A 72089-nucleotide genomic window follows, 5' to 3' on the forward strand; every position below is an offset into this window, starting at 1 on the left:
CCCATCCCCTGATTGCACTACTCGTGTGTGGGTAGATGCTTGTCCTGAGCGTATTGCGGACGCTATTGTTTATGGCTTTGTATTGGCAGTTAAATTAATATGATTATTTCTTCAAAAGTAGTTTTTTTGGTAAAATGAGGGGTGTCGAAGCCGTTTGTCGGGAATTAATAAAACAATCTGTTGTTGCGATAAATTTATGCCTTGTCCATCTTGCACCTTATCCCGATCTCCAATGCGCTGCTTACAACCAGTAGGCAGCCGCAAGGGAATAACTCGCATAGGTCTCCTGCCATTTTCTATTTATGCAATCCATCTTTCTTCAAATCTACACTACATATCTTCCTTCAAAGCTAAGAAGGTGATTTCCTCGCCCATGCTCAAATATTACTTGCCAATTTATCAGTCAAACTTCTGCATAATTTTCCTGTTGTACTTCTAACCCAGCCAAAAATAATTTGAACTCAAAAAATGTGCCAACAAAAGCACATCCGAAATTAACCCGAAACGAAATGTATAACATGCCTAAGATGGACCGATCTAAACCCGACCTAATTGACCAATTTACCTTGCTAGATACACTCTTTTACCTTGTTAAATACACATATTTAACAAACTAGATACACTCTTTTTGCCTTGTTAGATACACTCCTTTGACAAGCTAGATACACTTATTTACCTTGTTAGATACACATCTTTGACAAGCTAGATACATTTTTAACAAGCTAGATACACTTTATTACCTTGCTAGATACACTCATTTGACAAGCCAGATACACTCTTTTACCTTGCTAGATATACAACTCTGCCAAGCTAGATACACTCCTTTACCTTGCTAGATGCACTTCTTTACCTTGTTAGATACGCATCTTAGGCAAGCTAGATACACTCCTTTATCATAATATTTAAAAATATGATTAGGACATAGTAACATAGGAGGAATGAAGAACATAATGAAGGAATGAAGTTAGAAAATAAATGAACTACTCAAACGAAAGCTGGTGATATATTTTTGTAACTTGGTTTTATATCATAATATTTAAAAATCAGATTAGGACATAGTAACATAGGAGGAGTTGTCAACAAGAACAGCAAGATTTAGTCTTCCGTTTATTAATTTTTTGTCGATGACCGATGTAAGTCGTCGTTAACCAGAGTTGAACAAGTATATGCAGTATAATTAGAAATGAATAAAAGTTGAATTAGTATGGAGTATAATTAAAGCCTGAAGTTAATACAAATTGGATGAAATAATTTGGAGCGGACGAATATCTCCCGTCAATTGAGCAGACGCCTGAGGCTAAGCCCCGTGACTGGGGAGCGAATTTCTCCGTACTGACAAGGATGTCTCCCTGCCTATCTCATAAGAGAATGTAAGTGGTAGGCCGTACAATAACTTGATTTCCCTCTGCTTTAAAATTTAAAATCTTTCAGACAGCCACAGACCCATTCACTCTCACTTTAAATCTAACTGAACACCTCGTTCATAAATTAGTTCTGAACTGAATCCAGGCACAGACACAACATCTGCGCCTATTTAACAAGCTTTTGAAGGCCAATACGACAACATATTAGGGTGTGCCAGTATGCCACACATAGTTTGATAAGGACTCGCCAATATCATAAGCATACCATTAAGTTTAGTATGGATAAATGCTGACAGTGACAAATGATTAAGCGAAACTAATCTTCACACCATTGATGTCCGCAGCGGTAGTTCAAACATTTGTAGAATATAGTCATTGGTTCATCAGCTGATCTGGTCTGTATTTGGTGGTATGCTACTTTGCCATGACGAGCTGAAAACAATGACACTGTCATTAGTTTGTGAATTGCCACTAAATTTATGTTCATATACATGTGTTAAAATTGACAATATTCTACAACAAAGTGCGAAAATAACCATTTATCATATACAAGAGAAGAAGAACACACTAAACAAGTCTTTCTAGTGACTATCTTATATGACAACTAAGATCAACATTTTAAAATCTACACACATAATTAGCAGATTGAGGAAAGTTTTTTGTGACAATAACGACTATCAACAAATAAATTAAGAGACTATAAGTAAACAAAGCAATGAAAGCAAGAGAGAAGGCCACCAGACAACCAGTACAATGAAAGTTCAATGAAAGGCTTCACCAAAAGCGCACTTATATAAATTGATCTCTCAAAAAAGGGGTGGGTTGGGATAAGGAGAGAGTGGAGAGAAAGTGGTGCGGTGTTATTAGCATCGTCCCAAAGTTGACTAGACTTGCCAGATTATACGTCGAAGTGATTAGATGTAGTCAAGACTATTTTAATAGTATTGTACTCCGTATTGTTCATATTCTAAATGTTCCCATTTAACTAATAGTCATAATTTTTTAAATCTAGGATATCCGGCCTCCTCCTTTGATCTATTTAAGTTGCTATGTAGTATGTACACTTCTTTAAATTACTAGTTAAATATTTTTAGCTAACTAGATACACTACTTTCAATTACTAGATAAGTTTCTTTAAGTTGATAGATATCTTTAAGTTACTAGATACATACCTTTAGCTAGCTAGATACACTTCTTTAAGTTACTAAATACATTCCTTTAAGTAGCTAGATACACTTCTCCAAATTACTAGATACATTCTTTTAAGTTTCTAGATACACTCCTTTAAATTACTCAATACATACCTTTATCTAGTTAGATACACTCGTTTAAGTTTGTTAGATACACTCCTTTAAGTTACAAGATACATACCTTTAAGTTGCTAGATATACTCTTTTAAATTACTAGATACATACCTTTAGCTTGTTAGATACTCTTCTTTAAATTACTAATTACATACCTTTAACTTGCTAGTTACACATATTTAGCACCTTAGATATAGACCTGTAGCTTGCTAGATACACATGATATTTTAGCAAAAAGCTAATTATCGTTTTTAATTTACATAAATGAAAAGGTTGAGGTATTGCCCTTGCTTGAACCATAAATTTTGACCAACAAGTAAAATGCAAGCAATAAAAATAGATAGCTGCAATTTTGAAGCGCCATAAATCCATGTCAATACACTCTTAAAATCATCCCAAATACACCGAGTTTTCTCACAATTAATCGCACGTTTCCTCATGTCTAATAAACCAAGTTGAATGTACAACATTAATCACATCTCCAAGGGTCCCATTACAAGTAGGCTTCAAAAACCTAAGTAATAAAGTTGAATTCTTTCTTGATAAATTTGCTTTATACAATATACCATAACTTGATATATAGCTTGATTGAATCATTCAAAACAAACAAAGAAAACCCCCAATTCTTATCAATTTAACAAAATAATGCAAGAAATTAAAATTAATCCCAAATTAGAAGACCTTACTTGAAACGGAAATGCAGCAATGTTTTTCGCCAGTTTCCTTTTTGTACCAGTCGATCCAATGGCTAATTTAGAGACGAAAACTGCAATTAATAGAAGTCGGAAAATCCATAACTTGGTTACTTGAAATCGAAGCGACAAAAGAAGAGCAGCGACTTGCTGACTTGGTCTGCGTGGCCGACGAAGGATAACACCGTCTACGGATGTCGACTGGAAGGCTACGACGGGCGGTGGTGGTGGATGGGGGAGATGAAAAGTTAGAGGGAGAGGAAAAGTTAGCTTTTGGTATGAATAAAACATAAAGAATAAGGGAGAGGGAATATGCGAGGAGTTTGGTTTTGGCTTTTTTAAATTAGTTTGTACGGTTCGCACCGTACTTTAGTTCGCACCTGACCCCGACCCTATATATATATATACATCTCACGTTTTACCAAAAAAAAAAATGGGTCATTTTGAATTTAGATAATATAATCTACAACATTTTGTAATTATAACTAACTAACAATTCTTATCTCAAATGTTTCATAAACATTAATCAATTTTAGTAATATAACATTTTAATTGCTAAATTGAATCTTATTTAATTATATTAAAATAAGATATAATATTCTCTCTTATATGTCAATCTGTTCAATTTAAGGATTTAATCAATCTGTATCGTCATACAATCGATTAACTTTACAATTGAGGGAATCGTCCTTTAGGTGTGACCTTAAGGGATCAACTAATCACCACCGTCAAACGACAGTAATGTCAAACTCTAGTTAGCCAATCATTACCGATTAATGTTGATCATTCACTATATATATATATATATATATATATATATATATATATATATATATATATATATATATATATATATATATATATATATATATATATATATATATATATATATATATATATATATATATATATATATATATATATATATATATATATTAATCATCCCTTACGTATTCTTATATGAGATTTATTGATGTGATCGAACTATTGTTGAGGGCACATACTCCAATAGAACGTTTCTTTATTAGACCCTGATATGCCTCACCTAAAATTTAAAATAGTATTAGAAAAAATAAAATTGTCACGTAAATTAATTATAACTAAATACAAGTAATCAAAATAATAAAATAATACACACCTTTCATATGTTCAGGCTCCTTTTTCCTCCTCACAGTCTTATAGATGTTGTCCATATATCTTTTAGTACAAATAACATTGTACCGGATAACGTGTTTAAGTTGGTTAAGTACACATCTTTAACACGTCTTCCTTTAAGAATAATTTCATGTGTTGTGGCATCAATTATTCGACACAAGTTAGTACTAATTCCACAATATTACCTTTATCACATAGTTGAGAAATGCTAAGGAGATTATGTTTCAAACCTTTGACAAGCCTCACATTGTCGACACAAAGTAACGATGACTTACCAACCTCCCCCATGCCTATTATTTCACCTTTCTTGTTGTCGCCAAACGTTACCTTGCCACCATCATAAGCTTCTAGTGAGAGAAATTGGCTTCTATCTCCCGTCATGTGACGATAACATCCACTATCCAAGTACCAATTGCGGCCGCCTCTCACCAAGCCCTACACAAAATTAGACTTCGAGTTTAGGAACCCAAATAAATTTGGGTCCCTTCTTATCTTTCACATTTCTCAACATATCTTTTCTAATCCATATTTGTTTTACAACTTTAATGTTCTTGTTAATGTCATTATGTCTCTTCTTTCAAGCATTGAAGACATGACCGATTTTACCACAATAGTTGCAAATGATGTACTCGGGAAGACCAACATATTTCCTTCTTTGAAAGTCGGTTTGAGTTGGATCCGGTTTTTGAAAACAACAGTCTGACTGACTGTTCCATTTGAAACCGAGACCGGCAACTTTATCACATCTCTTGGATTGATTGGTAAGAAAATTTAAGACATTTTAACTTCCTTTCCAATTCTTTGAAACAATCTTAGCCTCAACAAGTTCCTTATTTAGTTCCTCGACTTTAAAGGTGAAATAATTGTTTCTTTCTTTAGAGTTTTCCAACTCCTTCTTCATTATGACATACTCAGATTTTAACTCCATGAAAGTTTCAGATTTTTTTTGAACATTAAGCTTAAGATTCGAGATGCATCTATCTAGGTGAACAATCTTGGATCTAGAAGAACTACATTCGGGAGATTTATTTTGAAGTTTGACAAACTTTTCGTGAAGCATTCTAATCTACCTTTTGTAGGCATCTATGTTGAACTTAAGACAATCATTCGCCTTTGATAGGTTGGTGACTAGTTCATTTGAAGCTTCTTTGGTACTGTTAAAAGCAACATTCTGAGACACTGTTGTTTTAAGTTCTTCTACCTCATCAACTAAGTCATCAATAACACCTTTGGACATGGATTATTCTTTTAAAAGCTCATCACGTTCTTTGGTTATCATGGACATTTGCATAATTAAAGTAGTGTTGACATTCTCAAGATCAGAAACATCATTGGGGTACGATTTAAGAAACTCAAGTTCCTTGGACAATTCTTTGTTTAACTTGTATACTCGTTTTACCTCATTGTATGCCTCAGAAGTAACAGTGACACTGTCTGTTGCTTTCAGTTCATTTTTAAGGTTAAAAGTTTTCTTGAGCAATTTCTTCAATTTCATCTTGCATGACATCTAACTTCTCATTTTGTGGACATTTGTCAAAGAGTTTGTCAAAAAGCTTACATACTTTTTCTTTAGAGTAACACCTAACCTTGTCTTTTAGATGTTTTACCTCATTGTCGGAATCTGAGTCGGAATCATCGGGATGAGCCATAAGACATCTAAGATGCTCCGATTTAGAGGGTTTGGAAACTTTTTCCTTGAGATGATTTGTAACACACATTTTAGCCTCTATTTCCTCCTCGATGATTTCATTGTCATCGGAGTCGGACATTCCCCAAATGGCGGACATGACCTTGTTCGTGTATTCCTTTTTAGCCTTATCTTGCTTATCCTTAGACTTAATCTCATCCCACTTAGGATATTCTTTAATTTTATGTGATTTGTCACCACACTTAAAGCATCCAATGGTGGTAGTAGGTCTTTTCTTTGGAAAGCGCTTTTTCGCGTAATTGTTGTTGAACCTTTTATGTCCATGGCCGTTCACCATTCCTACTAAGTTCCTAGAGAACAAAGCAAACTCATCTTCCTCTTCATCTTCATCATAAATTGAAGAGGATGTTAGAGCAAGACTCTTTCCTCTTGAACATTCACTAGAATGCCTGTCGAGATTAAACTCGTGAGCCATTAGTGATCCCATTAGTTCATGAAGAGATAGAATGGATAAATCTTTGGCCTTCTCTGGCGGTTACCTTAGGTTGCCATTTAGTGGTAAGTCTACGAATAATTTTTCGAATGATGTTCTCAGACTCGAAATTTCTCCCTAGACTTTTTAGTTCGTTGATAATACACGAAAAATGAGATGAAAAGCTATTTATTGACTCATCCTTTGACATGTGAAACATCTCATATTTTTTCATGAGAAGGTCAATACGGTATTTTCTAACTTGAGACGTCCCTTCATAGGCAAGAACAAGGGAGTCCCAAATTAGTTTGGTCGTAGGACATCCGGAAATCCGACTTACTTCGGCGTCACCTACACACCGTTGAAGAATCGACATTGCTTTCGAGTTTTTTTCGGCCAATTTGAAATAATTTTCATTGTAATTTTTCTCGGCCTTGACTTTAGTAAAACCCATAAGAATGTCGGTTTCCTCAATAACAAGAGGTCCGTCCTCAATGATTTTCCAACATTGATAATCGATACTTTTGATATAGTACTCCATTTTGAGCTTCCACCATCCAAAATTCTCACCGATAAAGACTGGGATCTTGGAGTGTTTTGAGGAATCCATATCCCAAGTATCAAACTCTAAGGTGATTAGCCTCGATCAAGAGCACGAGGCTCTAATACCAATTGAAGAGTTTAGGATTCCAAGTATCTAAGAGGGGGAGGGGGTGAATTAGGTACTATTTTAAAAAATTTCAACTTGATCTTTATTTAATTAAAGCAAGTTGATTAATGATACGAGGAACAAGTGGATACATCAAATAAATCGAGTAATTAGAAGTGTATCCCCTTTGTTGAAGAAGATTGCTGAAATGAAAAACAATGGTTGTTCTGACTGTTGCTTGTTTGTCTTAGCAAATAAGATTGAGGCTACAGACCAAAGCAACTGTATTCAGGACCGTTGCTAAAGAAAATGAAGTACGAGTAAAATAAATGCAGCGAAATAGAAAGTAACGAGCGATCAACACAATGTTTTTGAATTGGTTCGGCCAACACTCTAAAGGCCTACGTCCAATCTTCTTTTTATTGATTATTTAAGTGATCTACTCCGACTAATTAAAACCCTTACAATAAAAAAAAGGACCAACAACCTACTCTGGTTGCGACAAGAGTTCAAAGACTACTCCGTCTAAGAACTCGACACTCTACCTTAGAATGTTTACACGGTCAAGTTTCCTCAAACTGATTCAAGAAGAATAGATAAGGCCAACTTATTGATCAAACAATTCTAGGTGATAGAATATGATACTTAAAACAACGGTGTAAACATTCAAGGATGTAAACTTCTCAAATAAAAGAGAACACTTTGAAAGTAAGAGTATTTTGAAATCAAAGACTTCTTATTTCGTCAAGTGAGAAGGACTTTGAGCAAAAGTCTTGTTTACTGTTGTATGATAAGTAGAACGGTCTTGCTCACTCTTGCATCAATAAACAGACCGTTACTTATGACTGTTGCTTAGTACCATACTTTTTCACTCTTACATTAATGATTCTATTACAACACAAGTCTTGGGTAGACTTCATCAACACTTTGCCTTCAACATTGATTAATTCTTGATTAGGGAGATGGACTTAATCCGGAAATAGAACACTTGAAACATAATTAAAATGGGCATGTCATCATCAACAAATAGGTTCTAACACCACTAATTTAGTGGGAGACATAATAGAGAAATAGGAAATTCAGTGGGTCCCTCACCTCATCATGTGAGAGGTCTCTCAATAACGTTATTGGGAGACCGTCTCTCCGGAGTTTTTGTGCTAACGGAAATGCTTAAGATATTTTCTAAAGTAAGAAGTTTAAAGTGGATAGAGAAAATATTAATTTTGCAATAAATTTATAAGTCAACTTTTACAATTTTTTATATATGCCTGTTTTAGTCAAAAACTGTCAAAACACGATATTCTATCTCGTTAGGGGTTAAAGTGACCTACTCTTTTTAGCCTCGTATCGGGGATTAAATTATATGTGACTTATGACAAAATAATGATGTAAATAAAGTAAAGGACAAAATAAAGAGATAATGACACAAGAGAATTTGGTGTCGCGGAAAACCCGATGTGGGAAACAACCGCGGGAGGAGTCGTTATCCCACCAATAACTCACTCTATGATAATTCGGGTACAATATACAATAAACCCAGATCTGATGACAAGTAGGTAATCCCACGTATGAGCATAACGGACTGTTGATGCTCAAATTAGATGCTACTGGGTATTTGTTGGTTTGTACACATGTTTGTAGTTGGAGTATTTGGTAAGTAATGGTGGTGCAATGATTGGTTAATGATGATGAGATCATCATTGTGGGATCATGGTAATGGTTAGGTAATGATTGGATTATGATGGGGATCATGGGTGATGGGCATAACTCCTATATTTCGTAGATAAGTTTGGCTATGCGTCGTCTGATGAATATTTGTTTGTTGGCGGGGTTGTGTTTTCTTGTGTGGATGAATCATGGATCCCTTCTCTTTCTTGCTTCCTTGTATTTATAGTGAATAAACCCTAGTGGGTTTATTAGGGTTTCCCACTTAATTGCCTTGTTCCTCAAGATAGGATATAGTCTTCACGGGTCGTGCCCGTCTTCGGTCTTCTATCCGTATTTCTCTCCTTTCGGTCCAAGGGCCCGACTCCCCCAGGTATAACATGAGTCCATTTTCTTAATTAATTACCCACTCGTCTCGTACCACGTAGCTTAGGCCAAATAGTGAATTTTTGCCCAAACAGTTTGCCCCTAATTTCGCTTCTCAACTTCGTTGAGGAGGGAAATTGACTCTTCAAATTCTGCCTGCTATTGTCATTCCGCTACTGGAGCAAATAGCTGCTAGTAATGTTGTCAGGATCGGGATTCTACTTTGAATCGATGAGGAGGATAGGATCGAATCGTTAGAATCGGGTCGTAGAATCGTAAGATTCTACAAACTCACTAAATATAGTTTTTTATTTGTTAAAAACATATAATTGAAGATCAAAATGCTTATTTATTAATATTTATCCGTAAAATATTGATAATTAATTATTTTAATATCATTTTATGAACATGTTTCTACAAATTACACGAAATTTGAGTTTTACAATGTCATTATATAAAAATATATATTAGTTTTTTTTACTATGAAATCGGATAGTAGGATCGTAAGATCGTAGGATCGTATTATGATCCTATCTCTAGAAATTTTCAAAAGAATAGGATCGTAAGATTCTACGACCATGATAGGATCGTAGGATCTAGGATCGGTTAAGCATTTTTAGATCGTAAAATCGTAGAATCGTAGGATCGAATCGGGATTCTGACAACAGTGGCTGCTACCCTCTTAGATTCAGCCGCTGAGGCTTGGTTGGAACAAGATGATGCCATCCTACTGGAAGATGGCACTAGAACTCTGCTAGAGAAGGATGCTAGAACTCTGCTGGAACTCTGGTAAGATACACTGCAGAACTTCTGCTAGAGCAGAGTGCTGAAACTCTGCTAGGATATACTGCGAAACTTCTGCTGGAGCAGACTGTTGAAACTGCGATGGGGCAAGGTGCTGTCAGCCTGCTAGGTATGACTCCTGGTAGATACAAATGAGATAATTCTGCATCCCTGTTCGGTACCCATAATTCTGGTGCCCTGATCTACTCGTTTCTACTGAATCACACTCCGTTGTTCTGGCATACTGATTTCTATTGTTTGGGCCAAAAATCACATAATAGGGAAAGGTCCACTTAATAAATAAATGGATCAAACAAGAAGAAGCGGGACCCGTGGTTGGAGTGACCACGAAGAAGGGGAATGGGCCAGCATACTCGCAGGAAAAGACCGAAGCCCATTGAAGGAAGCATCTGGAATTAGGAAAGGGGAGTTAGGGAGAAGTCAGGGAGATCAGGGAGAATTAAAGGAGACGACCAAACATGGAAAGAGTTATTATGGAAGTTATATTCCCTTTCCATAATCAAGGTAGGACATGCCTAGGGTTCTTACCCTATAAATAGCCGAGGAAGCAATCAAAGAAGGACATTCTCATCAAGATATCAACTCATTCACATACACCTGCATACATTCACCCATGATCTTACGAGCACGATACCTCGTGCTAGCAAGAGTAGCATTACGTTTCAATTGTAATCGTCCTCCCATTCAAGTATAGTACAATATTTGGCAGGGTACCGTCCCTCCCGCGGTTGTTCCCACATTGGGTTTTCCGCGACACCAAATCTTACGTGTTAATTTAAATTTCGTACTTTATTTCCTTATTTAACCATCATCACACAAACAATCATTCAATTAACCACATTGACCCGAATCAATCTATTCGGTAAAAAATACCTAAATAGTTTGGCGCCCACCGTGGGGCATTGTGGTCGTCAATCGTTGATACTCTAAATACACGATGGGTAAGCAAGCATCGGACGCCGTGTCAGGGAGAAGACAACCTTCGCCACCACACACCTCTACACAAAATCCAGTATCAACAGTGGCAACACAGACTCCCGGACATACCTCGAGAACAACACGAACAGCCAAAACCTCCCTACCTCCTAAGACTCCTGCTGCCACAACTCAAGCCAGATCAGATAAGGGAATAGCAAGCTCAGACCTCACCCCGCCACCTAGTCCCACACAAATCTTGCTCACTGGCGTAGAGAATCTTCAGAAAGCCATGGAAAACATGAGAGAGGACCAAAAGAAAGCAGAAGCTGATGCAAGAAGGGATCTTGCTCACTGGCGTACCACCCCCTGGACGTAGCTCGCACTAATCGCAATTAATCAGGGCCCCAGCATGCATGCACATACATGGAATGTAGGGATCTCTGCGCTACCAGAATACTGCAGTGTCCCATTGGTCCTAGAATGACGATAAACTTGCCTAAATTACGCCCCTATTGGCTTTAAACGTGATGAACACACCTTGCATCATGAACAAGGTTAATAATCAAAGCAAATCACAGCATACGCCTAAATCGCCCATCGACCGACATGGCGGCTAGCTTAGTCCGGATCGGCCTCTTCAGCCGACAAGATCGGTCTAAATCGACCTCTCGGGTTGACACGGCCACTCCTCCTTACGTTGCAAGCATATGCCTAAATCGCCCATCAAATCAAACGGGCACTAGTGAGTCGAAAGTCGGCCTTTTTAGGATGACAGGACTCGCCTAAATCAGCCAGCAGGCTGACACTAGAGGTGATCATGGGCCGGGCCAATGCGGGCTTGGGTCGGGCCTTTCTTACAAAAGCGGCCCATTTGTGTGGGACGGGCCGGGTCAGGCCAGATGTGTGGGCTTATTTAACAAGCCCAAACCCGGCCCATATGGGCTAATGCGGGCTTTTGAGCCTCAATGGGCTTTTTTAGGCCCTAAAATTTACGACTTATCCTAAGAAAATAATTAGCGTAATACCTTCAGTTACAACTTTTAAAACATACATAGTGTATAAAATTGCACAAAATATGAAGAAATGCATATGAATTGCTCTCTAAAATAAAATAATAACAAAAATCGCCACTTTAGAATGCTTAATCATGCATTCTTAGATATGATTTATGTTATGTATACTTTGTTTTATAAATCTAAAAAAATATACTTGAGTTTGTAAAGAGTTGAGTATAACTTTAACGCTACTTTAATATGTTTTATTAGAAAAAATATTTATTATTAATAAATATGGGCCGGGCCAGGCCAAAATTTGGGCCGAACGCTTAGCCCAAACCCGGCCCCAAAATATTTTGGGCCTTTTTAGGCCGGCCCATGGGCTTTTTTGGGCCAAAACTAAAGGCCCAAGCCCTTCAAAAAACCGGGCCGGGCCGAGTAGGGCCAATGGGCTTGGGCCATTTGATCAGCTCTAGCTGACACGACAACCTCCTAAACTAAGGAAACCTAAAAACAAGCACACATAATATAAGCTGAAACTTGCCAAAAATTAAGGCAAGGGGCATTCCAAAACATGGCCAAAATACGGTCCCTGAGTTTAACCGCCACCTTGGCAGAGCAACCAGAAAGAGTTTGAAAAACTTACAAGTCTGCCACCTCTGGGCCAGACTACCAAAAAGTTCATTATTAAAAAAAAAACCTTATTTATTGGTCACATTAATGACCTCCACCTCTGGCACCTCCTCTGCCTGCTGACCCTCTATTTCAGGTACCGCACCAGGTTGCGCATCCTTAGCCGTCATAACTTTCCGAGCTCCGTCAGCAGCATCCTGGGGCGATCCAGCATCTCTACCAGCAGCATGCTCAGCCAGTGCAGGAGAGTTTACCTCGCCAACCTCAGGCATCAGCGCACTCAGATCAGGTTTAACGGGGTAGAGCATCTCTAGCTGCCTCTCCTCCTCTTCGATGGCTTGCTGGGTTGGAGCCTCCTCAAGAGCAGCATGCATCCCGCTGATTTTTCCCCGCCAGGTGGCATAGGCAACAACATTGGTGGCCAGGGATATTAGCTCGCTGATCTTCTCGTCAGAACGCTTGAGGGAGTCCGAGAAAGTGTTGCACACCTCTTGAGTGCGTGCCAGTTGATCAGCCCCTTCCTTCAGCTTCTTCTTGGCGACAACAAGCTCAGCCTTCAATTCTACCACGCGTTCCTTCAGATCAGACCGCTGCTGCGCCAAGTCGGCAACTATCCCCTTCAGCTCTTGGTTTTTGGCGTTGGTGGCGCGACTGGTGGTCAGCACTATGTTGATCATCTTCCTGTTGTAAAGTTCAGAATGGAGGGTCTGGGGCAAGAAAAGTCAGAAGTCAGCAAGAGAAATAAAAGGGTAAAGTTTAGAAGAGGTAGAAGACGAAGATCACTCACCATAAAGGCGTTGTGCACGTCATTCTCAGCCATCTCCTCTGGAGAAAACTCTAAGAACGCCTCCTTTAGAGGAGGGAAGAGCAGCTGGTCGATCTCTGGCCAGTACGGCACCTTGTCAACATTCCCAAAACCTTCTGGGAAGTGAGAAATAGTGCCTCCACTAGCTGTGGCACGAGGACTGGCAGGAGGAGTAGGCGGATGGCGAGACAATGGGTCAACCTCTAAGGGCTCAGGTCTAGCAGAGCTGGATTGCGTAGGAGGGGTTTGGAAAGAGGCTACATGAGCACTCCTCTTGGAGGCGGATGTCACGTAAGGACTGGCAGTGGATCTCTTTCTTTTTGCACTTTGGAGGATGACTTCCAAAGGATCAACTTTTGAACCTGCAAGCCGACATCATCTCAGGCGTCAAGATAATTGAAGCATTAGTGAAAGCTGCATGCAAACTGGAATAACTGTAGGAAGCTCACCAGAAGACATGATGTGAGCTGATTGAAGAGGGTTGGAGGAGGTACCGGGTGAGAAACCAGGGAGCAGGTCAGGAAACTTTCTCTCAGATTTAGAGATGCAGAACAACTTGCTGCAGGCAGGGATCTTGGCACCAATGCGAGTCAGATCACAGGGGCCTGCACGAGGACGATGAAGTAAGTTAGTAAGCAGCGAGAAAAATGAATCAGGTGACAGGGAGGTTACATACTCGAAGTTATGATCGATTTCTCGAAGATATAATCGGCAGGCGGCTGGATGGAGTCCTTCCTCACGAAGAAGAAGTCCTCAAACCATTTCTCATCTCAGGATTTGGACACATGCCTGAAGAGAGCCTCTCCACAGCCCTGGAATGAGAATTGGCCCCTACCCAGGGACCTGATGCTGTACATGTGGGCTAGATCACCCAGGGAGAGAGAGTTGTCAGTGTTTTGACCAGCAGCCAGGGAGTAGAGGAGAACCCTCCAAACGGTGGCAGAAATTTGTGCCATGGCGAAATTATTTGTAAAGATGAAGTCTTGAACAAGTTTGGGAAAAGGAAAACGGAGGACATATCTAAACGGGTACAGATAAAAACACACCCATCCTGGACGAAGGGCTTCAGCTTTCTGACCTGGTTCAGGGATGGCAATATCCACCCCGTCACCAAGGCCGAGCAAACCCTTGATCGTGGGAATGTCGGCAGGAGTCAAGACATAGTCACAGTCATGGGGGTAAGTGAAGAGTCCCCGAGAAGGAAAGACTGGGTCAGGGTTGCGGTCAGTAGGAGCAGAAGTCGATGACGATTGTCGGGTTTTGCCCATGGTGAAGAAAGAGAAAATGGAAATTACGAAGAAAAAGGGAAGAATACCTGGTGGAAGAGACGGTGGAGAGTGAAACACTGGAGCCGGTGAGGTGAGAGAAGAGGAAGGTTGAGGGTTTAGAGAGAGGGAGAGTTTTTGGAAATGATTTGAGATTAATGGAAGTGGAAGGTGGAGGTTGAGGTTATAAAGGAAGAGAGAGGGAGTAGGGTGCAACAAAAGAGGAGGTGGGCGGCTGAAATGATGGAGTTGCATGAAAAGGAGTGTAAATGACGGCTTAGGGTTTTAGCATTCGATTACGTAAATTCCTTGCTCGACACCTCGAAGCGTACTTCACAAGAAATTTGGGGCAAACTGTTTAGGCCAAAAATCACATAATAGGGAAAGGTCCACTTAATAAATAAATGGATCAAACAAGAAGAAGGAGGGCCCGCGGTTAGAGTGAGCATGAAGAAGGGGAATGGGCCAGCCACTGTTGTCAGAATCCCGATTCGATCCTACGATTCTACGATTTTACGATCTAAAAATGCTTAACCGATCCTAGATTCTACGATCCTATCATGGTCGTAGAATCTTACGATCCTATTCTTTTGAAAATTTCTAGAGATAGGATCATAATACGATCCTACGATCTTACGATCCTACTATCCGATTTCATAGTAAAAAAAACTAATATATATTTTTATATAATGACATTGTAAAACTCAAATTTCGTGTAATTTGTAGAAACATGTTCATAAAATGATATTAAAATAATTAATTATCAATATTTTACAGATAAATATTAATAAATAAGCATTTTGATTTTCAATTATATGTTTTTAACAAATAAAAAACTATATTTAGTGAGTTTGTAGAATCTTACGATTCTACGACCCGATTCTAACGATTCGATCCTATCCTCCTCATCGATTCAAAGTAGAATCCCGATCCTGACAACATTGGGGCCAGCATACTCGCAGGAGAAGACTGAAGCCCATTGAAAGAAGCATCTGAAATTAGGAAAGGGGAGTTAGGGAGAACTCAGGGAGATCAGGGAGAATTAAAGAAGACGACCAAATATGGAAAGAGTTATTATGGAAGTTATATTCCCTTTCCATAATCAAGGTAGGACATGCCTAGGGTTCTTACCCTATAAATAGCCGAGGATGTAATACTACGGTTTTATGAGTCTCTGGGTACTCTATCGAGTAGGCCTTACTCTGTCGAGTAAGGGTGTGTTGCGTTTTAAAAATAGTTTCTGACCTGTTGGGTACTCGATTGAGTAACGTTGATACTCGATCGAGTAAGGAGGCACTCGATCGAGTACCTCAGCAACTCGATCGAGTAGCCGGTTTACGGGGGATGATTTGTCGGGTTTTGTTTATAATGCGATTAAGTATATAATTACTTCCGTCACTTTTCTTTAAACACTTTTAAAACCTAATTGCTCTCAAAAAGAGAAATTAAACTACGTTCTTCGATCAATCGCATTGTTGGCAAATTTCGGAGCTTGGAAGGTCGGATTTTACCTTTCTTTATACCTTTGTGATCCTTGCGTCAAGGGTAATCTACGTACCGTTTTTATAGTATTTTGTTAAAGTTGGTTAAACCTTAATATTAGGATTTGGGGGTTTTGATGTATTTCGTGATTGGTAGTGATTATATGTTTGTATGTTAGGAAGAGGATTCGTAGAAGAAGCTTTTTGATATCAGCTGTGAGACCGTCTGATTGTGTTGCTTTCTAGGTAGGATTTCCCTACTCAGTATTAGTCCCATAATGCATTGTTGGTGTTGTGTGATTGTTGAATATTATCGTATTGGTATTGTGACGGTTGTTGGTTTGATTGCTATTTAATGGTTGTGATTGTTTGTCTCTGGTTCTCGAGATGCGTTCTCGGCTGAGTAGAGTCACTTGCGGGAGTGGCTTCACGCCCTAGTTTTGCCCTCCATGCAACCCGCCACGAAAGGGGATGTGCACATTAATGGGACAGGGTTATCGCTCGGTATGATGAGCGGGGATTTGGTGGGTGCAGTGCGGTCCCCACTGGCGTGGCTGGTCCGGTGGAGGGATCGGTGACGGAGATTGATTGGAGTGGGTGTGATTGTGTGTGCGATCGTTTGAGCTGTTTGTTTTCTTGTATTCTTTGGTTATATAAATTGTGTGATTAATCGACCCGTTTAATGTTTTAAAACGTGGTGATTCATTCGGGGTGGTGAGCGATTATTGAGCGGTATGAGTCAAGTTTTGGGATAGCTGGGATGTGCCACCGTCTGATGATAGAAGTCTTTCGCTGTAGCTTTAGTAGTTTAATAAACATTTCATTTAGCTGATAGACAGTTGGTTTTGAGAACTTGTATTCGTATTTTGGTATTTGGCTTTGGATTGTAACCTTTCACTAAAGTTATCCTATTTAAATGTTGTTTCGTTATTGTCTGATGATTATCATTGCCTCGGGCAACCGAGATGGTAACATCCTTATATTTGAGTGGTCCCGGTAAGGCACTTGGAGTATGGGGGTGTTACAGAGGAAGCAATCAAAGAAGGACATTCTCATCAAGATATCAACTCATTCACATACACACGCATACATTCACCCAAGATCTTACGAGCACGATACCTCGTGCTAGCAAGAGTAGCATTACGTTTCAATTGTAATCGTCCTCCCATTCAAGTATAGTACAATATTTGGCAGGGTACCGTCCCTCCCGCGGTTGTTCCCACATCGGGTTTTCCGCGTCACCAAATCTTACGTATTAATTTATATTTCGTACTTTATTTCCTTTTTTAAACATCATCACACAAACAATCATTCAATTAACCAGCGAGTAAGACCACATTGACCCGAATCAATCTATTCGGTAAAAAATACCTAAACATCTATCACTCCTTAATTCTGCTAATCTGCAAGCTGATGTTCTGAAGATGCCGACATGTTGATTTCTGCTAGCATACTTTGCTAACAAGAGGATTTCATGCGGATTTCTGTTGAAGGATGCTCAGCTCAACTTGGTGGACGCCAGGAATCTGATGATGGACGTTGGGTTCCTGAAGGCGGACACTGTTGGTTGCCGCTGGGAGCAAGATGACAGACACTAGGAACCAGATGGTTGACATTGGGATCCTGCTGGCTGACGCTGGGGACCAGACGGCTGATGCTGGGAACCAAAAGGTTGGCGTTGGGGACCAGACGGCTGACTCTGGGGACCAAACGGCTGACCAGAGCGCTGACTATGGGGACCAGATAGCTGATGTTGAGAACCAGACGGCTGATGCTGGGGACCAGAGGGCTGATGTTGGGGACCAGACGGCTGATGCTGGGAACCAGACGGCTGGCGTTGAAATCTTGCTGGAGGATGCCAGAAAGCAGATGTTTGACACTAGGGACCAGGTGGCAGATTCTGGGATCTTGCTGACAGCTGCTCATGAGGAATAGTTTCCACCTAACCTTACCATCCTGTTATCTGGTCACCAAGGGTGAGTCTGGTAGTTGGCACAAGTTTATTGTGCACTTGTCATGTAGGTGATACCTGCAAAATATTAGTAATGCAATGCATGTGCATGTGAGGACCCTCTAATGTATGATAGGGGCTATAGTATGCTTTGAATGCAATGTCAATCATGTCTATATGTTTTATCTTTGTCTGCGGGGCCAAGACATGTTTTGAAGGATGAAAAATATACCTGCCCCTGGCCAGGGGGTAGGAGTAAGTGTTAATTCATTGTAGGACGTACATTAGGTAAGTTTATCGTCGTTCTAGGACCGTTGAAATGTTCTGGGGAGTTGACTTTGCAAGGTGCAAGTCCTCGTTCGTATTTGTTGTTACCTTATCTGTCCACTAACAGAGTTAGCTACCCTATCTATCCACTGACAGAGTTTGGGTGCGTACTGAGTAGCCGTGTTAGCTCTGGGAGCTGATTTAGACTTTCAAGAGGTTTTTCGTGTCTACCCAGGGGGCAGATTTAGACTGGAGGTGGCCGTGTAAACCCAAGGGGCTGATTTAGACCTATTTTATCAACCCAGGGAGCTGATTTAGACTTAGCTAGCTGTCGTGTTAGCCGAATGGCTGATTTAAACATATGCTGCATTCTGAGTACTTAACCTTGTTGATGACGCAAGGTGTGTTCATCACGTTTAAAGCCAACAGGGGCGTACTTTAGGCAAGTCTATCGTCATTTTAGGACCAGTGGAACGTTGCAGGATCCTGGTAGCTCAGGGATCTCTGCGCTCCATATGTTTGTGCATGCATGCTGGGGCCCTGATTATGTCGAGTACTCGGGGCTACATTTGGGGGTGGTATCCGGGGTAGCTACATGAGCTTTAAGCTGTCGGCCAAGCTCCCCTTCGTATGTTCCAAAAACCGCCTGGTGAGGGTGCTCCTACTGGAGAATTAAGTTAGGCATGTTGGAGTGCCATGTGTCTTGTCACCCCGCGTTCACAGTTGACAATCCTACTGGCAACACTCTCAACGTACCATAAAAGTTAGAGTACAAAGTGGTATTTCAAAGAACCCAAAATAGAAAAATCAAAAGCCGATTAAAGCGATGTAAAGCGATGTGAAGTACCCATGAAGCTACAAACCAAAGAGCTCCAATAGCAGTTTCATATTTTAAGAAATGCGAATACAAAGTGAGTACAATCGAAAACTGATAGTATGCCTACTATCTTTTTTTTTTTTAATCAGTTTGTCTTTTTATTTTATTTTTTGTGGGTTTTTTAATACAAGACTTTGTACACTAAATTCTACTTGTTATCAAAAGTGATACCTCTTCGGGTGGAGTATGTTCCATGGCTCATCTATTAATTAATCTTGCACGGTCATTAACTTAAACGCACCACGACCAACAACGCCTCCAACCTGGTATTGAGATTCTCATCAGGCGGATTCTACGCCTGTCTAGGTGGTTGTACACCTTCAAGGGATTGTATGCCTGTTTAGGTGGTTGTACACGTTCAAGGGATTGTATGCTTGTCTAGGTGATTGTACACCTTCAAGGTAACTGTGTTGTCCTTTGCTGATTTGTTCTGCCTGGTCATCTCCACCTGGTTTTGTTCCCTTTTCATACATTCATACCTGTGGGTGGGAACCAGAACCTCTGGTGGTATTACTACATTTCCTCCGAACACCAGGCTGAAGGGTGTATGAACTGTTCTTTGAGTTTCTGCCTCCAGTTTCTTTCAGCTTTTTGTTTCAGGTTCTCAATAGTGAGTCAGCTTGTCCATTGGACTGCTTGTTTCTGGCTGCCATGCGGAATATGTATTCTTTGCCCCCTTCATGGTTTTCACAGCTTGGGTGTGGAGGACATGAACTTCTGCTTATCATTTATTATTTCATGTTCTAGTTCTCAGGGGACCTGGTTGATGGCAGCATGTATTGCTATGATTTTTCGCTTGAGGAAGCTGATGTGAGAATGTGTTCTGCAGCATTCTGGCTGCTTCCTGTCTCCTGTATATTCAGGGTGCTAGGAACTTTTATATACTGCCAAATGTCGGGCAAATATTGGGGATCAGACGCCAGAAATTGGGATCCTGTTGAGGACCAGACGCCTGTCACTGGGATCCTGCTGGCAGAGCGATCTGATACTCATTAGGAGGCGGAGTATCCTGCAAGCAAGATGATCTGCAAGCTGCTAGCTGGGTGGCTTGATCTGCACGCAAAAAGGTTGTTTTTGCAGGCAAAACGTTTGCTGGCGGAGCGACATGTCTTGCTCGCTAGGTGGCCTGATCTGCACTCAAGAAGGTTGTTTATGCAGGCAGAAATTTTTCTGTAGGCAGCGTTATGCGCCCTGCATTTCGCATGAGGACGCTCCATTTGATCTGGGGGAAGAGTGGCAGGTTCTGGAGCCCGTGTGACCACTTCAGCTGCCAGGAGAATTTATTGACGGTCCTGCAAGAAATATTTCTGCTAGGGCTGGCAGATGGCATAGCCAACGACCCTCCGACGATCAAGGTAGTAGTTATAAAAAATATAAATATTGTAATGAGATCACGAATTGATGAGCTACCTTAGGAGCAGCGTATGTGCCTGGGTTGAGTGCTGCCCCAGGGTTGTGAGGGGGTCCAACAAGGTTCTGGTTACCGACCAGGGACCTGCCTGGTTTCTGATCTTTTCATGTGCCCGACTTTTTCAGATGTCAGATTGTCAGGCGCCAGACTTTCAGGTGTCTGACTGGCAGACGTCAGACTTTCAGGCGCCTGACTGGCAGGCGTCTGACTTTTAGGAGCACTGCAAGCTGACGATCAGGTGCTTGTCCTGCTTTTCTTGTAGGTACCAGACCTACTCTTGTTCCCCTTATAGTGGTGGCCTTACCAGTGCGCTGCATCCAACTATAGGTCGCATGTCTCCCTCAAGGTTGGTTTCAGATTTCATGTTGTAAGCACTTAGATGTGTCGTTCAATTGGTCATCCCTCCTGATATCTATGGTTTACTCATAATGGCTTTCAGGGGATAGTCAGTTAGCACATGGACATTACTAGACTAAAAATAAGAACGCAATTTATAGAAGACAATAACATGTCCAAGAACCAGTTTTCCAAGTGGTGTGTACCTGGTCTCTGCAGGATGTAGAGACTTAATGAAGTAATATTCTGGCTTCCAGCATGACATTGGCTATTGTCTCAGCCAGTGATAGGTATGGGGACCAGGCAGAGGTGGTGCGCTCAGATAGTGTTTCAGTTTCGTGAATGTCTTTCATGCTTCTCCGCCCAATCGAGCTTTTGGTGCCTCCGAAGTATGTCATAAAATAACCTCCATCTGCCCCCTCTCGCTTCTGGCTCCTAGGTGATGCTCCCTGTTCAAGTTGCTGCTAGATTCTGGCTGCCTGGGTCACTGGCTGAAAGGGTTGTTGCGACAACTAATCCAGATTGTCGTTCTGGTGTCTGCTGATTGCTTCCTGCCTCCTCAATTTTTGACTCTGCTCCCTCCTGCATCCTACTTTCTACTTCCTACTTCCTGCTTTCTGATTCCTGAATTTCCGATTCTGGCTCCTCCTGCTTCCTGAATTTCCGATTCTGGCTCCTCCTGCTTCCTGAATTTGAGAGGAGGCAGCTGGTCGAGACTTCCTTATTCTGCTAGATCTCAGTGTGCTGGGGACCTGATTCTGGATGCTGATGAGGTCGGCTCCCCTAAAATGCTGCTCAGGCTGCTGATGTCCTTGAGCCAGAGCTAGTTCCTACAAGAAGAGATCAAACAGAACTGGATGGTGGAGCTGGTATTACAGCTGCTTAGAAAAGGATCTTGTTAGATATATCTCTCCCCTAGCTTGTTCGGACTTTTTTTTGTCAGTTTCGAGGCTTGGACCTTTCTGTTTTGTTTTGTTTTGTTTTGTGATGTTTCTCGAGTTCTAGCCTGGCTAGGAGACTTGTCGTACAAACTGATTACTGCTGGCTGACGACCCTATGAGGGTGATAGTTGCTTAGAGTTGCTGGAGTCAGCATTCTGATTATTTTTGCCTTGGCTGGGTCCAGCCTGCTGGCTATATTTGGTCTGGTTCCTATCATATCACTATGAGACCAAACAAAATAATCCATGCTAATTTTACCAAATTCAATCAATTGTTGATGAAGATTACCTGTATACTCTGAACCTGTCAGCACTGTTAGTTCAGGGTCCAGCTTACCCATGTTGACTGAGTTTACTGTGACCCCTAGAATTTTTCTCATGGTGTAGTTTCTATGTACGGCGTTATGATGAGAGCATCATGGTGGTGCCCCTGCGTGCCATGAGCATCCACCTCGTCGAATGTGACAGGTGGCAGATTCCCATGGCTGACTCTGTAGGAGGACTCTAGGAGATCTCTTTTTATTTTTATGTCAAGCCTTTTTTGCTGCTTAGTATGTTAGGCCGCACAGTTCTGGTCCACCTGTTATCACGTATATTATTCTAGGACAAATAGGAAGTATAGAGGGTAGAACCTGATTCGTGGAGCATAATTTACTAAACCTTGCCCTCACGTGATAGCAGGTGGTCTAGGTTGCCCTGTTCGTATTGATATTTTACCTCTCTCCTGGCTGTCGACCAGGCTTCCTAATCCTGCAAGAGGGTTAGGGACAGGCGGAGTAATACCACAAATGTTACCTCCGTGATGACACTCCTATAGAGGTATGTCCTCTAGGGTTACTGATTACTGGAGTTGTGTGGCAATGGCGTCATATTGTCATTCTGGTTCTTGCTGGGTGAAATTCCTGCAGCAAGGAGAATTTTAACTCCAACGGAATCAGAAGATAATGTGTTACCTGACGTAGTCTGGGCCCATGGAAGGGTGGCTGCATGTCAGGCCTCCATAATGGAGTCTGGTGACCAGCTCCTGAAAGTTCTGTCTATCTAATCCTTTGCATATTCCAGATTGTCTCTCTGCAGCTTGTTGCTATATAGCCTAGTCAGGTTGCGCATTCCCATCTGGAGTATCTCCATGACGACTAGGGATTTCGCGTCCATAGATTCTGGATATTCTGATCTACCTCTCAGCCTGGTACCTTTGAGTCTGCGCCGCTCTGCAGTTATAGTGAATATTTCTGCTAGCGCACCTGCTGCTTGTACAATGTTGCTGATTTCTGGTGGATTGATCATTCCTGCTCTGACAGAAGCTGGTGGAACTCTAGTAACGAGATCTGCTATAGGACTCCAGAGGAACTCTGGGGAGCAGTTCTGCTGCAAGCATTTAGATGAATTATGGGGAGTAGGTTTGCTGCAGGACTCAGGCGTCTGAAGGAATTTCAGGGACCGGATCGTTTTAGGACTCGGGCGTCGAAGGAATTCAGGGACTGGGCTGCCATCGGACTCAGCGTCGAAAGAATTCTAAGGACCAGATCTGCTGCCAGACTCAGGAGTCTGGAGAAATTACAAGGACCAGATCTGCTGCCAGACTCAGGCGTCTGGAGAAATTCCAGGGACCAGATCTGCTGCCAGACTCAGGAGGAACTCTAGAGACCAGATCTGCTGCAGGTCTCTGGTGGGACTTCACGGGAGCGGTCGCTGCGGGACACGGAGGATCACGGGAGCGGTCTGCTGCAGGCATCCGGATAACTTCTAGGGAGCAGATCTACTGCTGACTCCATAAATAGCGATGAGATCTTGCTCGCTAACAAACATGACAACGGAAATTGACTTGATGACAACTTGGCTATAGAAATCGATCACCATGCCCCACGTGTTAGAGTATGTGTCCTCGACAATAGTGCGATCACATTATTAAAACTCATAATAAGAATATATAAAGGGATGATTCATTTTTATACGTCAACTGATCAACATTAATCGATAATGATTGGCTGACTAGAGATTGACATTACTGTCGTTTGACGGGGGTGATCAGTTGATCCCTTAAGGTCACACCTGAAGGACAATTCCCTTAATAGATATATTAATTAATTGTATAATGATACAGATTAATTAATTCCTTAAAATTGAACAATTTACATAAGTGAGTGAGAATATGAATCTTATTATAATTTGATTAAATGTGATTCGTTTTAGTAAATAAAATGTTATATATTACTAAAACTTTGTTTATGAAACAACTAAATTAAGAATGATCGATTAATTAGAATTACAATTTGTTGTAGATTATATTAACATGAACCACTTTATACACTTGTAATCATGAATTACTAGTCAATTGTTATATATAATCAAATTAATATATGTAATGGTATTAAATTGTTAAATATGCATTAATATTATTAATAACATGTTACATGTTACAAGTTACACATTATATGACAAAGAGACAATTGACAAAAATAAAATGGACTTCATATTAGCAATGTGCACCGGTTTTTAGAGGGTTAAAAGGGAGAAATAGTTAATTGTTTTAAATTGTTTAAAAACATAATCATTGCCTATTCTTACAAGTCTAAGCCCTACATATTTTGGGTAAGACAAAAAGAATAATTAAAAGGCCATGCATTGGCCCCTTCTCTTCACCCTACCCGGCCACCCTTCAAAAATGAGCATAAGTTCTCATTTTATTTCTCTATCTAATTCATTCTTACATTATTGAATATGTCACTACTCTCACAGTCTCTCTAAAATTAGTTTTAGAAAAATATATTGTTCAAAATCTTATATTTAAATTACTAAAAGTAGTAATAGAAATAATAATAAGATTAATTTTAAGATCCCTAATTATATATATCTAGTTAATATATTAAATAGATTTAAGGGTTGTCTTGGTGAAATTGAAAGGAGGTTCTCACAATATTGAGACAAGGAGGATCATCAATTTACTTTGAGCTCAAGAACAAGTAAGAAAGGTGTTCTTACTTGTGCCCTTAAACCGATTTCACTAATGTAAGAAACTTTATTCTTAGTCTTTGATTTATTTATGTTATGCATGCATAAGAGCATCATCTATTTTAATGAGTAAATTAGATATAAAACTAAAGAGTTTATTTTGAGGGTTATTGAATCCTTTCAAGTGGTATCAGAGCGCTTAGGTTGTTGCATGCATAATCGGCTTAATTTTTCCGACTAAATTAAAACTTGAGTGATTTATATGATTAAGCCACGAAATTATTTTGCATGTTAAGTATTCTGGTCCTAAAATGTATTTAGGTCATTTTGATGATTTATGATAATTTTTGGCTCATTTTAATGATTTTTAGTAATTTTATTACATTTAATTGTATAAAATGGTAATTAAAATGCTAAAAATAGTTAAACTTTGTTTCTTACCTTGAAATTTTAATATGACCTCACATGCATATTTTACTTATTGTATGTAAAATTTCGTATAAATTTGATTTATTTTGCATGATTTATGATTTTTATGAGATAAAAATAACATAAATTGAGGTAAAATGGTTAAAATTAGTTAAACTTCGATATAGGCCATGAAATTTTAGTATGTTGTCACATGCACATTTTACTCACCGTGTGTAAAATTTTAAATGAAATTGATAAATTTTGCATAATTTATGAATTTTTAGTCTAAAAATGACATAAATAGTGACTATTTTAGCATAAATAGCTAAAACAAATTAAATGGCATGAGAAAATTATTTTAGGTTTCATTTTTATCTCACATATAATATCTAAAGTTGGAACATTAATTAGATTAATCTTCATATACTTTAGATATTCTATTAGATAAAACCGATAAAATGCAACTATATTTTTCGCGAAATAAATTCGAAAATTTTAACCTTGATTTTTGACATTATGAGAGTCATCGAATTATTCCAGAATGTTTAAAAATTTAAAATTCAAATTTTTAAATTATTGTAATTTAATTTGGATTTATTCATAAAAGGTTATGATATTAAGGTCGAAAGTGAGCATAATTGATAAATCAAGTTGAATTATTGTCAAAAATTGAGTAATGTCTAATTTTTGAGTCCTAAAAGGTTAGGATAATTAACTTGGACTAAAATTTGATTTTAGTATTATTTTGTGTAATTTTAGTAAGTTAAAATTGCGAATATCCATAAAACCGGTTTATATTTACGATATAAGTTAAATAGGGATATTTGGCACATAAATTGGCATGTTAGATACATATTATAATGCTGCATATTTCATTGATGAATGTCATATTTTATTTATATAATTTTGAATTATGTAATTTTATCTTCGTATGCCTTAGTTTAATCTATATTACCGGTAATGTAAGGGAATATTAATTCGGTTGTAATTTATTGTGATCTCGTATCACTTTTATTTTATTTCATTACATTTTATTTTACAAATGTATAATAGTAAGTACCATGTACATTTTATTATTTAAATATTTGTAATTCCGGAGTTCCCAAAGACAGTGTCATTCGGAAAGGAGTTCCGATCGAGACGGTGTCTATCCTTGGGAGGCGTGCCAAATGAAGATTCAAGGGACCAAAGGAGTTGGTTTCCGAATATGTAATAGAATATAAGATTTTCTATTTTAGGAAAGGTCATACTAGGAACTTTGTTTTCTTTATTTGCTTGCTTTATATGTTTGCATGCATTGCCAAATCGCCATAACTACACATGCATATTTTATCGTCATATCGACTATTGTCAATTATAATTATCAAGTATTCATCGACATAGTTCACTCAAAGATGATAGATAATAAATCGACAAGACCTCACACATATTTAAAATTGAGATTAGCCTTTCCAAATAGTAGGACTCATGAATCCCTTTGACATTTGGGGTAGATTCGGTTCCCCGGGGTACTTTCATTTATCATTAGGTAAGTGGGGTAATAAAACGTTATTACACGCGAAATTTGGTTGGACTCAACAGGATATAAAGACTAGTCTTATGTTCTGGAGCTAGAGATGGAATTTATGAAATACATCGACCGAGAATTCAATAGTAGAATCAATTAAAGAGTTAATTCACCAAATTTATGCAAGTATGGGTTGTATCGGTTTCCCGTATCTATGTTTGTATAAAAATGGATCTCGGAATCGTTTATATAATTTAGGTGCGAGGTCATTATATAAATGCATATTTTCTTTAAAACCTTGTTAAAATGTTTACAAGTAAAAATGATAAATGTTAATTGTTTCCTTCATTTCCTTTTTGTAGTCAATTTCGATTAATTTGCAATGACAACTCCGATTTCATCCGCTTCTACTAGTGGAACCGCTCCACCTCTCACCAATGCTTCTTGGCTCTGATCCTTTATGGATCGATGTAAACTTGAAAAGAATGGGGCTAACTTTGCCGATTGGGATGCGCAACTTCGCTTGGCCGCGGAAGGTGACGACAAGCTTCGTTACCTTACCGAAGTCGCTCCCGCTATACCTACTACTAGATCCACCGCCGCGGTTAGGGAGGCCTATGAGGCTTACCTAAAGGAATCGGCCGCGATCAAGAATGTCTTGATCTTCTCTATGGATGCCGATCTCCAAAGGAGTGCTATTAAGATAGGCACCGCCTATGATATCTGACAGGTTTATCGCGTACCTATGCAAAGATAATTTCCCTAGACACGAATTAATATAGTAATAGGGGTCGAACACAAGGAAACGGGAATTACTTCGTGAATTGCTATGCGTAGATTTTTATCAAGGTCGATTACGATTTGGGTTTGGTTTGTTTGGTTGATGATTAATAAAAATTACAACGTAAATAATATAATAAAAGGGAGTCTAAAGGGTTCGGGTCACTCATGCAAAGGTAAACATATGAACATGATAAACTTGGTACTAATAATTTTGTCAATTGTTTAGGCTTAAAGATACCCACCTTACGGCATTAGTATCAACCATAGACCGGGTCCTAGAAAAACTCTCGTCCATGACTAAGTCGTCCTACCATACATGCTTAGTCTAATTCAATTCCGTGCCTCTCGACTTTAGAACGAATGAACAAATTTAATCTACGATTGCGGCCGATAATCAAAGATTAAGCGTAACAAAACAAACATGTGATGGAAACAATTGAACAATATTATTATAAACTTATTTAAACATGTTATATATTTGGTTTTGCATGGCTCCCCTAGCCTTTAGACTAGGAAATTTAGCTACTCATACTAAAATGTAAATTGCAAACTAAATTATAAGAAATAGTAAACATGGTTATAAGATTTATATTAATTAGATGATATAACATGTGAAAAGAACAATGCTAATGTGAAATGAGATATTGATTATAATAACTATGTGGTAACTAAAACAATAATGTAAATTGTAAACTTGGAATTAGAAATACCTTATAAAGGAGAACTTATATGGAAGAACAAATAACAAATAACCAAAAGCTTGAATATCAAATGCTTGAGAATATATTGAAGTACAAAATGTTGAAAGATTAACTAAGGGAATGCTTAACAAATTGTAAACTAAAAATGAGAAAACTAATGAGAGAAATTATAATGCTTGAGGCTTATTGTAATAAATTTGGACGTAAAAATGAGATGCCTAAAACCTTGGAACACCTCTCCTATTTATAGGAGAGGATAAAGAAACGTAAAAAACCAAAGGGCATGCAACCCCGATCGGGGTCGTGGTAATCCGGCATAATTCCCTTAATTTTCCTCTTAATTGCAAAGGGCGTCCAAAGTTGGTGATTAATGATGCGATTAATCACCCGGTTAATGCTTCACATTCCTAGCATCCAAAGCTTCCATAGCATCCAATGCCTTCACTTTCAAGTTGGACTTTTGTATTGGGCTTGACTTTGCTTTTGATAACATTTGAATTAAACTTGTTGATCTACCAATTTCTTCATACAAAATCCACTTCAATACTCCATGCTTAGTCCAACACTTAGTCTTTGTTTTAGCCAAGTGGACTTGGTGTACAAAATGATAGGAAAAGGCCTTCAAATGCTTAGATTCCTACAAAAATATAACAAACACAACCATACACCTAGAACACAAGATTAGCTCAAAAATACACTAATTAAAGTATAATAATCAACAGAAACCGAGCTAAAATGAGGGGTAAAAGTGTATATAAAATGAACATATCAAGATCTATACCAAGCTTGTGACCATGTTTTCACAAGCTCCTAGGATCATCCAATATGAGGCGGCCTCCGCATTCTTTGAGCTCAACATCAAAGAGGGTCAAAAAGTGAGCCCTCATGTGCTCAAATTGATTGAGCATGTTGAAACGCTCAAATTGATTGAGCATGTTGAAATTCCCGAACAACTCGTTATTGACGGAGTTCTCCATTCCTTGAATCTCATCAAAGCATTTGTACAATTTAGGGTAAACTACAATATGCAAAACTTGAAAACCTCTCTCCATGAATTTCACACTTGCTTGTGCAAGCCGAGAGAGACATGGGTCTCAATGTAAATACGACCAAGGATGTGCTCAATATTAATGATAAGAGCAAGGGGAAATTCAAGAAAAGCGCTAGAAAGGATAAGAAACCCACTCCCAACAAGGGCAAAGGGAAAGCTATTGTGAATAGCTCATCCAAGCCCAAAAAGGGTGCATCTTCCAAAGATAAGTGCCACTATTGTTGTGGTACGGGCCATTGGAAACGTAATTGCCCAAAGTATCTAGGAGATGTCAAAGCTGGACGTGTGACTCCAGTAGGTAATGAATTCTCTAATTGATTGTGTTACTGATATAAATCCCAACCTTGGTATTAAGATACAAGTTGAGATTCTCACCCTCTTTAATGTATTTAGGGCATGTGAGCAAAGACAAAGGCAAGGACAAGCAAGCTTGAAGAAAATCTTCGACAAAGGGATGCTAGGGTAGCCGCCCATGGTAGAAGACCTATGGAAGCTTGGCTTTTATTTTGTATTGTCTTCTTAAGTTTTATTGTATTTTGACTTGTTGTTTTAGAACTCGTTTAGATTTCCGTGTTGGACATGGAAATTTGTTTTATTTCCATTATTCAGACAATGGTTGTATGATTATAATGACTTGGTTTTCAACCCAAGTCATTCGGTTTATGGAATTTTCTTTGTTCTAAAAACTTATCATTATACACTTTTTTACATCAACAACATAAATAGATTTAACTTAAATTAATCATAAAAGAATTACAACGATTGGATCATTGTAATGAAATCATAAGCCATGAATTTGATTCCCTTTTATGCTTTTATGACTAAATATCACATCTTATTTGAGAAAAGATAGAACGATTGAAAAGTCAAATAGAGTTATTTGAACTCAAGGTAGAGAATTTTATAAACCAATTGAGAACACCACTTATAATTAAGACTTGTAACCACTTATAAGACTCCATACGAGTTATGAGAGATCTTAAGACCCTAAAATTGTATAAGACATGGATATGAGTCCAATCCTTTATCTTATAAAGGTTTGTCTATCTTACTACTAGATTACAATGTCAACTACAAGAGGGTCATCTATTAAGGTCATAATGTGCGACATTTACTCTTGAAAAATGTTTGTTGCTTACATAGCTATCTTTCGATAAAATAGGCGTATTTTTCAAAAGATAGAGTGGGAGAAAATTAGCAACAAACTCAAGACTAGTGAGGAGACCAAAAGAAAGCTTCTTAGGTCAAACTCGAGACTAGTGAGGAGACCAAAAGAAAGCTTCTTAGGTTAAACTCAAGACTAGTGAGGAGACCAAAAAGAAGAATTCTTCAATAAAGATTATGAAGTGGTTGTATCAAGAAAAATTCAATTCAATTTACATAAGAGCCTAATGAACCAAAGTGAAATTTGTGCATAAGAGTTGCATAGATAAACATTAAGTTGTCTACAAAGCTGAGTTAAAGAGTAACTACGCTAAGATCCATATCATCATTGCTACACCTCAAAGTGTGAATAATCAAGTTATATGTTAAGACCAATTTCTAAATAGGTATTCAGAAAAGGGTGTGTGTATGTGACATTAACACAAGGTTTTAATCAACACTTAGAAATTGCAATGATCATCTCAAGTTATGTGATAAGAAAATGGTTTTACTCGCGTTGTCAAGAGGCCATAAGTATACATGGATTTAAGTGGGAGTCGATATTGTCATGTTTAGACATGAAAGACAGTGGGAGAAATTTTAATATCATTGAGGATGACATGCTAACACTACCGTCGATGAAGGACTATTTTTGTTTTCAAATCTCGATGAAAGAAGACATGTTGCATTTTAAAATTCCAAATCTATCATTATATAGGGAATTTTAAGTTGGCACGTAGATAAGTATCTTATGTTGATAAGATTCTTTATCAGTTTAATATCAACATAGGTTGATGAGGTTATTCATTTAAACGAAAGTGGAATTACTATGATAGAGTCATAGTCATTCACTAAACCCCATGAGTTGTTGATCACATGATATCAATTGCTAATGTTTCCGCCATTAGAACGATCATGTATGCCAATGTATGCACATGCCATGATAAATAATATGCTTGGAGCATAATGAGTCGATGACAAGTTATTTCGTATAAAAGTCATTTGAAAGCCTTCAAGAACATCCACTATGATTCCGGAGAAGAAATGAGGATCAGTTCTTGTGTTTGGAAAACATACTAAGTTGTGTGTTGAAGGGTTACACAAACTCTAGTATCCAAACCTATAAGGATTTATTGAAATCCTAGGCTAATTTTATTGACTTAGGAATAAGTGACTAGAAAAGTGTTCTAGTATCAATCATTGCAAATTCTACAAATAGAGTCTGAGTACATTGTGATAAGGTGGTTTATAAAGGGACTATAAGTAGTTCCTTTCACCAAATGTTTTATCACAAGTTATATGATGACAGTGGGAGCATCTTTCAAGTTAAAGAGCCAAAGTCTATGAAGAAATCTAGACATGTACTTAGAAAAGTTCATAACATTAGAAATGACATTGAATAGAAAGAAATAGCAATTCATTAAGTTGGACTGAATGGATACATGGTATATCCACTGACCAAGCTTTTATTGCACCTTGACATGTGAAACATATACACTTTAGATTATAAGATATGAAATAGTAATAAGGTATTGACTATTCATATGTGATAATCGTATTTATCGTTTGAGTTTCTTAAACTCATCTATTACCTTATTATATCTAAATAGGTTGTTGAGACAACATTGGACCCTATTAAAGTGAACTGGATTAACATAGTAATTGCCCCTGGTTACTTATATGAGGTGACGTCTCTAAGTGACTAGATTGTGAGTCAATTAATGGCAAGTTCAAGTGCCATAGGGTCATAAGAGGTGACCAGTCGATCACATAGACAGACTGTAAGAGACACTTTGTCGGGCTGCGACCGCTTATAGAGTTCTGGTAATTCATATAGCCTGGTCGTGGCGAGAGCTACTATAGTATTCTTTTGAGTCAATTCTTTGACTAAAGACTATTCGCCCAAGTTGGCACAGTTTCTGAGTAACTTTAAATTATGCTCTACGATTTTCGTAAATGAGGTCTAATGGGCATCTTTTGGGTCATGATGAGCTATGGCTAAACAAAGGGAATAATGCGATAGGAATTGTCCACCCCCTTGTCAGGGTTATTTAATAATCTCAGGGCCACTCGAGGAGTAGTGAACTGAAAATGTGTGGCCACGCTCGGAAGGTATCTACGGCAGATAATTCCGGTCAGACAGTTACTCTCCAGATCGAGGAAACCACTCTTGATATGATCACTTGCAAGAACGACCTGCAAGACACCTTGCATTGAATGGGAGATTGTAATAGGACAAGAGAATTGGTGACGCACATTTGTCTCGGACAAGTGGGAGATTGTTGGAGTATGTGTCCTCGACAATAGTGCGATCACATTATTAAAACTCATAATAAAAATATATAAAGGGATGATTCATTTTTATACGTCAACTTATCAACATTAATCAGTAATGATTGGCTGACTAGAGTTTGGCATTACTGTCGCTTGACGGTGGTGATCAGTTGATCCCTTAAGGTCACACCTGAAGGACAATTCCCTTAATAGATATATTAATTAATTGTATAATGATACAGATTAATTAATTCCTGAACAATTTACATATGTGAGTGAGAATATGAATCTTATTATAATTCGATTAAATGAGATTCGTTTTAGTAAATAAAATGTTATATATTACTAAAACTTTGTTTATGAAATAATTAAATTAAGAATGATCGGTTAATTAATTACAATTTGTTATAGATTATATTAACATGGACCACTTTATACACTTGTAATCATGAATTACTAGCCAATTGTTATATATAATCAAATTAATATATGTAATGATATTTAATTGTTAAATATGCATTAATATTATTAATAACATGTTACATGTTACATGTTACACATTATATGACAAAGAGACAATTGACAAAAATAAAATAGACTCCATATTAGCAATGTGCACCGGTTTTTAGAGGGTTAAAAGGGAGAAATGGTCAATTGTTTTAAATTGTTTAAAAACATAATCATTGCTTATTCTTACAAGTCTAAGCCCAACATATTTTGGGCAAGACAAAAAGAATTATGAAAAGGCCATGCATTGGCCCCTTCTCTTCACCCTACCCGGCCACCCTTCAAAAATGAGCATAAGTTCTCATTTTATATCTCTCTCTAATTCATTCTTACATCATTGAATATCTCACTACTCTCACATTCTCTCTAAAATTAGTTTTAGAAAAATATATTGTTCAAAATCTTATATTTAAATTACTAAAAGTAGTAATAGAAATAATAATAAGATTAATTTTAAGATCCCTAATTATATATATCTAGTTAATATATTAATTAGATTTAAGGGTTGTCTTGGTGCAATTGAAAGGAGGTTCTCACAATATTGAGACAAGGAGGATAATCCATTTACTTTGAGCTCAAGAACAAGTAAGAAAGGTGTTCTTACTTGTGGCCTTAAACCGATTTCACTAATGTAAGAAACTTTATTCTTAGTCTTTGATTTATTTATGTTATGCATGCATAAGATCATCATCTATGTTAATGAGTAAATTAGATATAAAACTAAAGAGTTTATTTTGAGGGTTATTGAATCCTTTCACCACGGTGGGCGCCAAACTGTTTTTGTCAAAAACTGTCAAAACACGATATTCTATCTCGTTAGGGGTTAAAGTGACCTACTCTTTTTAGCCTCGTATCGGGAGGTTAAATTATATGTGATTTATGACGAAATAATGATGTAAATAAAGTAAAGGACAAAATAAAGAGATAATGACACGAAATTTTGGTGACGGGGAAAATCCGATGTGAGAAACAACCGTGGAGGGAGTCGATATTATTAGGATAATAGGTCCAATATTAGGCCCATTAGGGCGGCTACCGTCTAGGGTTTACAGTATCGTTATCTATTATATATATCGTCTATGTATTGTCATCAAATCACATCATTCAATCGTCGAAAGTATGAGTTAATTTGCAGGAACCCTAATCGAACCTGACAAATATCGATAGAACGGAAAATTATCCGTTAATTTCAAGATTTGGAGAACGTTAAGTTTTTCGAACTCCAAATAAATCAATTTAAATACCAACTTAAACAAAGAAAGAGAATTTAAATCAAATCTCAAAAGAAAAGAAAGAGATGTTTTTTATTTTTTAATTTTTTTTTTTTTTTGTTTCGGCCAAAAATCTTTGGGGATATGAGAAATTTGGATCTGGAAAACATCCATCACGATTGAACGGCAAGATTAATAAATCAGCACTCATTGATAACTATCAAATTGCCATTACCGCATTACATGGCGTGATGTTTTCAATTTTACCAAAAATTTTCTACTGTAATTTTTTTTTTTTTTGAAATCTAGAAAAAAGATCTGAAGAGTACTAGTCAAATGAAATTGATAGCGAAATCCCGCCGGTAGGCGTTGTATATCATATGCCTACCGGCAGGCGGCGGAATATCGTGTTTTAGGCCTCAAGAGCGTGAGGCTCTGATACCATGTTAAATTTAATAACGGGCAGGCGCCGCACATTTTAACGGAGGAGAAAGAGTCACAACTTAGTAAGAGAGTTCCACTCTAAAACCAATTGGCTTTAGAGTGGAACCTCTTGGCTTTGTTGATGTGGACTCTTTCTCCTCCGTTCAATCTTGGCCCTGCCCGTTGTTAAATTTAACGTAATATCGTGTTCTCGTATGGCTAAAGACACAGGTTTCATGGGCCAAAACAGGAAATGGACGAAAGAAAGTTTTTCAGTTGAATTTGTCCGGTCTGAGTTAATAATGGGCCTAATATTGGACCTATTATCCTAATAGATATCCCACCAATAACCCACTATATGATAATTCGGGTACAATATACAATAAACCCAGATCTGATAACAAGTAGGTAATCCCACGTATGAGCATAACAGACTGTTGATGCTCAAATTAGATGCTACTGGGTATTTGTTGGTTTATACGCATGTTTGTAGTTGGAGTATTTGGTAAGTAATGATGGTGCAATGATTGGTTAATGATGATGAGATCATCATTGTGGGATCATGCTAATAGTTAGGTAATGATTGGATTATGATGGGGATCATGGGTGATGGGCATAACTCCTGTATTTCGTACATAAGTTTGGCTATGCGTCGTCTGATGAATATTTGTAATTTTGTATGTTGGCGGTGTTGTGTTTCCTTGTGTGGATGATCCATACATCCCTTCTCTTCATTGCTTCTTTGTATTTATAGTGAATAAATCCTAGTGAATTTATAGGGTTTTCCACTTAATTGTCTTGTTTCTCAAAATAGGATCTAGTCTTCATGGGTCGTACCCGTCTTCGGTCTTCTATCCATATTTCTCTCCTTTCAGTCCATGGGCCCGACTCCCCCATGTATGACATGGGTCCATTTGCTTAATTAATTACCCACTCGTCTCGTACCACGTACCTTAGATCAAATAGTGAATTTTGGCCCAAACTAGGGGTGAACAAAAAGTGGTCCGGATCGGCAAACCGGACCGACCCGGACCGTCCGGTCCGGTCCGGTCCACACCGGATACATATCGGTCCGGTCTCCGGGTCCCAAAAAATATGGTGACCGGTCTCCGGTCCTGTCCGGTCCGGTCCACATTAAAAAATAAAACTAAATTTGCCTTATAAATTAGTACCGGTCCGGTCCAAACCCGGAAAAAACCGGACCTAAAGGGTTCCGGTCCGGGTCTCCTCCTAACCGGTCCGGTCCGGTCCGCGGTCTTGGGATATGTGGTTATCCGGTCCGCGGGTTCATCCGGTCCGGTCTGGTTTTGGACCGGTGAACACCCCTAGCCCAAACAATGCCCGTGCAACTTTGCACGGTTTTAAGCTAGTACTAAATAATATCTTTCCTTATTGCTACGTGTTTCCAAATTACGTGTTGTATTTATTTTTGTTAGATTTCAGTTTTCGTCTTTTCTATATTTTGTAGATCACACATCTCTTTGTGCTGTTCACTTGATGGGATCATTAGAGTTGTATTAATCTTGCTCTTTTTTGTATATTTAAGGACATGCTTGTATCATTAGTATCATTAAATAAAGAGTAAATTATCAAAAACTCCCTTTTAAAATACGCTTTTTAAAATTTACTTCCTTTTAAAAAAAAACGTTTAAAAATTATACCCAAAATATTGCAAAAATTTAAAAATTGCTCCCTAACCTATATTTTTGCATTTTTATGACAAAAATGCCCCTCATTTTTTTATTTCTCATATGTTTATCGACCTCCATTACAACTCTACCCACATTTCTACCACCTAAGGACTCCACGGTAAACCACCACAATCCTCCACCCAAAATCCACAATCATATTCGTTATATGAGAATAGAAACTTAGGGGCATTTTTGTCCTAAAAATGTAAAAATGGGGTTTTGGTAGAATTTTTAAATTTTTGCATTATTCTGGGTGTAATTTTTAAATGTTTTTTTAAAAGGGAGCAAATTTTAAAAAGTGTATTTTAAAAGGAAATTATTGATAATTTAGCCAAAAAATATTAAACGTTCAAAATCTAACATAACAGCTTATTGAGTAAATATGATGGGAGTATTTTAAAAGGGATAATGAAGGATGCGGAGTTGTGGACCATCACGAAAAATAAAAGGTTCCTCCTCCCTTCATCGATCCATAATAGATTAGATAAGATTAATAGAGACTTTCTTTGGAATAAGAATCCTTCCCAGCGTTCTCCTAATTTGGTTAGTTGGCATAAAGTTTGTTTACCAAAGTCGGTTGGTGGTTTAGGAATTAAATCTTTCAAGCGACTAATAAAGCTCTTCAAATGAAACTTTTATGGAAAATTCTTATGGATAAGGAAAGTATATGGGTCAAAGTGGTATCTAAAAAATACTTGAGAAATTGTTCACTATTTGATCATAAGCCTAATTCAGCCTCTTCTTGGCAATGGCGTAAACTAATGAGTCTTCGAACTCTATTTAGAAAAGGACTGAGATGGCAGGTAGGTAATGGTAGCATCATTAAGTTTTGGTCTGATAATTGGGTTTTTTCACACCCACTTACAAGCAGTATGGTTGATGATGATAGTAACCGTGATCTTAATATTTTGGTTAAAGATTTCATAACCTCAGACAAGCAATGGGATGTTTGTAAATTATCCAGTTTAGTGAATAACGATACTGTTAATCAGATTACTAACATTCCAGTGCCACATAATGATATTCCAGATACCCTAATTTGGGGGTTGTCCGTAGATGGAAATTTCTCTACCAAAACAGCAACTTGGTTAGCGCAAGGTTTGTTCGATCAAGCTCTTCACAAATGTGAATTTCAGTGGATTTGGAAATTGAATATTCCTCCTAAATTGAAATTTTTTCTTTGGAAAGCCTGTGTTGACGGCCTTCCAACAAAAAGTAGACTTCTCAAGAGTCATATTGATGTCCCACCTCATTGTGTTCTGTGCAACAACCCTATTGAAAACAAAGATCATTTCTTTTACGAATGTCCCTTAATTGGGTCTGTGATCCAAGACCTGAACATTATTAGTTTCAACGAGTTTTTGTTAAATTATGATACTATTATAAGTCAAAGTTTTCTAACGAAACTTAATTATCTCAAGGATTTAATTTCAAAAGATGACTTTATAAAGATTATCTTTATTTGGTGGAATGCATGGTTCCATAGAAATGATATTATCTTTAATAATGTTAATTTAAGTATCAGCAAACTTATTACTTTATGTAATAATAGCACTAAGACATGGAATGTGACTAGATTTAAGGATCTCAACAATCCCGAGGTAGAAGAGTCAGCTAGAAACAATTCTAGTAAGGAAGAGATTTGGTGGGAAAAACCTACAAACGGTTTCCTAAAGCTAAATTTTGACGGATCGAGAATAGAAGGTAATAAAGCTGCTTTAGGATATTCTTTAAGAGATCACAATGGTAATGTCGTTTTGTTGGGAGCAAAAAAGTGCGGATCCAATAGTATCCTTGTTGCGGAAGCACTTGCTTTAAAAGAAGGTATTTTAGCAGCTAAATACTTAGGAATCTCAAAGTTAATTGTGGAGGGTGATAACCTATGTGTTATTAACTCGATTCGAGGTACTTGGCAAATTCCGTGGGAAATTTCTAGTATTATCAAGGATGTGAAATTAGACCTTCATTTTTTCGATGAAGTGATAATTAAACATTGCTTTCGTGAAGCCAACAAGGTTCTCGACTTCATGGCTTCAGATTGGACATTCATGTCCAACTCTTTCGAGGTGGTTTGATAGCCAGTGGCTTCAACTTACCTCCCTCATTCGAAAGGATGAGATAGGTTGGTCCTACCCTAGAGGATCAACCTAGTTTTCTTACCTAAAAAAAAAAAAAAAAAAAAAAAAAAAAAAAAAAATGAAAAATAAAAGGTTGGACAAATAATTAACAAGTGAAAAAGTACATATGAAAATCAACGCCAAATGACTACAAAAATATTTCACATTCTGAACTTCGTAACATTATAAACATATAATCTCTCAGAAGTCAAGTAATCTGTGTTGTCAGATGAATTTATCCTCACGCAACTATTAAAGTTCAAGAACAAATAACAAATACAAAAATGGGATGGTAAATAAAGAAATGCACGAACAGTATGAACGGGAAAATTAACAAGTGATAAAAATCTTAGAGCCCAAATTCTCTCCATTTCCTAAAAAGAAATGGAGAGGCAAGTACCTATTAATGGTACGGATCGCATTTTGGCAACATCTAACGGTTCTAAATTTACGCATAAAAATAAAGGGAAAATGAGAATGAAAGGGGTAATTATTATTTAAATAGATTGTCAGAGGAAATGGAGAGAAAGGAAATGGAGAGGATCCATTTCCAAAATCTTAGTACTGCTTCCAGGCAGATGGGGTAGAGGCTACTGCCTACATATACCAAAGTGAAGCAAGTTTATAATCTTCACAAATTCTCATTATAAACGAACACTATCGATCTATAGCTATAGACGAATAGGGTCCCTCTTATAAATCTTATTTATTAAAGGAACAACCACAGAGCTGAGGTGTCGCTTTGTGGTTGAAAGTCAACTTTTCAAAGATCAATTTTTTTTGCTCAATTTATGGAACCCACGTTCTATCATGGATTTAATTTGCTGCACATAAAACAAATTGCCTAGCTCATTATAAAACACAAATTTGCGTATCAAAATAAATAAATTATAAAACACATATTTAGAAATTGAATTAATATACAAATTGATTGAAGAATCGGAAATAATAAAATTTACAAATTTAATATAATTGATTGAAGAATCATAAATAATAAAATTTATATAATTGATTGAATAATCATATAACAACCGACATTTGAATTTGAAACCTATATTATTTTCAAACTTAATTTTCTTAAAAAAGAAGAAGAAAAGAAAAAAAATAGGCAGACTTAAATCTTCATGTAGTGAGTAAATGTACAAACTTCAAGCTTTTAACAGTGAAAGTAAACGATTTTCCACACGAAATCGCTTCAGAACAAAGTTTTATGGTGATAAATGGAATTAGGGTTAAACTGGAATGAAAAAGAAGGGGATAAATAAAAGATGCGACGGCTGAAGTTAAGGGAGGTGGAAGGAGGAAGAGAATATGAATGGATAAAGTCAGGGAGATTGAGGAAGATATACATGGAGGTGGATGAGGCGAAGGTGGGTATATAATTAGGGTTAAAGTGAACATGGAATATACGAGATTATGAGGTCAATAGTTTGGGCTGAAGGTCTTAAGTTGGCCGAGTGTGTCATAGTTCATTTAATATATAATGTACCTTTGTTTTAATCTGTCCTTCCAATGTACAACTTTTTATCAATTTGGTATATTGTATCTTTGTTTTAGAGGTGTTTAAATACGGGCTTGGATCGGATATAGGCAGATTCATGTTTGATTTTTGGCCCACGGACAAGCGAGTTAATGGGTTTGGAACGGGTTAATGGGCTGGGCCTTTATATTTTTCTTAAAATGCCTTGCCGTACCCGCTTATTTAGCGGGCGGGATGAGTCGGGTTTAATGGACAAAACGACCCATGAATAGCTCTACTTTGTCTTAACATTAAAACGGATAAGTAACATCCAATTGAGCATGTAAAACAACTTTTTTACTTTTCTTGATGCATTTTCCTTTTGACTTATCTTATTATTTAATCTGTCTTAACTCTTAAGCCCAAGACAGATACTCTTAAACAAGAATTTGTGAGCTATGATTGTGCAGATACAATAATCCATCGCAACATTTATCTTCTACAACAACACAAGATTAACTATATAACAATCATGTCCCATTAGACCTGTTAAAAGGGTCGGGTTAAAATACGGTTAAATAAAATACGAATTGTCAATTGGGTTATACGGGTCACAAGTCATATTAAGTTAGAATATTTTATTAAAAACAAACTATGTTTGCCGTCTTTTACTTATACCATTTTCTTAGGCGAAAAACTAAGAATGTATATATTTTTTTTAAAATGAATCATATTCAATATTAATATCGTATTTATATTTATTTACTTAGCCTACTTCTATTTATGCGTTTATGAAAAAAAAAAATTATGGACCAATAGCAACATTTTGGGCATGGTTTTTTTTGTTAATCATAGCAACGTTTATGGACGTTTAAACACGTCACTCAAACTAATTTCCATCACATTCACTTGTGATTGCATATCGTCTTTAATGGCCTATTACATTGCAAATACAAATGAAAGTTCGAGATAGTAATTTGTCAATTATTTTTACTTTTTGTTCAAATAGTGTGAATATGATGATTATTCATGCAACTTTTTATTTTATTTTAATGAGATTTATTATGTAACATTATCGTTTAGTTTTTGTTATCATATATTTATATGATAATTTCATGGGTGAGAATATTTAACAGTTTGATTTATATCAATTTAAACGTGCACGGGTCAAAATTTCATTATAGCCCGTTTTACTAATTTAAAAATTTATACTAAAATATGGACCAAAATTCTCATTTTAAATAAGCACGGGTCAAAATTTCCATTTTGTTTTGTACATTGGTTTCAATAATGAAAAGCGGTCTAACAATTTGAAGAAGCCTGCAACTATTCAAAATTATCAAACCTGTGCAATTTCAATAATTTTATGTTAATTTCATCCAAATAATTTTGTTTCATTTTATACAAAGTCGGGCTTTTTTAAGCACCCGAGTAACAAGTTAGAGTAGAAGTTCAAATTTAGCTAACAAAAGAACATATCATATTACAACAAGTACTCAGCTAATTTACCCTAACGTATCATTTATGCTAATTACAAGTACTGAGCTAATTAACCCTAACATGTCATTTATGCTAATTGCAAAATGAAATTATAATCCTTATCTAAGATCTTAATTAAACATGACTCTTTATAACTCAATTATTACATTTAGAGATCAAAATTGTTAAACAAAAGTAGGGTGATATTACTGCTTTACTTTAAAATTTTATTTCTAAAGATAATTAAATTCAAAAGGAGATAATTAATTAATACAGTATTAATATACAATTTCATCTTGAATTTTTTTAATAGTAACAATTTCTTAAAGAGCATACCCGTGCAATTTGCACGGGTTTAAGACTAGTGAAAGTGGATAATCTTACATCCACAAGTATAAGGTTTTGGATTGACTATTTATCACGTTTTGTTTTTTTCCCCTTTTATGTTTCTTCTGTTTTATTGTACTTATGTAAACTTTCAAAGGATGATTTATATTAGCTAATCAAGTTCATTTTTGCGATTTAAGCGGTTGTTCTAGTTGTTGCAGCAGACAAGGATGATATGGCACAGCAGATCTGCTCTATATCAAAATATAGTCAGTTAGTCTAAAGGAACATTGCTGATTGGTTGTGGATTACAACTTCGCATTACCAGTTTGAGCAAATTTTGAAAGTAGTTAGTAGTAGTATCCTTTAGATGAGCATCATGGCAATGTTTCAGTACATCAGGAAGGACAAGGAATCAAGTGGTTATAGATAGAGCAACCAGCTTCAACACTCGGAATGACTAGCAGAAAGATTTAGGGTTATAGGATCAGTAATGTTCATTTGACATGTGCGGTTTTAATCAGTCTTTGTGACTGTTAGTGGGTGCGTTTTAACTGCTCTTATTTTGCTATAAATAAGAGCTTAATCGTCACTGGAAAAACACACAAAAAACAATCACTCTCCTCCTTTCTCCTCTTCTGTTCGTATATAATTTCTGGGCAAAGACAATTATTTTCGTTCCAAGTCTCACAGTTCCGAGTGGGCGGGACTGCGTGGGGACTGTAGTGTTAACCTTGGGGAACTACCGGCACTAGCTGATCGCCACCACGGTCGTACCGGAGAAATAGTTTTCAAGGCAGTGGGTTCTACCACGGCACTACAAATCGGGTTATATCTCTTCTGATTTCCTTCTTTTACTTTGTTACTAATTGTTTACGCCAACAATTTGAAAACTATTTATTTATTGTTGTCTACTGCTGTAACATGTTGTCTGTTTTAGCAAAAACTCTTCCTGATTTGACTAAACTTGAAAAACTAGACGGTCATAACTATAAACGTTGGTCACAGAAACTGCTGATGTTTTTCGAACAACTGGAAATTGATTATGTACTGTTTAGTGACCCGCCTGCTCCTGTTAAAGAGGCTGCTATTACTGAGACCGTAGAGAACACCCCTCCTGCTAAATCTGCTGTTAAGTCAAACGAAGAGGATATTAGAAAATTTGATAAGGACAATAAACTTGTTAGATGTCAGCTTCTAAACAACATGACTGACACCCTTTTTGACCTATTTATGGTTCATAAGTCTTCCAAACTGATATGGAAGTCCTTAGAGGCCAAGTATGGGGCTGATGATGCGGGGAAAAAGAAATATGTTGTGGGTAAGTGGCTGCAATTTCAGATGGCTGACGGGAAACCCATCATGGAACAAGTTCATGTCTACGAGAACCTATGTGCTGATGTCGTTAATGAGGGTATGAAATTAGATGACACTTTTGTGGCTAATGTTTTGCTAGAGAAATTTCCTCCCTCCTGGTCTGACTATAAGAACCACCTTAAGCATAAGAAAAAAGATCCGTCTCTCCAAGAACTAGTAGGACACATGAGGACCGAAGAGGCAAATCGCCTTAAGGACCAACCTGTTAGTCTTCCTGTGAATGCTTCTTCTGTCATTGTTAAAGTTAATCTGGTTGAGTCCGGTGGTCCGTCCAATCGAGAAGTTCAAGGGTAAGGGTAAGGCCAAGGTTGGTCAGGGTAAGAGCCAGGGTCCAGCTAAGAAGAATGGTCCAGGGAAGCATACCAAACCTGTTGCTAAGATTCAGAAACCAAAGGGTCCCATAGTTTGCTATGTTTGTGGGAAAACTGGTCACAAAGCCTACCAGTGCACTGAAAAGAAAACTGCTGAAGCCAATGTTGCTATGACTGATGATGTCATTGCTGCTGTGGTTGTGGAAGCTAATCTGGTGGGTAATGTTCTTTGAATGGGTCTTGATATCTTTGGCGCTTCCAGGCATCTCTGTGCTGATAAGGGATTATTTATTGAGTTCGAGGAGGTAGCTGATGGGGAATGCGTCTACATGGGTAATTCTTCATCTGCAATGATCACAGGCAAAGGCAAGATCTTTCTCAAACTCACCTCGGGGAAAACACTTGCTCTCACCAATGTTTTATTTGTACCCTCATTGCGTCAAAACCTCGTGTCTGGTGCCTTATTGAACAAAGCTGGTTTGAAACTTGTTTTTGAGGCTGACAAGGTTGTAATGTCGCGTAATGGGGAATTTGTGGGCAAGGGTTATCTTTCTGGGGTCTTTTTGTATTGAACACTGATTCAGTTTTTTATAATATTGCATCTACTTCTGCTTATATTGCTGAGTCTATTGATGTTTGGCATGGTAGATTAGGTCATGTGAATATTGACTATATTAAAAAACTTAGAACTATGAGTTTAATTCCAAGTTTGACGAGTCAAGAATTCTCTAAATGTGCTAGCTGTGTTGAGGCTAAATTCACAAAGAAACCTAGTAAACCAGTCACAACTAGGAATACGAGTCTTCTTGAGTTAATTCACACCGACCTAGCTGACTTCAAAAATGTGGCAAGTAGAGGTGGAAAGAATTATTATGTCACCTTTATAGACGGTTGTTCAAGGTACACTCGTGTCTATCTGCTTAAGACTAAAGATGAAGCAGAACAATTGTTTATAAACTTTAAAAATGAAGTCGAAAATCAACTCGACAGAAAAATTAAAAGGGTAAGGTCTGATAGAGGTGGTGAGTATAAATCTAGTTATCTAGCCAACTTTTGTGCTGCTAACGGTTTAATACATGAGACTAGTCCACCTTACTTACCTCAGTCTAACGGTGTAGCTGAACGAAAAAATAGAACCTTTTTAAGATGATCAATGCTATGCTTTTAAGTTCTGGTCTATCTGACGATATGTGGGGGGAAGCAATTCTATCGGCTTGTCACATTCCTAACCGTGTACCTCATAAGAAACTTGACAAGACACCCTACGAGATTTGGAAGGGCTATCCTCCTAACCTGAGTTACCTTAAGGTATGGGGGTGTTTGGCTAAAGTGGGTTTACCAGACTTTAGGAGACCTACCGTTGGACCAAAGACCTATGATTGTGTTTTTATAGGTTATGTTCAAAACAGTTATGCTTATAGATTCATGTCTTTAAGTGATCGTTCTAAATCTGAAGCTAGAGATGCTGTGTTTTTTGAGCATGTTTTTCCATTACAGAAGAATGTTGATTCACCTCCTAGTTTACCTGTTACATCTATTGATATCTCTTCACATGCTAGTAGTAGCACGTCTATTGATCGTGTTGTTGAACCTAGAAGGACTAAGAGACCTAGATGTCCAAAGAACTTTGGAGCTGATTTTGTTTCAACTTTGTTTGTTCGAACATGGATACACTTGTTTGTGCTAGTGATGAATTTGTTTCAGCCTTTTTAATAGAAGATGACCCAAAAACGTATAGTGAGGCAATGAAATCCATTGATGCTAATTTTTGGAAAGATGCTATTTAAAGTGAACTTGACTCTATTGTGTCAAATCAGACTTGGGAGTTGATTGATTTACCTAAAGGTAGTAAACCCATTACAAGTAAATGGATCTTTAAAAAGAAAATGAGACCTGACGATACAATAGAGAGGTTCAAAGCTAGACTTGTAGTTAGAGGCTTTACACAAAAGAAGGGTATTGATTATTTTGATACTTACTCTCCTGTGACCAAAATTTCGACTACTAGGACTCTTGTCGCCTTAGCTGCTATTCATAACCTTGTTATACATCAGATGGATGTTAAAACTGCCTTTTTGAATGGTGAACTAAGGGAAGAGATCTATATGTCTCAACCTGAAGGTTTTGTGATTGAGGGTCAAGAGAGTAAAGTGTGTAAACTGAACAAGTCACTTTATGGATTGAAATAAGCACCTAAACAGTGGTATGAGAAATTTAACAACACTTTGATAAGTAATGGGTATGTGGTTAACAATTCTGATTCATGTGTTTTTTCAAAATTAATGGGATCTGATTGTGTAATTATATGCCTATATGTTGATGACATGTTAATTCTTGGTAATAATTTGGAAGTGATAATTAGAACCAAATATTTTTTGTCATCACAATTTGAGATGAAGGACTTAGGAGAAGCTGATGTTATCGTAGGAGTTAAGGTCATCCGAAACCCCTATGGAATCTGTCTAAGTCAATATCACTATGTTGAAAAAGTGTTGAGAAAGTTTAACTGCTTTGATGATGTGCCTGCTAGAATACCCTATGATCCTAGTGTACCATTATGTAAAAACTTGGGCAAGAGTGTTTCCCAAGAAGAGTATGCTAAAATCTTAGGTAGTGTGATGTTTTTAATGAACTGTACTCGACCAGATATTGCTTATACAGTTAGTAGACTGAGTCGTTATACACATAACCCTAGTAATGAACACTGGATTGCTCTTCGTTGTTTACTAAAATACCTAAAAGGAACAGTTGACTTATGTTTGCATTATAGTAAATTTCCTGCTGTGTTAGAAGGATATTGTGATGCGAACTGGGTTGCAGGTAACGATGAGATTTGTTCTACTAGTGGTTATGTCTTTACCATGGGTGGAGGTGCCATATCGTGGAAGTCCTCTAAACAGACTTATATCGCACGCTCTACCATGGAATCTGAGTTCATAGCTCTTGAGTTGGCAGGACAAGAGGCTGAATGGTTGAAAAATCTTTTAGCTGATATACCAGTGTGGGGCGGACGGCTAACATCGGTCTCCCTGCACTGTGACTCGCAGGCTGCTATTGGTGTTGCAAAGAATAGTGTCTACAATTCGAAAAAGAGACATATTCGAATAAGGCACGCTGCAGTTAGACAACTCTAAGACAATGGAGCGATTGCTTTGAACTATGTGAAGTCCGAAAACAATCTTGTTGATCCCTTTACTAAAGGGTTGGCTAGGAGACTAGTCGTTGATACGTCGAGGGGAATGGGGCTTAAGTCCTTAGGTCAAGAGTGAGACTTGACTAGGTCTAAAGCTTCGGTTCCTATGGCGTTGTATGATTCATAGCCTTTATGGTGGTGCTTTTGAGACGCACTTGATGAATCATACACCAGGTTGGACTTAGGTCCTTAATGACTCATGTGAGAAGTGCTATTGAGAAGCACTTGAGTCACCTACATAGGTGTAACGATCATTAGACTATGAGAAGTCTTCTGAACACATCTATTAGTACCGAGGTAAACGCATAGCTCTAAAAGAGCGCGTTGCACTTTCGCAGAACAATCATAATCTGAAGGTATGATATGTGTTGTGGGGGGTATCGACCGAAACTCAGCTAGGAATTCAAATCGCAAGATATTATCTCGCTGTAAGTAAGTTGTTTCCTCATTGCACTAAAGTGTCAATTCAAATCGAAAGATATTGATACCTAAGTATCCAATCCTTCCTTTACCCAGAAGTTTTTCCTTTTCTTGTGTTAGCCATTAGTGGGGGATTGTTGGAAGTAATGCCTTGAAGAGAAAAAAGGCAAGGAATTGGCTTGTTGTCCCACATCGGTGGGAAACAACTTGTTTCTTCTTTTTTTATATCCCCCCTCTATTGTATGGTTAAGAGATTGGACCAAGGAGGATTTTGTGGTGATTGTTGGGCCTCTAGGTTTGGGTCCAAACACACACGCGCGCGCGTCGGCCCGGCCCGGCTCGAGCTCGGGCTCGGGTTTGGGTTTGGGTAGAGCACCTGCGGTGCGAGCCAAAGGCCCCCTTTTCTTTTTGGTTTTGTGTGTTTCTGAACTGTCTAAGTTCATTTGACATGTGCGGTTTTAATCAGTGTTTGTGTTTGTGACTGTTAGTGGGTGCGTTTTTCTCTCCCCACTTTCAGTCCCTTGACTTCTCGGTTTTAGGAAGTTGTTTAGGCTCCTTAACTGCTCTTATTTTGCTATAAATAAGAGCTTAATCGTCAATAGAAAAACACACAAAAACAATCACTCTCCTCCTTTCTCCTCTTCTGTTCGTATATAATTTCTGGGCAAAGACAATTATTTTCGTTCCAAGTCTCACCGTTCCGAGTGGGCGGGACTGCGTGGGGACTGTAGTGTTAACCTTGGGGAACTACCGGCACTAACTGATCGCCACCACGGTCGTACCGGAGAAATAGTTTTCAAGGCAGTGGGTTCTACCAGGCACTACAAATCGGGTTATATCTCTTCTGATTTCCTTCTTTTACTTTGTTACTGATTGTTTACACCAACACAAACTGTCCACCTCCAACTGATAACGCCAAAGGTAAAACGATCAATGACAGTGGTTTTGTGAGATTATAATCAATTTAAGTAACTAAAGCAATAAAACGAGTGTCACGGTATATTTGGGAGTGAGATTATGGTCAACCTAATCAAAACAGCCAAAATTCAGCTCAATTCCACAACTTTTACATGAAACCCTAAACCAAATTTCCATCATCCAATGACATAAAGCAATCTAGGCAATATCAACAACTAATTATCAATTGTTCTTTTGGGATTAATTCCAAGCCACTTCAGTTCAGTACGGTTCAGGTTCATTCAGATACGGAGTAGTTTCAATAAACAAAAATTGCAACAAGGAACAAACAAGCTAAAACCAGCAATAACAAATACGGCCAACATAAATTTATGCAATAACATTGGCATTAATTAATTAGCAATATTAAAATAAAACATAATCCGAGAATTAGGACATAAAACTCTAAAACAATCAATTTCTAATACCAATAGCAGCAGCAGCACCACCACGAAGAGCAAGAACAAGATGAAGAACAGAGCCTCCTTCAATATTATACTCTTTAGCGGTCTTATCATCAGCAAGTTGTTTCCCAGCATAAATCAACCTCTGTTGAACAGGCGGAATACCCTCTTTCTCCTCAACCCACTCTTTCACACGGTCAATCGTATCAGTGGGTTCGATATCAATCTCAATTTCCTTGCCAGTAAGGGTCTTCACCTTGATCATGGTACCGCCACGAAGGCGAAGAACAAGATGAAGAGTGGACTCCTTCTGGATGTTGTAATCGCCCAGAGTGCGGCCATCTTCAAGCTGTTTTCCTGCGAAGATTAGGCGTTGTTGATCAGATGGGATGCCCTCTTTGTCGTGGATTTTGGATTTGAGGGTGTCGATTGTGTCTGATGATTCCACTTCAAGGGTGATTATTTTTCCGGTTAGGTTTTTCATGAAGATCTGCATGTTTTGATTTGGGGATTTTTCTAGGGTTTTGGGACAAGGAGATTTTGGATGATTTTTGTCAAGCGGAGGGTAGCTGTATCATTTATATATAATGTACGAATATAATGTACGACGATACGATTTAGGAAAGTAAAAGCAATTTAGGAAACTATCGTCGGTTTAAGAATTATGATGGTTGATATAGTGTGTATTTGGCTTAGGTTAGAAAAGTATTTTGGACTTTTTTTGTTTTTTTTTTTGAGACGGATGTAAAGAAAGGTTTTACAATTTTAAGGCCTGACGAGCCAAGTCATGAGCAACGCTATTAAGATGTCTTGGTATAAAATTAAAACATAAACAATGAAAGAAAACTGAAAGACCACGCATTTCCTCCAGGATGCCTGCAATCAAATGATCTTCCTTGTCAACCCCTGCGATTTCGTTAATAAGTTGTAAGCAGTCCGACGAAATATCCAGATGAAGAAAACCCCCGGAAGTCGCCCATAAGAGAACATCTCGAACACCCAGTGCTTTCGCCTGCAATGCTGATTCCGCTCTAGTTCTCACCTGCCGTCGCATACACTCTTGCCCCATCCCATCATAGGCCACCCATCCAAAAGCCGCCACATAAGTTCGTTCCTATCCAGCGTCCACTTTAACCCGGATAACATTACATTGATCCTGATTGCCGGTCATTTATAAGGGGTATTATTTCCGATTTTTTCTGCTCAAGATGTTACCCAACACCCCCTTTTAAGCATTTCTTCAGGTTCTTCCCATCAACCTGATCGTTTAAGGTACGAACTTTTTCATTAATCGATTCAAACAAAACTCCAGAGATTACTCGTGGGTTCGTAGTCAACCCTTCAAACTTGATCTTGTTTCGAATAATCCACAGGCCCCATAAAATTGCTATGAAAATTATCACCCTCTTCACCCCTCCTTCCTTACTCAAAAGGTATCGAATCCAATCAATAATCCAATCGGTCATATTTAAGGACTTTGCATTTTCAACCCTAATACCTAATTCTGACCCTGCCCAGATCCTAGCCGAGACCTCACAATCCCTAAACAAATGCTCTATGGTCTCCAGTCGTTTATGATTCTCCCCACACATCCCACAAAAAGCGTCAATATCCATATTTCGTTTTTGAAATTCTTTCCCAACTGGAAGTGTGTTCGTAATGATTCTCCAAACAAGGATTTTCCATGTATTATGGACAAGGAGATTCTATAGCTGTTTCCGACAAAAAGCCTTTCCCCGATCTCCAGTTCTAGATTTATCTTTTAAGTGTACCCTTTCTAGTCATATACTCCTCAAAAATCAACCCATAACCACTCTTGACTGTGAAAACCCCATCCTTTGTGAATGGCCAATAAACCTCATTAAACATTTTTGTAGCCCGCACCTGAGTTGCCAGAATTCGGGTAATCTCCTCCAACCCATCTAGTTTGCCAGACGTTCAACCTTGAATTTCGGCCCGGCTTCCAACCAATGTATTCTTTGATCTCCTGAAAGCCATGAAGAATGCTACGAACCTCCCACGAAAAACCAGATCCCTGGCTTGGAGTTAAACTATAATCGACGATATTTGTTCCGAACAATTTCTGCCGAAGACCCTGCAAAATAAAGATGTTTCTCCAGAAACTAATCTCCACCCATGCTTAGCCAGTAAAGCTTGGTTCAAACATTCAATGTTACGAATCCCTAGGCCTCCCGCACTTTTTGGAAGGCTCAAGAAATTTTTGCTACACCAGTGAACATTCTTCCTAATTTACCTCTCGTCCACTAAAATTGTGCCAAAAGAGAATTAATATTTTTTGCCACACTTACTGGAATTTTAAAAACCGATAGAAAGTAATTGGAGAGATTAGATATAACCGATGAAATTAGAGTTAGTCGCCCCGCTGGTGATAGAAAAATTTCGTTCCATGAAGAGATCCACTTCGTAATGTGTTCCACTAACGATTGAAAGATGTCTTGCTTCGACTCCTGAAACTCCGCCGGGATACCGAGATATTTTCCAATTCCTCTGTTAGTCCGAACATTGCAGACCTTAAGGATTTTTTGTGCCTTTGCAAGAGTAGTATTCGGGCTAAAAATGATCCCTGACTTTGTTGGATTTATTTTTTGTCCTGAAGCCGCACAATAGTCATTAATAAGGCTCATGAGATGAGAGGCCGTATCTCCTCTATCCTTGAAGAAAAATACCGCGTCATCAGCAAAAAACAGGTGTGTCATTGGCCGTACTCCTCTACATAACTTAAAACCATGCAATCTTCCTGAAGCCTGAGCATGTTCAATATTCACAGAGTGGACCTCCTTACAAAGTATAAAGAGATACAGGGACAGAGGGTCACCTTGTCGTAAACCACACTGTGGTCTGAATTGAGGTAAGGGCTTCCCATTGAAAAGAATTTCATAACTCACTGATGTAACACAATTCATTATGAGCCGTACCAGCTTCTGTGGGAAACCAAATTTGGAAAGAACCAATTCTAAAAAATCCCACCTTATCCTATCATACGCCTCACTCATATCAGCTTTAAAAGCACATCGTCCTTGCAATCCTTTTTTATACCTTGTTATATTGTGAATTGCCTCATGTGCCAATAAAATATTATCACTAATGCTCCTACCCGGGAGAAAAGCATTTTGTGACTCACTAACAAGGGAGCCCATAACCTTTGCTAACCGATTTGCAATACATTTGGTCACAACGCGCATGAGCACATTACAAAGGCTTATGGGCCGATAATCTGAAACTCCTTCCGGGGTGTCATTCTTTGGGATGAGTGTAATAAAAGTCCTATTAACTTCCCGTAAAACCCTCCCAGAGTTTAAGATAGACAACACTGCATCTGTAAATTCATGTTTAATCATAGACCAACATTTTTGATAGAAACATGCTGGTATACCGTCCGGACCCAGAGCTTTAAAAGCCCTCATTTGAAAAACAGCACCACATACCTCTTTTGCTGTGAAAGGCCTGGTTAAACGGTCTGCCTCGTCCTGAGCCACGTGATGCTTTAATTGTCCAAGAACAAGCTCTAATTCCGCTGTATCCCTCGAGATTACACCATTCCTTGAAGACTGGTAAAGCTCCATATAAGCTCTTTGAAATTCGCAACTTACTAACTCATCATCATACCTCCACTGACCATCCTCCCCTTTTTATCCCGTAGATAAGATTTTTCCCCGCCCTACCTTTAACCCAATTGAAGAAAAATTTTGTACATGTGTCACCCTCCACCATCCACTTTATCTTGTCTCGTTGTTTCCAGAAAATCGATGCAGCTGTTGCAAAAACCCGGAGTTCCTCATTGACTCTGGTATACTCCTCATCTCCTCCCCCCATACAAGCTAGGTTCATCCCATGTTCTAATTTCCGATCAAATTCATCCCATTTGGCATGCCATTCGGCCTTCTTATCTAGAGTCCATTTTTTAACGCAACTCCGAACTCTTGCCAGTTTCCTAGTGATACGATAAGCCGGGGAACCATTTTCGGTTGTACTCTAAGCATTACGAACCTTTTCCAAACATTCCTCAAAGTCTAAAGCCCAGGCATCAATTTTAAATGGTCTTTTTCCGTCAGTTCTAGTGAGGTTCAAATCAACCTCAATTGGAGTGTGATCAGAGATTTGAATTGGATAGTGCTTGATACCCGTGTTCGAAAAAAGAGACAACCAATCCTTGGACACCATTGCTTTATCCAGTCTCTCATAAACCCTCTTTTCCCCCTTTCGATTGTTACACCATGTAAATCGCGGTCCCTTATACGGGATATCCACTAGTTCATTCCTTATTTTCCATAGATTAAATTCCTACGCACCCTCAATTGGTCGTTAGCTAGAACTTAACTTATCACAGCTATAGTCGAGCTGATTAAAATCCCCTACTATAAAAAAAAAAAAAGGAAGATTACATGTAGCAAACCATTGCTCCATGTCCAAAAGAACGGATGCCCACATACAGACACTCGGAGCACCATTGAAAAGAACAATATACCATAACCGTCCATTATACTTCTCTACTAAAAGGATGATATAATTTTTACAAGCCTTGACTAACTTCATTTTCGACTCCTTTCTCCACCCAACCCACAAACCACCCGATGCCCCTACAACATCCACTCCAAAGTTCTTCACAAAACCTAATGTTCTAAACATAGGGAAAATTTGGCTTGTACTACACTTAGTTTCAATTAAAAACAAGAAATCGTAGAACTTACTACCTAATAACGCTCTTATTTTCGGAATTGTAGGGGAGAGCGTGTTATTGAGACCCCTACAATTCCACACGAGACCCATCATGGTGAATGAGGAGGTTGTGAAGGCCTAACCTCCGCAAAGCCATCCAACTCAGCTGCCCTACCGTTCACAGAAGGAATCGAGGAATCACTCGAATCCACCATAATAATATCTTCAATTCAACATTTACTCTGGAACCCCATGTCTGTTGTGGGAGCTCTCCCCCCTTAATCCCTTGTTCCCAACAACCTTTCTTTGCCAACCTGTGCAAGTAAGCCTTGTCACTTTCCAAAGACATTCGAGCCCCCTCAGGAACTATATAGTCACATGTCTCAGTACAGCACTTTCTCTTCCTTGCAGCTCTTACTTCTTCTTTGTGACTCTCATGCAAATCAGAAATATGGTAAACATCAGCCAAGCCGAGACAGCCATCAGAAGTACTCCCAACTGGTAACGCAGCAATCAGCTTAGACTTTTCCCCAACTTTAGGAATATCAAAAAACTTGAGCCCTTTAGTTTGACCATGATTCATTCCCTTGACCTGACTAACTTCCCTGTCATAAGCATCCTGCAACATTCTTTCAAGGGGGACAAGATTAGAAGACCCCTCATCAAGCTCTTTCCCTTTTCTGGTAATAGCAGCTGAAATAAGTGATGTTGGCTATTGTGTCCCCAGAGCATCTCCAGTTAAAGGTGCATTACCATTTGAATCCTATTGACCAGCCTCAGCATCTCCACCCGTAGTCAGCTGCAGATCAGTATCAACATCAACTGTGTTGTCAAAAGAGATAACAATAATCTCCTCCTCCCTGTCACTAGATGATTCTTGAGTGTTATTGGCCTCATGATCAGTGAGTCATTGATGGACAGGCCACTCAGAGACTGATGAAGCCTCATCATCAGCATCTGCCATTTCATCTGTATCATTGTTTTCCCCTTCCTCTGCCAGTGCATCAGTACCAGCCATCTCACCCATCATCTCCTCCTCTTCCATAATCTTCTTCACTGGACTAGAGATTTGTCCCACCTCCCTGATGGTGTGACCATCTGGGTAGTGATACCAGGTAGGCAGACCCTCTTCAGGTGGTTCAAAGGTATGGTTATACCCCCTTTGTTCATCCTCCACTCTTGCCCAATCCAAATCCCCTTCAATCCTGTTTAAGATATCATCCTGCAGCCGCTGGTCCCTATCCACCAGACCACTTAGAAAATCTTGATTTGAGTAAATGACATAGGGGTCCTCAGCCTGTAGTTGGACAAGGACCCCTTGTTGAAGCAAATTGAGATCCCCCTGTGCCTCTAATTCCTCCCATGCACTGTGGAAAACCTCATTATTTATAGCTTCTTCATCCAGCCACCCCCAGCTCCAGGCACACCCCCACCATTAGTCAGTTGATGATTTGAGATCATCTCCACATCCTGAGAATGCCCAGCGCCGGCATCCCCCCGCAATTCCCCATTTCCTTCTCCCTGAACCTTTGTCGTGATCAAATCCCCGTTTGTCCCACCACCATTATTAGCGGAATTATTGATAGCCCCATTGGAGTTACCTCTAATCCACTGCCCACCAGTTTCATTTCCAGTACCAACAATCCCTACCCCATGTTCTCCCTCCCCAGCTCCAACCTGAAACACCACAGGCCCAGCAAAAGGCTATGCAGTAACTGCAAAAGTCATTCCAGGTAAAACCCTTCCACTTGGGGTAATCCTTAAATCAAAATCAACCGCCCTTTCTAGTGATTCCCACCTTCTTCTTCTTCTCGACAGACCCCTAGCATTACCGAGCTTGACTCGTGAAGACAGAAACCTTGTTGTGGAAGGTGTAGCTCTAAGGTCCAGATTGAACATCGTATGGTTACTATTTGCTTGATACACTGGAAATCCTTTTTCCACTAATCTATCTAACATGCCATTTATACTCGACACTACAATCATTAAAGACTCCCTACATTGTGATCCTTTATGACCAATCTTACCACATCTGATGCAGTATTTGAAGACTTCCACATACTGAAATTGTACCCATAAAAGGTATCCCCCTCCATGGCTAAGAAGAACCCCGACATTAAGGGTTCATTCAGCCTTAAGCAAACTCTCAGTTTCAGATAATCATTATCTGGCACCAAATGGAAAGGTTCAACTTGATATTGATGGCTAAGAAGCTTACCCGCAATATGAGCAGCTTCCATTGTCATGTATTGAAATGGGAGTCCACATACCCGTACCCCAATCTCAACATATGGGAACCTGACTGTACGTGGGACAGTGTCAGGGAACCACTTAGAAAACACCGTCCCTGCTCCATCAATGGTAACTGTAGTCCTCTGTAATAAAGCCTCCATATCCTCCACCTCTAAGCAGTGAAAGACATAGACCTCACCCATACGAAAGGCGGTGATGGTTCCATTTGTTGTCCACTTTCGTCTAATGACATCATTGACCAATTCAGCTTCAAACAAACGGTAATCCACAAGAAAACCCAAAACACAGCTTCCCCAAAACTCCCTTGACTTCCCCAATTCAGAAGTGTCAATATTGATGACACCCCCGACCTTGGGTACCTCCAAGTGTTAGCATGAAGAGGATTTGTGGGGTGAAACTCAGCAGAGGTGAACTGTTGATGAACATTATGATGCTCATTGATGTATCACTTTCATATATACTTTTATATCTCCCTTTATACCATTTTACATTCTGTTTCGTGCCTATTATATCATTTATATGCTTTATTTCAATGAATTGTCGATACTGCCGCTATTTTGTGTTTTGATGCAGAAATGACTCAATACGAGTATGATCAAGCTAAATATTAGCATGGCGGAGACGGCACAGAAGAATACACGAAGCATGGCACGGGAAACGAGGAAGTACGAAGACTAGAAGTGAAAGAAGAGAAGAAACTGCCTGTGAAGCAGGTTCCTCGATCGAGTAACCACTGACTCGATCGAGCAGCTGTCCTCGATTGAGTCACCTCTGACTCGATCGAGGATCCTCTCTGGCAGACTAATTTCCGGAATTTCCTAAAACGATTATCTTTTGTTATAAATTAGAAACTCGTGTTTTATTGTTAGACTACGTTATTTTTTGCTTGGATACTTCTGGAAAACTCTCTTAGAACCCTAATCTTTCCCTTGTATGGTACTAATCTTTCCTCATAATTAATCGTTATTGTTTTATGTTCATTAATTCTTGCTTTATACTTTCAATCATGTGTTCATCTTTAATAATCATTGTTGTTGTTATTATAATTATGAGTAGCTAATCCCATCATCTAGGATGAAGAGGATCTAGGTTAATTAAAAGGGAAAATCAATTAGTTGCTATTGATATCGTTAAAGTTGTTGTTTGATTGTTGTACTTCTTCTAGTTAATCAACTTGAGGCCTGAGTTATTAATTAGTGTAGCGAATTGATTCCATCGCGAAATAGGGTTAGAATTGATATAGGCTGCGACAATCAAATAGAGAGTATCTAATCATAGCGACCGCATGTTAGAATCGATCTAAAGGGCATAATGGAGTCGACCGATCTTATGACCTTAAACAACTTGATAGATTTAGTAATTGATTGATAATCCCCGACTGATTGACTTAGTGAACCGTAAATCCTAGACTTTTAATAATATCATTAAAACATCATTTAATCACTTGCAATTAGTTTATTAGAATCAACACAAACAAACCCCCCGAAATTGGTTACCTTAGACAGCTTAAATATTTGCAGAACTAGCTTTTACCGCCTCCCTGTGGATTCGATACCTGTCTTACCACTAGCTATTCTTGTTAGTCCTGAGATAGATTTATTTTGATTAAGGTGATACGACTTTAGCCTTATCAAATTTGGCGCCGTTGCCGGGGAGGCAACAATTGTTTAGTCTGTTTGTGTTTATTTTGTCTTTTTGTCTCAGGGAACCCAGTTCCTTGAGACCATTCTCACACTTTCTTGTTAGTTCCGTTTATGCCCAGGTCCACTAGGTCCGAGATTATTCCTTTTGATCCTGAACTTGAGAAGACTTTTCGCTACAGACGGAAATTTAATCAAGAAGTGGGTCAAGTAGAGGACTTGAGTATACTTGACATCGAAACGGCGAGCTCAACTGAGACAGCCGATCGGTCCTACGAAGAGGAAGAGGACGAAATTCCTATTCCTGAAATTCCAGTTATCACTAAAATTCCCAAAGCCCCCATCATGCCTACTTTAGCCAGTCACTCTGAGCCAACCTTGGCTTCTATCCCACAAGGATTCAAGCTGCCCACCACTACTAATGGAACATTCGAGATTCGGCCATCTTACATCAATTTGGTGGAACGAAACATGTTTGGAGGGACAGCTACTGAGGACCCTGCGAAGCACATGGAGAAATTTGTCACTTCTCTTTGTTCTATTCCATTAACGGTGGAGTGACACAAGATCAAGTTAAGCGGTGCTCATTACTTTCTCTCGAAAGATGGAGGCTTTGAGTGGTTAAGAGATATGGATATGGATCTTTGAAGGAGTTCTGTTGGAATTCCTTGGCCCTTGCTTTCTACAAGAGGTACTTCCCACCTCAGAAGACTAATGCTTTGAGGAATCAAATTACTAGTTTCAAGCAAGTAGCTACTGAAGATTTGAATGAAGCTTGGACTCGCTTCAAGCGTTTAGTTCGATCAGTTCCCCATCATGGTTTCCCAAAGTGGTTCCTTTGCAACCAGTTTTATAACGGGTTGTTTGACGATCATCGTGCCCTTTTGGATTCATCTGCGAATGGGAGGTTTCAAGATAACACCAATGATGGTGACGCGTGGAAGTTGATTGATCAGATTTCTACCCATACCGCAAGGTATGGAAATCCTAGGGGAAGCACGCGCGATCTTTGGAGTTGATAGTGCTTTGGCGGCACGGTGGAGACTATTTCGCCTGATTTTTGAGATAAAGACTACCCAATCATTGGGTAGCAAAGAGAGAGTTCATGCTATGAGTCAGCAAGTAGAGGAGTCTTGTGCTAGATGCGGCTTGGATGGTCATGGTGCAGCTGATTGTATGAGCACATTGGAGCAGGTTAATGCATTTCAGGCTTACAGACAAGGTGCACAAGGTACACCTTTCTCTAATTTTTACAATAAAAGAACGAAGGAGCATCTGTTCCTTCAATGGTCTAGCCAGAATGTGCAAAACCCGCAGCAGTCACAACCGCAAAAGAATCCTTATATCCCTCCCAACAATCGCGGTAATCAATAACAAGGGGGATATCAAAGGCATAATCAAGGAGGCCAGCAGTTTAACAATCAATATCAACAGCCTCCTCAGCAAACTCCTCAACAAATTCCTCAACAAGCTTAAAATAATGAGATGGCAGAGTTGCGCAATCTTTTGCAACAAACTTTGTCGATGCAGGAGAAGCAGACAGCTCAAATTTCTGAGCTAATTGCCCATAACAAGATGCTAGATAATCAAGTGGCTCAGATGGCACTTCAAAACCCATCAAAACAGGTCGTAGGTCTTCCTCCTCAAGGTAAGCAAGCTCACGAGCAAGCTAATGTTATTCAGCTGAGGAGCGGTACTTCTTATGTGAATCCCGACCTACAAAGCCTTAAGAAAGATGTGCCCATTATTATTGATGAGGTCCCTTATATGCATCCCAAAGGATTGGGTAATTTGGAGCTTAGTGATGATGAGAAAGAGCCTGACGAAGTTGAAACACGAGCTGACGGTAAAAGTAAAAAAGACGAAGGAGCTGAACCTGTAAAGGTTCCTCGATCAAGTCAGAGGCGACTCGATCGAGGATCCAGCCAGCTCGATCGAGTAACCCCTGACTCGATAGAGGATCCAAAATTGACAGCTGACGGTGTTTCAAAAGTTGTTTCTAAGGAGAAGCAAGCCGAGCCCATAACAATTGCACTACCTTTTCCTCACCGACAACAAAAATCCAAGCTAGATAAGCAGTTCGGTAAGTTTATGGAGGTCGTGAAGAATCTACAGGTAAGTGTCCCTTTTACTGAATTAATTACCCAAGTGCCGGCTTATGCAAAATTCATGAAGGAGATTTTGACAAGGAAGAGATCCTTTGACGCGGTGGAAACTATTGCTTACACTCAGAAGTGTAGTGCCATGTTGCCAATTAACTCACCACCGAAATTAAAGGATCCAGGAATTTTTTCTATCCCTTGTCAAATTGGTCATCTTTCTATTAGTAAAGCTCTTTGTGATTTAGGAGCTAGTGTCAGTGTTATGCCGTATTCTATCTGTAAAAAGTTAAAAATGGGTCCGTTGACAGTTACTAATATGACACTTCAGATGGCCGATAGAACTGTTAAACACCCATTGGGGGTGTTAGAGGACGTTCCCGTTCGTATTGGGAAGTTTTTCATCCCCGTTGATTTTGTTGTCATAGACATGGCTGAAGACAACCAAATCCCTATCATCTTGGGCAGACCGTTCTTACATACTGCGGGGGCGGTTATAGATGTTAGGCAAGGGATATTGACCTTAGCTGTGGGGGATGATATGATTGTTTTTAACTTCGAAAAAGCATTGAAAAACCCCATGATAGAAGAAACTTGTCATAGCATAGATGTTGTTGATTTTACTATTGATGAGTGTCTTCCTATGTGTTTGGACAGGGATCCTCTGGAGATTGCCCTTGTCACGGATCCGGTGATCGACGAGTTCATGGAGTCCAGTTCATCAGATTGAGAGGCTTCTAAGCTGGAGAGGAATGCCCACATCGGAAGGTATACAGTTTGGGTGTCACACCTAAGGTAACGAGGTAAAGAAACCTGAATTAAAACCTCTTCCCTCTCATCTCAAATATGAATTTCTTGATGAATGTGAAATGAACCGGTGATTGTCAATGCTAGCCTAAGCGAAGGTCAACTATCTCGCTTTGTTGATGTTTTGAGAACTCATAAAAAGGCAATTGGGTATAGCATTGATGATCTCAAAGGTATTAGTCCTGATTTTTGTATGCATAGAATTCATTTGGAAGAGGGCCACAAGCCCTCTCGCACAAGGTCGAGACGACTAAATCCTCCAATGCGAGGAGGTGGTAAGAAAAGAGGTACGAGAAATTACTTGATCTTTGGTATTATTTTCTCTATTTCGATTCTAAATGGGTCGAGTCCTATCCAAGTTGTACCTAAGAAGGGAGGTACTACAGTAGTAAAGAATGATAAGAATGAATTGATTGCTACTAGACTTGTCACAGGGTGGAGGATGTGCATTGACTATAGGAAGCTGAACACGACCACTAAAAAGGACCATTTCCCACTTCCTTACATTGACCAAATGTTAGAGAGATTAGCATGTCATAGTTATTTCTGTTACCTAGATGGCTACTCCGGTTTCTTTCAGATACCCATTCATCCTGAGGATCAGGAAAAGACCACTTTCACTTGTCCGTATGGTGTATTTGCTTATAGGAGAATCCCCTTTGGTTTATGTAATGCTCCTGCTACCTTTCAGCGTTGTATGATGGCCATATTTTCTGATTACATAGAGTCTATCATGGAGGTCTTTATGGATGATTTCAGTGTATATGGTACTGATTTTGATATTTGCTTGAGAAACTTGACTAAAGTTTTGCAGTATTTGTGAGGAGAGCAACCTTGTTCTCAACTGGGAGAAGTGCCACTTCATGGTTACTGAAGAGGTGGTACTCGGTCATTTGGTGTCAGGTAAGGGCATTCAAGTGGATAGAGCTAAGGTTGAGGTAATTGAGCAACTCCTGTACCCGGTTAATGTTAAAAGTGTGCGTAGTTTTCTTGGTCATGCAGGGTTCTATCGCCGCTTTATTAAGGATTTTTCTAAAATTGCTCAACCTCTAATTCAGCTTCTTCATAAAGATGCTCCTTTTGTGTTTACTGACAAGTGTATTCAAGCCTTTGACAGGATCAAACAAGCACTTATCTCAGCCCCTATTATCCGATCTCCGGATTGGAGCCTTCCTTTTGAGATTATGTGCGATGCCAGTGACTATGCAGTTGGAGCTGTTTTGGGGCAGCGAAAGGACAAGGTGTTACATGCCATTTACTATGCAAGCAAGACTCTCGACGATGCAAAAATCAACTATGCTACTACAGAGAAGGAGCTTCTTGCAGTTGTCTATTCTTTAGACAAATTTAGAGCTTATCTTGTTGGTTCTAAAGTTATTGTTCACACTGACCATGCAGCTTTAAAGTATCTTTTAACCAAACAAGAGACTAAACCTAGACTTATTAGATGGATTTTATTGTTACAAGAATTTGATTTAGAAATCCGTGATAAGTCCAGTGCTTGAAAAATGTTATTCTGAGATCATTTGTCCGATTGAGATTCTCCAGGAAGAGAGATTTTGCCCATCGATGATTCTTTTCCAGACGACCATCTTCTAGCTGTAGCTGCAAATACCCCATGGTTTGCAGATTATGCCAATTATTTGGTAGGAGGTACACTTCCTCTTGACTTATCTTATCAGCAGAAGAAGAGATTTATGCACGATGTGAAGAGGTACTTCTAGGACGACCCCTATCTCTTCCGAGAGTGTGCCGATGGTATATACAGACGATGTATCCCAGAGGGTGAGGTACGTGCCATCCTTTCTCACTGTCACTCTTCTTCATATGGTGGTCATCATGGTCCTTCTCGGACATTCGCTAAGGTAATGCAATCGGGTTTTTATTGGCCTACTATCCTTAAGGATGCTACTAACTTTGTCCGTTCTTGTGATGCTTGTCAAAGAACTGGCAATATCTCGCAAAGGCATGAGATGCCTCAAACTGGAATCTCCGAGGTAGAGATTTTTGATGTTTGGGGCATTGATTACCAAGGGCCGTTCCCTACATCTTTTGGGAACCAATACATATTAGTAGCTGTAGATTATGTTTCTAAATGGGTGGAGGCAATTTCCACCCCCACTTGTGATGCTAAATCTGTTGTTAAGCTGTTTCAGAAGACTATCTTTCCACGGTTTGGAGTGCCTCGCGCAGTGATCAGTGATGGAGGCAAGCATTTCAATGAGCGTCATCTTAATTCTCTCTTGAAGAAATATGGCGTTACACATCGCAGAGGATTGGCTTATCATCCTCAAACCAGTGGACAAGTGGAGATCTCCAACAGAGAGCTGAAACAGATCTTTGAAAAGGTAGTAAGCAAGAACAGAAAGGATTGGAGTCGAAAGCTCGATGATACTTTGTGGGCTTACCGTACTGCTTTCAAAACGCCGATTGGAACCTCACCTTACCGACTTGTCTATGGCAAGTCCTATCATTTACTTGTGGAGCTTGAATATAAGGCTATGTGGGCCATTAAAGAGCTGAATATGGATCCCTCACTGGCGGGTGAGAAACGACTGATGCAGTTTAATGAGCTAGATGAATTTCGACTGCATGCCTATGATAGTGCTCAAGTATACAAGGAGCGAACGAACAAGTGGCATGACAAGCATATCTTGCAAAGAGAATTTCATGTTGGTGAGAAAGTTATATTATTTAACTCTCGTTTGCGCTTGTTTTCAGGTAAATTGAAGAGTAGATGGTCTGGACCGTTCACTGTTGCTGATGTGAACAACTTTGGGTCAGTTACACTGCATTCTGACACAGGAAAGACCTTCAAAGTGAATGGGCAACGCTTGAAAACATACTATGAAGGTGCTTTTGTGGGGGTAATAGAGGCTCTTGACCTCTTCCCCATAGATTCTTCTTGCTGATGAAGAATTCCGGTCGTGCGGGACCGCATAAACCAGTGCTACCGAGAGGCAGCTCGGATTTTGTAAATTATTAGTTTGTAATTAGGATTTTAAATTCAAGTTTTGTTTTTATTTTTATGTTCCTTGAACTTTGAGAGATGAGGAGAGGGCACTTGATATGCTTTCAAGTGTCTTTTGCAAAAAATTTGACGGGATTTGAAGCTATGAGTAACAAAAGACGAAGAAAGGAGCCCAAGCCTACTTCCTCGATCGAGCCAGCTGCGACTCGATCGAGGAACCTACCAGCTCGATCGAGTCAGCTGCGACTCGATCGAGGAACCTACCAGCTCGATCGAGTCAGCTGCGACTCGATCGAGGAACCTGTGAAGAAATTAAAAAACTTTAAAACGAAAGTTGGGTAGTCCTGAAATTGGTTCCTCGATCGAGCCAGCTGCGACTCGATCGAGGATCCAAATTAAACCGGGTTCCGCATTTTTCTTCCGCCGGTTTTATGCTCTAATTACTCTACTTTCTTTCAATTCCTTTCTTCTAATCGTGCCCTATTATTCTGCATTTTTCCTCCTCTATCACTCTTTCTCTCTATATTCATCATCAATCATCATCAAAACTCACTTAAAACTTGTGCTTAATTGCTTATTACTTGTTTGCATCATTCTCTTGTGCTTATTTTCTCAATTCCATTGCTTAAATTGCTAAGGTATGTCACGAATTGCCTATTTGTGTCTCGAAAATTCTGAAATTTCTTGCTTATTACTTGAGTTTATTGTATTAAATCTTCCATTGCTAGTATACAATTGCTATTTCCTTGCTTTCTAGCCCCTTAATTGTTGAAATTCATGCCTAATTTGCTACTTTGGGAATTAGGGTTCTTCAAAATCCGGGTAGAAATTATGCATTAAATTGGTTAGAAATTGTGTTCTTATGCTTGGATTCTTCATTATTTGATACATACTCATGTTTCCCTAAGTTTTTGGATGCTTTCATTGTCATTTGGAGTCTTAAAAATTGATTTTTTGGACCCATTATTGCCAAAAACGGGATTGCTTTCATGCTGAGGTTAAAATTTAATTTTCTACTTGCTCTTATATAGATAATGTCGACCTCTAGGCAAGGAAATAAGAGGACTAGAGAAAGGAGAGCCCCGGTTCAGCAACCCGAGGTGATTCCCGAAGAGGTTGTGTCTTCGGAGGATGATTTGTCTTCTTTAGACGATTATCCATTTATCGAATTTCGTGACAAAGCACAGAAGGACAGGTTTGAGTATCTGTTAACTAAGTCTATAAGTGCCACTCGATGTGTTGATAGGAATATTTTGCGCACATTGAAGATCGATGACATTATGTTTGGCATGTTTAATGAGATCGGGTTGCAGGGTCTTTTCACACTACATGAATTATCTTACCCTGCTTTAACTCTTGAATTTCTGAGCTCATTTACTTACCTTCCCAGTGATCATCTTATCAAATTTCGTTTGCTTAATGTTGAACGGTCTTTAACCTTTGACCGTCCTGTCATCGAAATCCGGGAATAGATAAGCATACTGACGGGGACTTGTATGGTGTTGGTAGGTTGTCCGCTGTTCGTTATTTTCCATTATTTACCGGTTATGCGGACGCCGACGTCAGTGCTATGGCTTTGTTGGACGTCCAACACGTTTGTCTTCGTATGTTTTTGAGGTATTTGAGCTATTTGTTGTATGGCCGAACAGACAAGAGCAAGACCTCCACTATTGAGGTCCAAATCCTTGCTAGTTACTTGAATCCTTATAGGGAGGAGACATTCCAGTTCTCTCCCCCTGCTCTTGTGTGTATGGCCTTTGATCGGATGATTGGGAGGTACGGGAACCTTGACTGTGGTGCTCTTGTCACCAAGATTTCTAGGGCTATTTGTGATTTTGAGGGTGATGACCCATATGAGCCCATGGCTGACTATGAACCACTTGTTGATGATGACCACCTTCGGTATGACATTTCTTATCTTGACATCAAGAATGGGAAGGACCATTCTTTGGAGGGTCCGGGCGAGTCTTACATGCTTCTACCTTGCGCCCGTTTACTGCTGTCAACCCCTCGAGGAGAGTACGGCCGTGGAGCGACCCCCACCCGTTACTTATCGATTCCGAGGACCTTCGGTCACTTTTCCGGGTCTAGTACTACTACCACCACTCGACGGGCGCCGGAGACGTCGTGCACCCACTACCCATCCGCCGGGCTCATTCCACTGCTCCTCCTCCACCTCCTTCACCTATCCCACTTCGAGGCTATGCTTGAGGTTACCATTTTGATCCCGTTATTAAACGGGAAGTGAGGATGCATACGGGCATCAACACTGCTTTGACAGAGAGGAGGATGTGGGAACAGATGGAGGCTATGTCTTTAGCTTCCGGGGGGCAGTATCGCGGTGTGTCATCTTCTTATTACACCACTCCTGGTGACGACAGCCGTGTGTTCCATCTTTACGGAGTGACTCCTACGGAGTTTGGACGATTTAGCACCGCCTACGGTGCATTAGGCAAATCCCTTCTACACTCGAGTCCGCCCCCTCGGCCTACTTGCTTTTTTTTTGCGGAGGACACCGGTATCCCTTGTTCTCGAGAGGCCCGTTTGGCCGGTTTAGTGCTTCTACTTCCCGCTGCTGCTGCTGCTTTGCATCGGGAGGCACTCGTGGTCGAGGCCGTGTTAGGAGACCCACCCGTGGTAGAGGCCGTGGCGCTCCGGTCCCCGGATCCCGAGCTTATGTCCTTATATGCCGAGAATGATGGTTTTTATGATCTTTCTTGATGAAGCCCGATGAGTGACAACGGTGGTCACTACATCCCTCTCTTTCCATTTGGTTTGGGGAGGCTCTTGCATTCTGTTTGGTATTATCTTTCTTTTTGTTTTTATTGCATTTCCTTTTTACCCTCTTCCCTTTGTTAGTTGTGTCCCATAGGTTGCTGGATTTATGTGTGACTGCTATGTTGTAGGCGTCACAATGAGGACACTGTGACATTTAGGTTTGGGGGAGTGTGTTTATTTCTGTTGTGTGCTTTTATTTATTGTTGTGTGAAAAGAAAAAAAAATCAAAAAAATTGAAAAAATTATAAAATACAAAAACATGTCTTTTATTTACTTTTATTTATTTTGAGTCGAGTCTTGGTGAATTGTATAGCAATGATGATAATTTGCTTTGTCTTTGCATTTGAGTCTCATTTAGTTGTCCATGTACATTGTTTTGACCTGTTAGCTATGATGAACAAAGCTCTTTACTCAAGTCTTGACCGTCACAATATGCCTTATACCGAGTAGACTTGACTTTATTTTGTTGGTAAACCACTTAAATTTCTGAGGTCTTTAGAGCTTCCTAGGCCGGGAACATTAATAAACCGGTCTCATTGTTATTTAGGGTGATGAGTGTGGTCTCCTTGTGGTATATGTAATATCAAACTGCATAAGTGTGACATTAGTTTCTTAGCTTTTGCGCGTTCATTTGATTAAGTACATGTGGATAGGCGATTCTTATCGTTCAAATAAGCCTTACATTACCCAGTTTTGTTAGCCCGTTTGAACCGTGTAGCCACTTTATATCCTATTTCTTAGCTACATTCTAGAATTTGCCTACCTTTTTCGGGACAGTCGCAGTTGTTTGAGCCTTATTATTATAGCTACTTTGGTTGGGTTGGGACTTTTATTGTCAAGTGGGTAGTAGCTATATTTTTGTAACAATTGTGTGACCTCTTATGTTGAAAACGAAGAAGTATTATGAAGCGAAAAAAAGAAGAAAAAAAAATGAAAAAAAAAGCCTTCGAAAAAAAAGTAGTTCAGAAAAGAAAAAAAAAAGAAGAAGAAGAAAAAGAAAAAAAAAAGATGAATAATGTTTGCTTCATTGAGTTTTGTTAGGAGGTCGTGTGTGGTATTTACTGGAGTCTAATGCACATTTGGAGAGCTTTTTCATTTCTCTCATATGTTGTCAAAGTTGAGATTATTTCTCCAGTTGGATGATTGTTTAATTATTTATTAGATTTGGCTATTGGTTTAGCGTTGCGACTACCGTCTGAGCCTCACATTACCCATACGTGCTTTTGCACAGGCCACTTCTATACCCATGCCACTTTACCACCATTCTGTCCTTGATACATGTACTTTGTCTGTTTCGTGAATGCGTATTAGTTGGAGAATCTCTTATCACATTAGATTGCATGCATATCTCATAAGTTGAGTGAGAGTCTTATTTCTTTCTGTCTTACATATATATATCACCCATTATGAGTGCATGAGTGAAACCGCGAGAATCCAACAGAATTGTCTTGCAAGGTTGAAAAGTATTCGGCTGAGTCTCGATATTATGTCACATCTTGAGTAAGAGCTGCGTTAGTCTATTTCCCGTGCTTTTGAATTTGTTTTATTAGCACAACTTTGGTCATTACTTTGTTATAGATATGGACAGCTGAGACTTGTATGTGCCTAGACATTTGCTCTGAGTTATTCATTCACTATTTGTCTGCTGTTCTTTGTTTGGTCTGATTGCTTTGCTTGAGGACAAGCAAAGGTTTGGTTTGGGGGAGTTTGATGTATCACTTTCATATATACTTTTATAGCTCCCTTTATACCATTTTACATTCCGTTTCGTGCCTATTATATCATTTATATGCTTTATTTCAATGAATTATCGATACTGCCGCTATTTTGTGTTTTGATGCAGAAATGACTCAATACGAGTATGATCAAGCTAAAGATTAGCATGGCGGCGACGGCACAGAAGAATACACGAAGCATGGCACGGGAAACGAGGAAGTACGAAGACTAGAAGTGAAAGAAGAGAAGAAACCATCTGTGAAGCAGGTTCCTCGATCGAGTCACCACTGACTCGATCGAGCAACTGTCCTCGATCGAGTCACCTCTGACTCGATCGAGGATCCTCTCTGGTAGACTAATTTCCGGAATTTCCTAAAACGATTATCTTTTGTTATAAATTAGAAACTCGTGTTTTATTGTTAGACTACGTTATTTTTTGCTTGGATACTGCTGGAAAACTCACTTAGAACCCTAATTTTTCCCTTGTATGGTACTAATCTTTCCTCATTAATTAATCGTTATTGTTTTATGTTCATTAATTCTTGCTTTATACTTTCAATCATGTGTTCATCTTTAATCATCATTGTTGTTGTTATTATAATTATGAGTAGCTAATCTCATCATCTAGGATGAAGGGGATCTAGGTTAATTAAAAGGGAAAATCAATTAGTTGTTATTGATATCGTTAAAGTTGTTGTTTGATTGTTGTACTTCTTCTAGTTAATCAACTTGAGGCCTGAGTTATTAATTAGTGTAGCGAATTGATTCCATCGTCGACCGGGTTAGTATTGATATAGGCTGCGACAATCAAATAGAGAGTATTTAATCATAGCGACCGCATGTTAGAATCGATCTAAAGGGCATAATGGAGTCGACCGATCTTATGACCTTAAACAACTTGATAGATTTAGTAATTGATTGATAATCCCCGACTGATTGACTTAGTGAACCGTAAATCCTTGACTTTTAATAATATCGTTAAAACATCATTTAATCACTTGCAATTAGTTTATTAGAATCAACACAAAACAAACCCCCCGAAATTGGTTACCTTAGACAGCTTACATATTTGCAGACCTAGCTTTTACCGCCTCCCTGTGGATTCGATACCTGTCTTACCACTAGCTATTCTTGTTAGTCCTGAGATAGATTTATTTTGATTAAGGTGATACGACTTTAGCCTTATCACTCATACATATGTTGATATTCCTCATTTCCATTCACCTCATGTCCATAATCATTGCCCCCAACATTGAACTCAACCTCCATATTCTAACTCTTAAAAGGAGCTAAGTAAAAATTATGAGAGGAAGAGTTGTCTTGAGACTGATTTTTGTACCGAGATTTTTTCTTTGAGTTTAGGAGATTTATGAAGTGGGACGATTGAGATGAGTAACCAACAGCCATCCCAACCGGTTTAAATAGGGAATTCAAAGGTGTTGGCACACGTTTCAAACTGGAAGTAGCAGCGTCCCTTCTAATCAATGCAGACAGCAACCCAATTAATTCACTAATTAAATCTTGAGCCACCCAAAAACCAATACCTCCAATAAACTCAACCTAATTACAATGATTATGGGAAAACTGAAGGGATTTGGACGAAATAGCTCCTCCCCTTTTAGCCTGCAGAAAAACTAGGGTTTCGTCCCCCAATTAAAAATCCCAAGAAGTAATGATTATTGCAGCTTTTGCAGACGGAAGTTTAGGGGAGGAAGAACAAAAAAAGCGATTGGTAAAGACAAAGAGAATTAGGCTTAATTAGCTAGAGATTTCCAGAAAAAGCAAGAGTACGAAAAATATTCCCAGACATCCAATTAAATACACTTCCCATTAATCATTAGATAGATAATAAAATTGATTTTTGTGGGAAATAGGAGTAGATTGATCATAAATAGGCTTTTCAGAAGAATTTTTGTTTATCGTGTTGTAAAGCTCCCCTTTTTGGGAGAAAAGCTCTCTATTCTAGAGAGAGAAATTTAAAGTGTTTTTTGAACGTTTTAACTAATCACAGTATTTTTGGACTTAAAAGCACTTTTTTGATCAAATACAATCAATTAATCAATATCAATCAGTCAATCAACATCACGTTAGAACTCGAGGAGCTTGGCTACGTAGACAAAGTCAAATACTATTCCCTCCGTCCCAATTATTTGCTTGCCTTTTATTTTCTTTGTAGGCGGTATTACAATCAAAGGCAAATAAATGATTGAGACGAAGAGAGTACTTTTTAGTCTATATAATTTAGTGATAGATAGTTAGTTAGATGATTTGAGTTTAAAATTGAATTTAAGTTAGAAACTATATTGATAAGGCATCTTATTAATGTCGGGTGTAATTAAGAAGCTTAGACCACGTGTAGATACCTCATTTCTTTACCTCCTACAAACCACCCGGTGATGATTGGGCCGTATGTTTGGTACGCGGAACGATTTGTGACAGTTCGTAAGTTTATCATCAAGTGATTGCTCAAACACTGGTGTCTACCTCTTAATTGTCATCTACGCGCCGATACGGTCATTTTGTGATAATTAGAGTACATTTGGAGTCGGGCCTAAAACCGTCTTCATTTTTTCGATAACCGCTAAATCCCGAGTCGAATGTTGGAATGTTAGGATATTTCTATTCCATATTTCACAATCTTTTAATCTTTGGTAAAGAATTTCCCGTAATATTCACACAAAATATTAAGGAAAATAAGATTAATCCGTTATTCCATAAACTAAACACGGAAATCTTTCTTCCGCAGGAGGAAACCACCTGGGAACAGACGCAGCAGCTGCTGCGCCTCTTCCAAGGGACGCAGTGCCTGCTGCGCCTCTTCCCAAGTCCTTTTCTGCATATTTTTTCGTATCTTTTCATATCTTTTCGAGATTCACTTCCAAAGTCTCTCCGAAAACCCTAGTTCCTTCACGTGATTAGTATAAATAGGAGCCTTCGCTTCTCATATTTCTCACGCGAGTGTCCGCCCTTCTCTTCTTCCTTTGCATTCTAGACCACATTCTTACTTTTTGGCGTCTACGTGCTTGAACTTTTGACCACGTAAGCTCGGATCCTTCTGAGTACCAGCCTCGTTTGCATGACCGACCAATTTGACCAACTCCACCATAATCAACTTAATAAATCTTAATCGTTTTCCTCTTACGAGGGCACTTTCGTTACATTCGAGTCGAGCATCACTAAAACATAAACTTAGTTCATCTCCTTTCGTCAAACATGTAAGTCTGAGGGTGTAAATCCTTCTTTGTTTATTGCTATTTACTTTTTATAATCATATTGTAAGGTTTATGTCGAAAGTACTTCTAAAAACTGATTTGTAAAACCATGTTTAAAACCCTTTTTACGGATTATCAGGAGACAGACGTCGAGAAAGGACGCAACAAATGCTGCGCCTCTTCGTGAGGCTGCCGCAGTTCCTGCTTCCTTTCTTCTTCCTTCGTCTTCTGTCAATTCGTTTGTTTTGTTATTTTCTTTAGTTTATTGTTCATTGTTTATATGACGACTTAAGCATGATAATACTAATAATTCAACATATTGTTAATCACCGTTAGTATATAATTCATCGTTAATTCCCGACTTAAATCCCTTATAATCTAATATTTGCGGGTTTTCGTCATTAAAGTCAATCCGGGTTGTAGAGATTCTATTCTTTCATGTTGAATTTCTGGAATTCGATCTTTGAAATATTCCCACCTGTTTATCCGTCATTAGTTCTTCATTAATTCGTCACATTTACCCTAATTAGTTCACTCATGTCACTAATCAATCTTTCATTCATGTAATTAATTCGTTTGCATTCGTCTCATCCGTGTTTTATCGTTTCTATGACTCGTTCACATGTATTAATGTATTAAATCACTTTCATCCGAGTCATATATCGTAATCAATCATTAATTTCACCCACGAATACTAACGATTTGCAATTCCGGCTTCACAACGGAAATGACCTTGGAGCAGACGCGGCAAGAATCGTTGCGCCTCTTCCAGAGGGCGCAGCTCTGCTGCGCCTCTTCCAGGTTGACTTCTGTCTCTGAACTCCCGTTCTGCCTTGACCTAGTTTAATTAGTTTACGTATTTAATCTACTATTATTCGTATTATCGCCTAATTTCTGTTTGTTTATTTATTCTTTCTTTTCTAAAACCATTCGTTTTAAATGTATTTTCGACATAAATCAAATATCCCATTGTAATTATTGTAATTTTCTTTATTGTATTTATTATTGTATCTCTTTATTAATGTTTGTATGCTTCCACATGTAATTGAATCTAAATCCCTACTTCGACTCAATTGTATGCTAAATTAATTGTTCACCGACTTAGCCTAATTCTCACATGTTAGGATCAAAACTTGGATGTTGCATTGCATGCATATAATCGATGATATATCGAGTATAGACGATTTTCCCTAATCATTAGTAGAGGCCGCTATTGAGGCGGGCGGGATTAGGTGTTCGA

The 72089-nt window shown here is 38.8% G+C and overlaps 3 protein-coding genes across 3 annotated transcripts; 1 reads left to right on the forward strand and 2 right to left on the reverse strand.

The window, feature by feature from the left end:
• The first annotated feature begins 23127 nt into the window (after window positions 1–23127).
• Window positions 23128–43955, forward strand: LOC141637311 (uncharacterized). The gene is made up of 4 exons (XM_074446870.1): window positions 23128–23398; window positions 42975–43270; window positions 43376–43567; window positions 43656–43955. The coding sequence occupies exons 1-4, from the start codon at window positions 23128–23130 to the stop codon at window positions 43953–43955; spliced, it is 1059 nt and encodes a 352-aa protein (XP_074302971.1).
• A 4751-nt stretch (window positions 43956–48706) lies between these two features.
• LOC141637312 (ubiquitin-NEDD8-like protein RUB2) lies at window positions 48707–49195 on the reverse strand. The gene has a single exon (XM_074446871.1). The coding sequence runs from the start codon at window positions 49190–49192 to the stop codon at window positions 48707–48709; it is 486 nt and encodes a 161-aa protein (XP_074302972.1). The 5' UTR covers window positions 49193–49195.
• A 258-nt stretch (window positions 49196–49453) lies between these two features.
• On the reverse strand, window positions 49454–50312 carry LOC141637313 (uncharacterized). The gene is made up of 2 exons (XM_074446872.1): window positions 49956–50312; window positions 49454–49810 (listed from the first exon to the last, which is right to left on the reverse strand). Exons 1-2 carry the CDS (start codon window positions 50310–50312, stop codon window positions 49454–49456), a joined length of 714 nt encoding a protein of 237 aa, XP_074302973.1.
• Window positions 50313–72089: the final 21777 nt, after the last annotated feature.

This window comes from Silene latifolia, unplaced genomic scaffold, assembly GCF_048544455.1.
Source record: "Silene latifolia isolate original U9 population unplaced genomic scaffold, ASM4854445v1 chrun_scaffold_16, whole genome shotgun sequence".
Lineage (NCBI taxonomy): Eukaryota > Viridiplantae > Streptophyta > Magnoliopsida > Caryophyllales > Caryophyllaceae > Silene > Silene latifolia.

Bases quoted from the DNA above. Each gene is read 5' to 3' on its own strand.
- LOC141637311 (XM_074446870.1), top strand. From the start codon at position 23,128: ATGACGACTAGGGATTTCGCGTCCATAGATTCTGGATATTCTGATCTA. The intron at 23,399-42,974 runs GTTTGCTGCAGG...TGTCTGTTTTAG, and splicing joins AGATGAATTATGGGGAGTAG to CAAAAACTCTTCCTGATTTG. The intron at 43,568-43,655 runs GTAGGACACATG...TCATTGTTAAAG, and splicing joins ATCCGTCTCTCCAAGAACTA to TTAATCTGGTTGAGTCCGGT.
- LOC141637312 (XM_074446871.1), bottom strand. From the start codon at position 49,192: ATGCAGATCTTCATGAAAAACCTAACCGGAAAAATAATCACCCTTGAA.
- LOC141637313 (XM_074446872.1), bottom strand. From the start codon at position 50,312: ATGGATATTGACGCTTTTTGTGGGATGTGTGGGGAGAATCATAAACGA. The intron at 49,811-49,955 runs GTTGATGGGAAG...GACGCTGGATAG, and splicing joins TTCGTACCTTAAACGATCAG to GAACGAACTTATGTGGCGGC.